The 60,015-nt window shown below is 39.2% G+C and overlaps 4 protein-coding genes across 5 annotated transcripts in view; 1 reads left to right on the forward strand and 3 right to left on the reverse strand.

Moving 5' to 3' along the window:
- The window catches only part of tas1r3 (taste receptor, type 1, member 3), a 4,026-nt gene extending 3,941 nt beyond the window's left edge, over positions 1–85 (reverse strand). The window contains exon 1 of the mRNA XM_078247479.1: positions 1–85. This exon is cut by the window's left edge and continues 135 nt beyond it. Coding sequence (XP_078103605.1) covers positions 1–68 — 68 coding nt within the window. The 5' untranslated portion in view covers positions 69–85.
- Positions 86–31,157: 31,072 nt separating this feature from the next.
- errfi1a (ERBB receptor feedback inhibitor 1a) lies at positions 31,158–37,551 on the forward strand. 2 transcript variants are annotated; one of them, XM_078248812.1, is made up of 4 exons: positions 31,158–31,360; positions 33,850–34,049; positions 34,236–34,324; positions 34,568–37,551. In XM_078248812.1, exons 2-4 carry the CDS (start codon positions 33,904–33,906, stop codon positions 35,647–35,649), a joined length of 1,317 nt encoding a protein of 438 aa, XP_078104938.1. In that variant the 5' UTR covers positions 31,158–31,360; positions 33,850–33,903; the 3' UTR covers positions 35,650–37,551. The 2 variants fall into 2 exon arrangements, with proteins under 2 accessions (XP_078104938.1, XP_078104939.1); XM_078248813.1 differs by lacking the exons at positions 31,158–31,360; positions 33,850–34,049 and adding an exon at positions 34,057–34,151.
- Positions 37,552–39,981: 2,430 nt separating this feature from the next.
- On the reverse strand, positions 39,982–43,427 carry LOC144516095 (mucin-3A; the record flags this gene model as incomplete). Its single annotated transcript, XM_078247301.1, has 9 exons — positions 39,982–41,391; positions 41,495–41,565; positions 41,699–41,863; positions 41,977–42,142; positions 42,295–42,497; positions 42,598–42,662; positions 42,888–43,013; positions 43,083–43,090; positions 43,232–43,427. Coding segments are annotated over 9 exons (1,059 nt in total), but the record flags the coding sequence as incomplete, so codon positions are not given.
- An 8,935-nt stretch (positions 43,428–52,362) lies between these two features.
- mrps16 (mitochondrial ribosomal protein S16) lies at positions 52,363–55,284 on the reverse strand. Its single transcript, XM_078248814.1, has 4 exons — positions 55,137–55,284; positions 54,204–54,234; positions 53,241–53,507; positions 52,363–52,703 (listed from the first exon to the last, which is right to left on the reverse strand). The coding sequence occupies exons 2-4, from the start codon at positions 54,214–54,216 to the stop codon at positions 52,579–52,581; spliced, it is 405 nt and encodes a 134-aa protein (XP_078104940.1). The 5' UTR covers positions 54,217–54,234; positions 55,137–55,284; the 3' UTR covers positions 52,363–52,578.
- Positions 55,285–60,015: the final 4,731 nt, after the last annotated feature.

Below are 60,015 nucleotides of genomic sequence, written 5' to 3' on the forward strand. Positions count from 1 at the left end.
GGTGGACTCGCAATGCAGCTCAGTCTGAACGCCCAGCACATAACCAGCAGAGTGAAAGGTGCAGCCATGATGCAGATAAGCCGGAGACTGACACTCAAGTAACGAGAACAGCGTGCCTATGTGTCACTACATCAGTTGTTGTATGCAAACTCACCTAAAACCCCCAAAGCAGAATTGGTTCAATTGGCCCCTCCCCAAGGTGCAACACAGAGTAACTGCAAATTATGTGAAATGATCCTTATAATATTCACCCACATTTACATTTGTGGTATAAATGGACATGAAATGAAAGATCAGCATCCCTTAACTTTTACATTAAAGATATTTAGTGTATTATTATTTTCGGGAAAAACAATAGCTGTAGTATTAATTACACTATTATTGTGATTTTGTCTAGATTGATTGAACCTGAGGTCTGAAGGAACTGTGAATGGTGGCATCTTATTTAATGGCATTATTGTTTGTCTAATTTGTAAGGCACTGCATGTAAGAGGTAAATACTCACTTTGTGTGTGTATGTACATCTGTGTGTGTCGTGCAAGTGGTGTTAATCTTTCCGGAGCATTTTCCTGACATTTGCTTGTGGTTTGCTCTTTGACTCTCTTTGGTGTAACTATCTTTCAGACACATTAAGTGCAGTAAATTCCTTGCCTACTCACCCTGATTTGTTATCACAGCAAAACCTCACATTTATCACTTTGCAAATGTTACTTTTTGTGGGTGGCTTATCATGTATTCTGAGGGGAATTATATACTACATTAAGCCTGTCACTGCAACCAGTGTGCCATTATGAAAACCAGGAATGAGCATCAACATCGATACTGCTAACGCTCATAATAAGATATATGTTCTTTTGTATTTAATGTTTTTATTTTGTTGCTGTCATGTTTTGCATTCACCGCAGTGTTGCTTTTACATGTACATTTGCATGCAACACTGGATGTTTGTCATCCATACAAGGATATTGACATGGACATTTCCTCCCAAGATATTTGCATAAACCTACAGTAGATATGTGCTCTTTTTACTGGTCCTTGGTCACATAACTTTGAAAACCACATAGCTTCTTTGTTTTAATGTGTTATTATCCTGTAAAGCACTTTAATCTACTGTTTGTATGAAATAATGCTATACATAATGGAAAGGGGACAATACCTAAGCTTGATTGAAGCCAGAGAGTCACAGCCTCCTGTGCGCCTGACATGCAATTGTTTCGGTTGTGGGAGGAATCTTGATCATCCAGATAAAACCAATATGAATTTAGGGGAACATGAAAACACTGGCTGGAAAGCAATTAAAGTGACAGCGCTAACAGCCGGACCACTTTTCTGCCTTGAAAATAACTTTCTTATTGAGTTGCCCTGTGGTGAAATAAGAACAAATGTCACTTGAGTTAAAAAAAGTAATAATAATAATAATAATAATATTTTGCATAAATGTTTCCTAATTATAATTAGGTTCTTCTGAGTTAATACAGAGTTTAATCATCACCATTAAAATCAACCCAGCTTGCTTCTGTTTTAGTAGTTACTAAATTATAAAATGTCTTGCCCAGAAATGTTTCCACTGCCATTATTACTTTTCTACATTTGAAGCAAATATTTAAATTTGCACACTGCATTTTCACCTGTCTTTTTAACATAATGCTTCTCAGAGCCTGTCAAATGACAAAAATGTTTTTTGTTAGAAAAGTCATAAGAAGTTCTTTTAAAATGAGTGGAAATTCTCCTTTTTGTAATGCAAATCATATTGTAAATAATCTATGAAATCTGCACGGTGAACTGGGCTGACCTGTCTCGAACAAAGGCTATATATATATATATATATATATATATATATTGTCTGCTATTACATCACTAAAGTAAGACTTCAATCATTAGGGAAGGAAAATTAAGTAATCACTAAAAATATATAATAATAATAATAATAATAATAATAATAATAATAATAACATGTCACAGGCTTGAGGACATAGGTTAGAAATTTCATAGTAACTACTTAATTGCAGCACAGATTAACTAACAGAACAAGACGTGGAAAGTAAAAATGGAAACAAAAGGGAGACTGCTTCATAGTATTATACTAACAGGAAGAGTTAGGTTTTATCAGTCAAGTTCTTAAGAATTTCCCTTTGCTGTCTACATACTCACTTACAAAGTCCCAAACAAAGTCAGTAGAGGGAGTGTTTTTTTTGTAATTGCCTCTTGGGGCAGAAGTATTCTTCTGTATCAGATGTGAATCTCATTTGATTAATAGGTTGAGAATTAGTTGCTAAACTGGGCAAAGAAAGCCACAAAGCAATTACCATGCACACCTTTCAATGTTACTTGAATTTACACTAGGCTACAGTTTTAGTTGTCATTTATTAAATATTTGGTAATTGGTTGTTATGATCTCTATCTTTTTCTTTACATTGGTTTTAACGAGTTATAGTTTATACCGAAAAATTCCACATAGACATATTTGTGTCGTAGTCAGTTTTTGTTCATTGGCATTTGGCATTAGATTTCATGTCGCATCACAATATGGAATGTCAAGTTCCCCCCTTATAGTTTTGCATTCAACAATACACATTTATCTTTAGTGTGCACTGCTGCAGGTTCTTGTAATTATACTTTTCCGTACTTGCATTACATGCTTATGTATATTTATCTTTTGAGGTGAACAAAACTGATTTGAAGACATATCAGTTACAGGAACGGTTTGCTCAGGGACATAAAGGAGGTATTCTGTTGCCTATCATGTTAGTCATCTTGACGTAAGAAGACCTGTGATGACACTCAATGTTTTTACTTTAGTACAGCCTGCCCTGTACAGTCCACCTACAGATCATTCTTGAACAACAAGCCGGCATTGAAGGTTTTGTCCTCTCTGTGAATAGTCACAATCACTTTATTTGCAGAAACATTTAAAAATGGTCACATGTCTCTGACTTGATCAGTGTTGCTGCTCTGTTCTTTTGTGCAGACAGTGGATTCAGATTGAAATCTTGTTCATGTTTGAGCAGATTTCTTTCTCAAGCATGAATTCACCTTTTGCCTTGTTGTGCGTCATAGCTACGGCAAACTTTCATTAATGATCTGTGCCAGCGTCACACACAAACACATCTTTCTGTTTTGGTTCCAGGTATCAGTGGTATGAACACGTTTAATAGAAAATAACTGGCACATAGCGAATAACTAACATTATTGCCACTTGATGGTCATAAAAGTAACCTGCATCTGGATTGTTCAGTAAATGCATGATAATAATATTGTGGTTTAGAGCTAGATGTAGTGGCTCCAGTATGAATGCTTGTTAAACCTCAGATTACAGGGTAATTAAAAAAATGCCATGCAAATACTTCTGGTTTTATATGTCTGGGTTTTGTGATATTTGTTGAAGATTAATTTCTGAATCAATCAGTCCCTCCAGAAAAACGCGATTATGCGATCGCATAATTCAATGCATAATCAGCCAAAGTCCGCATAGTTATGCGGGGGCCGCATTTTTTCAAATACACCGCACTTTCGCTGCATAAATTGCCGATTTCCTCGCAAAATATGCTGGGCTTGCATGATTTCATAATTCATTTTCTTTGCAAAAAAGTCACATATATCTTAGCAGAAAGTTTAAAAATGTTGTGTTTACTTCACACAAGAGCAGCCATTTTCCATTGGGAACGTTATGAAGTGACGTAATTACGCGACGTGAACATTATCGAAAAGCTGCAAACCCCACGATGAAGCCATGATGAAACTGCAGTTTTTAGCAAGTTCCTGCAATTTTTGCAAGTTCCCACAATTTCATCGCATAAAATTGCATAAATATCCCGCATATTCCATCGCATTTTTTAAGAAAACGTGCCGCATAATCAAGGATTTTTGCCCACAACAATCACAAAAAAACTCCGCATTTTTCTGGAAGGACTGATCAATCACAACACAACGGAGGCGAATGGAATTCTGTTTGTGGCGAATCAGCATTGAAAAATTACAACAGCAACCTATTTTTCAAATGCAATTTCCCAGTTACTCTTGAAAATCCACACATATTGCTGTCAGATGTTTTCACTCAAACCTTCTACTGAAAGTAATACCTATAAAAAACCATTAACAGTGTGTTTTGTGGAGAAAGTATAACCAAAATTGGAAAGTTTGCCACTTTTGCTCTTCCTAAGGTTTCTTTCTTTTTCCCCACTAAAGGTTTTTGTTTGGGGAGTTTTTACTCAGATTGTAAAGCCCTTTGAGGCTAATTTGTGATTTGTAATTTTGGCTATATAAATTAGGATTGCAACTAGTACTTTCATTATCGATTTATCTGCTGATAACTTTCTTCATTAATTGATTAAAAGAATAGTACTCCAGCTAGCGAATTACTTCTCTGTAATTTTCACACTTTGCAAAGTCATCAAGTGGGCCTGATTCAACCCTTTGGCGGGCCTGTTCTGGCCCACGGGCCGTATGTTGACACCCCTGGGCTAGAGGTCTGGTAAACTCACTTCTTTCTAACCACAACTACTAGATTTTTTACATTTTCAAACTTGTAGTCTTAAGCCCTGACCGATGCTGACTGAAGTGACATTACTTTAGGTGATTCATCAGCTCTCTCTGGAGCCACAAAAGCCATTTATACAGTTGTACTCACCAAAACCTGAAAACCTGTTAGTAGTTTGGTCTGTAAAACATGTTTTGTGCGACCAAACAAATATATTTAGATAATTTACTATAAATAGGTCAAGAAGGAGCAGCATTGTCTTACATTTTAGAAACAGGTATCCATCAAATGTGGTGCTTTTTTTTCTTGAATACATTAATCCAACATTCAAGCTCTAAATAAAATTGACTTGATACCACTAGAGGTAAGAAAATATATTTTCCATAATTTGGGTGAACTGACCCTCTAAAAAGTGGTTGCCACATACATTTAGCCATCTGACTCTGGCTGTCTCAATACAGCTCATAAGGCCACCGAGTGTAAAAATGTACATAGCTCAGCCACTAGATGTCAGATGTGTGTATTGTATTATCTTCACCTATTGGACTCACACAGTCTGCCTTGCATGTGGGACTGTTAAAATCTGGCACTTTACTTGTACGTACAGATGTGGAACATTTATGATTTATGATGAGCTGGAGGCTCGAGGTGAGAAAACTCGAGACATATTGTGTTGCTGGTGATGGAAGTGAAGGTGGAGCTTCATTTAGCTGTGTGAGCAGCAGGTACATTTTGTAGGAAAGAGCTGTTTGAACAACTGATAACAGAGGGAGTCAACCTGCATAAATACTAAAATGATTTTCTTGGTGCTACTATGTTTTGGTTTACTCAGAATTTGTAGAAACACTTTGTCCTGTAAGCCTGAAACCATATTACCATGTTTGTCAGTTGATTTCCATGGGTTAACCTTATGACCTGCAAATGAAGGAACATTGTTGCACAACACCGCTCAGATTGAGAAATCATAGAAGTTCTTTCCATCAAGGGAACACTGTACATGTGTTACGTGAAAAAATAGATACTCTCGCACGTAAGGGTGCTTTGTGCCTTTGTGCCAGTGATAATGTACTGTGGCTGGCAAACATAACATGCTACAAGTACCCCCTCTGTCAGTCCCAAATGGCTGTGACTGTTGCAAAACACTGTCTGAGCTACATTCCCTCCCCGAGAGAGACCCAGGAATACCACCCTCTTTCCCTTGCTTCCTTTTGCCCTCCTTTCCGCCCACTACTCCCCCCTTTGCCTGCACAGTGGCCGGATCAGCCCGCTCTCTAATCTCTATCGCTGGCCTGAGAAACACTGGGCCTGTTGTTGACATGCTGGCCTCATACCCCACAGGGGCTGACAAATTATTAGCCAGCCTCTCTGTGCAGAGTGAGGACAGCCAGCCAGCAAGCCTGTGTAGCCAGAAAGCAGAATACTAAACTGTGCTGCTGGACATCTGTCTTGATCAGCTCTGTGGCAATAATGCTGGAGGAAACAGGGAACGACGAGATCCTGTTGTACAACGGTGGGGGCGGCTGGTCAGGGTTAAACCGGCTGTGGTGATGCAACATTGCTCAGTTTACAACATAATGCAGAAATGCTTGAGTGTTATCCTGAACGTGAGTATTATGGAGGTGTTGTTACTGCACCATGAAAGGTTAAATAAAGGATTCATCCTCCCCCTTCCAGCAGTAAAACTTGTTCTTCTTCGTGTCTTTCACCTATGTATGTGTGTGTGTGTGTGTGTGTGTGTGTGTGCGTGTGTGTGTGTGTGTGTGTGTGTGTGTCCGTGTGTGTGTGTGTGTGTGTGCGTCCGTGTGTGTGTGTGTGTGTCCGTGTGTGTGGCTCACAAGTGTGTTGCAACTTGTATTTGTATAAACATGTGGAGGGATATATAAACAATGGGATACATTATGTGCATTGTTTTATTGCACTTACAGTCAGTTGACTGTTGCCTTTGTTTCACATCTACTGATGTTTAAATTTGTCACACCTCCCCTGTGGAGGTTAATCCCTGGGTACAACATTTTACTACACAACAGTAAGAAAACTTTGATAAAATTCAACCAAAAGTGCCTACAAATTAACCCGCTTTTTAGAACTGTGTTGGCACTGTCCAAGGGCTGGAACAATAATGTTTGCACTCTGGTTTGACTAACTAAACCGGTGATTTAAAAGGAAAAAGACTCTTTGGTGTTCGGTTCTGAAAAAATATTTGCAGTTCAAATCAGGGACAAGAGTGTTTGGCTTCATCTCTGCCAGTCTGCTCTGCTACTTACATAGCAGAGAATGACTGACTCACAGCAGCTCATGGGCTCGAAGCAGTAGGAATTTTATGAGCTTGTTAAATAATCGGAGTAAGGACAAGTGTTTTACCTTGTTCTAGTCGTTTGTGCTGTGTTATGAAATGAAAAGGGATTGGCTAACAGCTGACTTGCACAGTTGTCATGCAAAAAAGTCGAGTTCCTATTTTAAGTGTTGGAAATGTTGCATGATTTATTCAGACTGTGAGGGCAGAAAGTTGGAGGGGGAAGCGACAGCATGACTGAGGACCTTAAGTTTTTGACAGGAGTGTAACGATTGATTTGGTTATCTTTCAGTTTCTGCAAATGCAGTGTTTACAGATCCAGGCTGTCACAGCTGTGTAAAGTCTGGTGACATTATGGATCACTGAACTGGAGAGGAGTACAGTTCGTGTTGTACAACGAATGCCAGACATGCACAAAGTTGAATATATACACTTACTCCACACTGTATGCTGAATAGAAAAAGTTAGAAGTGCTCAGTTGTTGTCTTGCACATAGCATGAACAACAATGGACTTATTTGGTCATCTGATAAGGAACATCATTGTGATCATAGTATACAAACATATTCAGATATCATTTTTCAGTGTTTAGAAAATTAAATTAACAATTTAATAGTTTGATAATTGCATCAGCCAGGATGTGTGTAACTGATCCATGTTATTGAGGTTCTCTGTAGACTTCAAATGGACATGAGTCATGCAGCAGAAAGCTCTTAATATCTGACTTTATATCTGTTCTTTGTGACTTATCCAGCGAGTTATCTGTGATCTCTGAGTTACTCTGCTCTCCTGCCGCGGTTTTGTACCTGCTGGAAATGCTGATGTGAGACATTTTCTGAAAAGGAAATAAAATTGAATCTGCACAGCAATTATACATTGAAAAGATGGTGGTAATATGGTGTTATACTGAGACTAAACATTTTCAAACACATTGAAGTGGACATAATCTATATATATTCTGCTCTTGCTTTTACAGGTTAGTGTAGCAGATAGCTAACATCAGATCCTTGAAATAAAGACCCAGGAAACTGGAGTAAAATGTAAGCTTTTGGTTAGGATCTTTCCGATTTTGTAAATCTGTGAAAACATAAAAATATGGCATTACAAACTGTCCATATACATATACATAAATATGCAACTCAAGTCTAGCCATCCCATAAGAAAAATAAGTAGCCATAATCATGAGACTTGCAGGACTAGTTAGCATCTAAGCTAAATTTAACATGGATGTCAATGGAGAAATGCTAATAGCGATTTGCATCTATTAATACAACATTAATGTTATGCTGAAACGGAAAATACACAAAGACTATATCAAAGTAGATATTTACATGCTTCATACATAAATACTTACAGACTTAGACCCTTAACAAGACCACTCCCAACAATGACACAGTGTTTTCGGATGATGGACTCTCGTAAATTAAAGCCTCCTCCATTCAAGCCTAATTTAAAGTGAGGTAGCCTGTTTGTGAGCAGCTGCAAAAAACATCCTAAGAGTGGGGGGGCTGGTACTTTTTGGAAATTGTCGTCGCTACAGGGCGAAACCCTTGGAAGTTAGAGGAGCAGGGAGCAAGCGAGCACTATGGAATTTTACCAAGTCAACTTTATGTAAGAGGCTGAGCTGACATAGGATAGAGGATGACAGAGGATAAGAGTCATACAGTCAGAGAGAGGAGAGATAGACTGTAATCAGGCCACACTGCTCGAGTGGAGGAGGGAAATGCTGTTTATGAGAAGATAAATGAAAGGGGATGAAAGCATGAGATGTCTTGTGCCTGAAGCTATGTCCTGACTGCATGACTCTGCTTCTATTAAGACCTCTAATTCCGTTTTCCTTTTGTCATTGTTGAACCTTTTCACTTCCGTCCAACACGTGAGTCATGCTCCGAGGCTGTCAGTCATCGGATGATTTGATGTGGGTTCATTAAAAGGAGGCGAGTCTTTCCCTCTGACTCAATAATTGCTTCCTATTGAAGACAGACAGAGATCAGCATCTGCTGTGAAGAATAGAGGAGGAGGTGAGGGAGGGTAGGTTGCCGGTTTTTAGAAACATACCAGCTGCCGCAGTCCGACCCTCAGGGTGTCTATCCTCCTCAGCACAGGTTAGGAGCTGCCCCATGCAGCCACATGCACAGTCAGGGAACCTGACTCTGTCTCCAGTCATAGTCCTTTTCATGCTTCACACCACAAACATATATTTCACCATTGCTAAGTGAGTGGGGTTGGGCTTGTGCTTTCAGTTGCATTTTCTTTGTAAATGACTCATATCAATGACCAATTTTATTGGTAGAAAATAGTGCACTATAATGAATGAAATCACACAATGCACCCAAAGAAATAAAAGTAAAATGTCTACGTGATAATGTGATATCCCTGTGCCCAAGTAGCAGTGCTTCGGCTATAGCCTACTTCCACCCAATATAGTCCCAAGTTAATATCTGCCTAGGAAATCGTGCAGTCTTAATTTGTATTGCTATTTGTACTCATTGTGAATACACAGGCCACAAGAAGTAATTAGGTTCTGTTTTTGTTGTTGGGTCATTTTTACTCACGACATGCTAACCAGCAACAAAGGATTCCATTTACTACACTAAACTAAGCTAGCGGCAGTGTTGCCGGACTAAGACAATGCATGCACTGAGACAAAAATGCGTTTGCCCACCTATATAAATACAGAGGAGACGGTGAATAACCCTATTTCAACAAACAGTGGCGTATTCCTTTAAAAACCTGAAAGATTATTTGAATTTTGACTTTTGTTAGCTTCTTTATTTAGATGTAAGGGAAACAACAACAACAACAACAACATCTTTTTGTTGGCTGCTAGTTGGCCCGTTAGCAAGCAAAGCCGATAACCCTGAACATCATTTAACTAGGGCAGCTTTTGTATTACTGTTATCACTCCATCACTGGCCTAAATGTTTTTAGCGATCACTGGTGAGTTGCAGATGAAACCAGTACCTCTGCAGTTTCCAGCTGCTCATTAAGGCTGCTTGACAGTGTATCACTATTTCAATTATTTTTAGTGCCGCCAGCCCAAGGGCAGCCGCGTGGGTGAGAGGAAGGAGGGAAATACGAGAGACAGAGAGGGGGTTGAAAAAGATAATGGTTAAAAAAGTGAAAGATTTATTGTTTCAGGAGGGGGGAAAAGTTTCCAGGTGTTATGTTTACTGTATTAAAACGAAATGAGTCAACTGTCCTTTCAATTACCTTCTTTCACCATTGGAACAGTAATTAATCTGGAGTATATTTAAACTTGAAATAACTAACTAAAAATAATATTTTAATAATAATGATAATTAATAAATATTTTTTTTAGCTAATTTGTGGCAGTGGAAACAAGCTGTAAACAACACATATTATCACCTTTATTTAGCGAGTGTCACGGTCCTGCTCTGCTGCCAGTGGTATTCAGACTTTTTGTGTCAGTGTGACAGGGTTAGTTGCCTTCATTTCAGTGTCTATTTCTTGAGGGTTTGGGGTTCTCTGTTCATATTCCTTGTTTCATTCATTGTGTTAGTTTTTAGTTTTCTGTGCTTGCGCTGTTTCTGTAGCTCTGCATGTCTTCCCTTGTACACCTGTTTTGTGGCTAGCCTCTTCAGCCTGCCTTTGTGTTGCCAGTCCTCGTTGTTTTGTTACCCAATCAGTGTTTCCCTCGTTATTCCTGTTCCCTGCCCACTCCAGCTGTGCCTTGTCTTGTGATTAGCTACATGTGTATTTTTTTACCTTCTGTTCTTTGTTTGTTTGTTGTGTTTCCCTGTGTTGTGCCTCGTGATCAGTCCACAGTTTTCCTCTATGTTTCTCTGTTTGAAGCATAAAATAGTTGCCTGTTGCTCTCCTGTTGGCTTTTGGATCCAGACCTGCACCAGCGGCCACAGCGAGGTTTGCGGGCTGGAAAAAAAAGCTGAAAGATGCCATAAATCTCTGTAGAGCTGAGGGGAACTGCAGAGTCAAGTTATAAGTGATAATCTCAGGACTGTTAGCTAGCTGAGCTGTAGTAAAACAAGGAGGGACTTTAAAACATAAAAGACTAACTCTGAAAGACACCCACTCTAACAGCTGAACATTAGGATGTAATTTTGCACAGAATACCACCAAGCCACAAGCCACTGTATTGTGTGAACAGTTAACTTCATTTAATATTATATAATATTTTATATATATATAATATGCCGTTTTCTTTTGCAGGGTGCAAATGCTCCACAAAAACATGTTCCCTCCCAACACTATTTTGCAGATCCACCATTGATCTGTCCTGAGCTTAGCTGGTGATTGTGATTGGTTTTAAGAAATGCAAACAAGCCAGGGCGTTTTTTTTCTCCTATTCCAGAATATACGTGTGGTGTATCCAGACCTTACCATACAGCGCTGTGCAGATAGGTCTGGCAGTGCGAGACTATGTATGAGCTTGACACGTTGTTGAAGATGTGATTGTGGGAGGAAATTGGGGAGATCAGGTAAACTCCACAAAGAAACACCCCAGTCTAACCTGGTCAGGTTGCTTGCCATGGAGCCACCAAGATTTCAGGTCATCAGCACAAGCTGGAAACCTGTAGAAGATGGCTGTTGTTCATCATGCCTGGTGTATACCAAATTTGGCACAATATGTTTCTAACACCGGGGGCCTGTTGCACAAAAGTAGAATGAAGAAATCCCGGATAACTGAAAAAGCGCAGCTTGACTTAGTGTGATCCGCTCATTGCGGCTTAATCGGTTGCACGTTTGCCGAGCCAGGATGAGAAGGTGAAGCTATGTCAAGCCAGGTATAGATAGCTGCGATAAGTGCACGTTCACGGCTTTCTTAAATAGACCACGGTATCGATCACAGATTTACTGATGCAGAAATGGAGAAGACGCTGAGCAGCAGCTTTTAATGGAAAATTACGAGGAGGAGAAACATATAATATGCAAAAAGGGAATTATCAGACAGAAGAAAGCCTAACAGACAATAGTGGACCAACTGAATGCGTAAGGATTTAAAAAGATGTACTTACTAGTCACTCCACATTTTTACAAAGTTGTACACTGCGTTTTAATTGCTTTTAATATGCTTGTTTTATGTGTTGGTTGTATTGCTGTATCTGTTTTTATGTGCTAAATGTGCTGGTTTTACTGTAAAGTGTCAGGTTTTTTTTCTCACTCCCAGATGCGTCACAGCACCAAAATAAAAAGATTAAGAAGCTTTGTGGCATTCCAACACATTCCCACTCCCATCTCGTAAAATACGGACGTTTGGTCAGGTGCCATTGTCATTGTTGTTATTGACGCTAAAAGTCTCCTTTAGAGTCCGCTGCACGGTGTGGGAGGATCCCCCTGCCTCCCCCCGCCTCTCCACGTTGCACGGGGCAAATTTCACGGTGTCTCCGGTGCCAGTGCAACCATTTCTTACCATGTAAAGAACTGCAATAGTAGGATTTACATCAAACTTGTGACAGCAATAGTGACAAGTAATGCATGTTAATAAAAATAAAGCAGAACACATTCAGAAGACAACAAAATAACTGTTAAACACGTTTATTTCGGATCAGAGCGGCAGCTGATTTAACACATAAGACTCCAGGATTAATCTTAGCCTGGATGTTAGCCTGCTCTGGAGCAGGCTAGCTGCAAAGAATAAATCTCCATGGTTACTTGGCTGGGTTTAATTCAACCTGCTTTTGTGCAACCAAGTCAAAGCTAAATTCATCCAGGATAACTTGAATATCCCAGCTTAATCCCTTATCCTGGTCCCTTAACAGGCCCCTGGTGATAGAGATGTGAATGTGCTGTACTCACACCAGGTATATTTTATTTGGATAGATGACTCAGTTTGTGCTCTTGAGACACAGGATTTGCGTCACTCTGGTGACCTTACAGGAAAATCCACATTGCATTACTCCAGGCAAGTGACAATACCAGTCATCACCATAATCATACATTTTAATAGCCCTCATGATGACAGGCTAGCACTGTGATATAGGACAGGGCTCTGTATTGGACTGAAGATCCCTAACTCTGTTCAAACTCCCTTAACCTAACTTAGGCAGAATGTCCTTTTGTCTTTTTAGATCCCCAGTGTGTGTATCTTATCTGAACATCCAGATCTAACTGTCTCTTGTCTCTTTTATGGTGCTTAATAAAACCCTTATCAGTGCTTGTTATGCTTGACCCATAGTAAGTGCAAACTCTACCTGTGTCTGCTATCAGCGTCCCAATGAGAGATCAGTCATATCTAAGCCTGGTCTAAATCTGTCAACGTGTAAACACAGACACTCCAGCTGCAGATCTTCCGACTGTCTCCAGTGTGATGAATAAAAACCTGCGAGCTGCGGCTCCTCCTGACTGACAGCAGGCTTGCGTGTGAAGATGCAAGCTGCCTCACAACTTTAAACCTAAAAACAACTGGAGAAGGGGGTGGTGTTAGAGGCCTTCTTCAAATTGCATAACACCTGTATCTGACTTACTCAGAGTTAGTCACACAGCTTTACGGTGCAGCAGAACATCCTGCACTGTTCCACACTAAGGGAGAGAGAGAGAGAGAGAGAGAGAGAGAGAGAGAGAGAGAGAGAGAGAGAGAGAACAATAAGATGGACTTCAAATTGTCTGTTTGATTATTATTAGACCTTTAATTTATTTTAAAGATAGCATTTATTTAATCAGTCATTCTTTATTATTATTATTATTATTTGGTATTTATTGACCCACTATACAAAATACATTTTTTTCATGCTTTTTTCTGTATTCATTTATAACAGTGTCTTTTTAAAAAAAAATAACAATAAAAATTACTGTTGCAATTACATATTTAAAGCACTCTACTTACTATCCATTGGATCCTTGATAGTTACACATTTATATATTTGTACATATAATTCATGTTAATACTTACACAGTGCTATGGCAATTACTGTATGAAATTGTGGTCATGCAAATAATGTCCTCTTATGTCCAGCATATTGATGCCCATGACCCTGAAACGACATATGGGTGTAATGTTCAGGTGACCACATAGATTGATAGGGTGTCCGTACTCTTTTGGGAATGTAGTGTAGCTTAGCTTTACTTAAAAAAAAAACCCACCAGATTAACACAACTTTACTGTTCCTGTAAAGTATTACTGACTGGATTGATATGGCAGGGGATTAGTCTGTGAGCAAATGAATCAGGGCAACATCTAGATATCCATTAGCAGCTGCGTGGGATATACTGGACTGTCATGTCCACAGAGAGAGCATTTACATCCATTTACGCTGGGTGAGTCGGCCTCTCTTCCTGTGTACTGCTGTATGGCTGGTGTTGGTCAGTGTGTGAGGGAGAAAGATAACAAACAAGGAGAAGGGAGGAGCTACTCTTCATACCTAAACAATCTCAATTTACATTTGGTTGGCAGCTGCAAAAGGCAGTTAGTTATGTGCATTGGGCATATTTTGTATGTGCACAAGGGTAAATTTGATGGAATGAACCTGGTACACCTGAATAGTGTACAGGATGTGTGTGTGTGTGTGTGTGTGTGTTTGTGTGTGAGCAAGACAAAAATGGTGTAAAGAGGTGTGTGTGTGTGTGTGCGTGTATGAGCAAGACAAAAACGGTGTAAAGAGGTGTGTGTGTGTGTGTGTGTGTGTGTGTGTGTGTGTGTGTGCGGAAGAGTGCGTGTGCTGAGGGTAAAGTGGATGGTTGACTCCACTGGAATGCGACGCTGACTCAGTCTGTCTGTCAGCCACAACCATGTTCACTCTGTGGACTTATTCACACTCTGCGACCCTTTCAAGGGGGCGGCCTGTTGCCTCATGTTGGATTTCCGGCAGGACTCTTGGAATTTCAGGGAACAGAACTCTGGGAAGCTCTGGGACATGACCTTGTTTGGGTTTAGGCTTCACTGTACTATTGTAATTAAAAAGGTTTTATTTAACATACCAGGTTTCTTCAACTGGCCTGTAAAGTTATAGAATATATACGTACATGTGGGGGCTCTGAGACCTTTTGATTTTTAGTTATTTTACTGTGGGACATATTATATTATTAGATTCAACTTTATTGTCATTGTGCAGTGTACAAGTACAAAGAGAGCGAAATGCAGTTTGCATCCAACCAGAAGTGCAGAGTTCTAGTAAATAGGTTTAAACTAAGTTTGAAGCCTAAAGTTATGATAGATATCATGGGCATAAAGGGTAAAAAACAGTATTTTAGCATGACTTTCTATTAGTAATTTTAATTTAATTCACAGACTGATATTGATCACGGATCTATAACTGATCATAGATCAATGCAATGAGCTCAACTGGTCTGCAGTGAGTGTTACTACAAAACCAAGGCATTCATATTATAACCACTGGCTGCACTGGTGGACTCAAGTTCTCATGTTTGAAAATGATTACTGTAACACAGTCACAGCTTCACAGTGAGCCGTAACTTAAAAATCTGCCGGGTTTTATTTAATTAGAAAAACCCTCACAGAACTGTTTGTATTAAGTCTGTCTGTAGCAATCAGACAGCTCTCGTGTTAGTGATTGACTAGGGTTGTCACGTAATAAAAAAAAAAGGCTTTGTCTTGGCCTCCCATGCCCCACGTCCCACCCTCTCCAGACAGACAGCGATGTGCTGTGCTGTGTGTGTGTGTGTGTGTGTGTGTGTGTGTGTGTGTGTGTGTGTGTGTGTGTGTGTGTGTTGTCCTCTCTGGGCTCATCAGATTGCTCCTCCCTTTCCAGATGCTGGCCAGGAAAGAAAACAAGACCAGGACAGGGTGTCTATCATTTTAGGATTACCTGGTCCTCTTCCTCATTGGGCTATCAAAACAAACATGTCAGTCAGAGGAGACTCAATTCTGATACTGTGTATGTGTGTGTGTGTGTGTGTGTGTGTGTGTGTGTGTGTGTGTGTGTGTGTGTCCAGTAAGTGTTGCTGTTTGAAATTTGGTTGGATTTGCATGTCATTTGTCATGAATGGTTTCTAGATACATGGATACAAAGATTCAAAATTGTCTAAGTCCTACGCTTACTCAAGTAAGTATTGAGGGGCTTTAAATGAGTATTTTCATTGTCTGCTTCTTTATACTAATTCAATTACATTTGCTCCAATACATGTATGCAACAGCTGTTGTTACTACTAACTTTACAGATTAAGATTTTGACATGCACTGTTTTATAAGATGTATTGCTCCACCTTCCAGAGCTACAACATAAAATGCTTCTTACTGTACATGTTAATTCATCAGTATAATAATCCAGTGATGTAATAGATACAAAATATAAATCTGCCACGGGGCATTTCTGCAGCATTATGAGTACTTTTACTATTGATTTTGTTGATATTATGTTTGTTCTTTTACGAATGCTTGGCTGTTATTTGAATGGAGTATTTTTATAGTGTGATATTTATACTTTTATTTAAATAAAGGATCTGAATCTGAAGTTAATTTAAATAATTTGCATCAAATCATCTTTGTTAAATATGCAGTAGACCTGCACTATATATATATGAAAAAACATGTTTATTTCTTTAGTCTGCCTCTGGTGGATCTTTATGACTGGAGTTTAGCTGCCAAACTGTGTTGAATTTCTCACACTATAGTGCTGAACAGACTCTCTTCACTTCCGCCGGTGTGCTCAAGTGTCAAGTACACAGAGTCTCTAAATCAACCAGATAGACTTAAAATATGTCTGTCCTGAAGGATCGGTGTCTCCCCCACCCCAAGCAAACGGCAGTTTCTCATTGCACTCACAGCTAACCAGGACTGCTGAAAGTATGTGTGGAGACAGCCACATTAATCACACTCCTGTATACCATGTCCTTTTAAAGCTCTAAATTTCAAATTGTGTATGTGTGTGTGTGTGTGTGTGTGTGTGTGTGTGTGTGTGTGTATGTCTGTGCACCTCTGTCTGTCACCAGTGCAGAACTCTCTTGCAAAGCCTCTCCTCAAACAGAATGCAGTTTGTGGCATGAAAGACAAACAACTCATGCACACACACCACACAAACACACAACCGCACACACACACTTCCACACTACTTGAACCCTCGGGAAGAATGCCAAAATGCTGGAGGAATGTGACCCGGTGACCTTGGCTTGCAGACTTCCACATGGAGACCGGACACTTGGATGGTGTGCATCGGAAGAGGAGGCCAGAATAGCTCCGGTGTCCGGTAACGGGAGACAGACTCTGTTTGTAAACTGTAGCCATATGACACACTGAGAACCTGCAGTGCACATGTATACACACAGACCTACAGGTGAGGGAAACAAATGTTCTCATGTCCAGAGATTAATCGGTTGGCAATGATGGGCAACATGAAAAGGGGGTGCTTGCTTTGAGTTCGGTACGTACGTTCTGTCCTGTACAACACTGGGTTAACCTTGCAGCAACACATTTTTTCTTCTTTCATGAATCCTGACTATCCTGTTTGACGTTTCAAGTTTTTTTCTTTTTCTTGAAATACATGCTTAGTACAGAAAGAGGCCACATTTGACTTACTCAAAGTTTTAAAATATTCCAGTAAGAGAAATACATGTGGGTGGACATAGAATCAGCAATGCACATGCACAGATTACAAAATGCAAGTTTTGCAAATGTTTCTGCACACATTTACTTGCATGGCCTGACACACAACGATCTCTGTGCCAAATGGTTGCACAATATGCTGATCTGTTTTTTTTTTTCTTCCTTCAGTGAGTGTGAACAGTGGGGATCCAAGTCATGCATCGAAGATGGTTAAGATAGAAGTGTACGACAGATCCTAGCAATATACGTATGTGACACTTCATATAAACTACATACCGGTAGGTGTATTGTCAGAGAATCACAGTAACAGGCAGCCTTCCTTTCTCAGAAGCCTGTTGATATAAAAAGTAAGTGCCACATAATAGTTTTAGTGATATACTTTTACTAGTTACACAGTCTGCACATAACTTAATCTAATTCATTTAAATAAATAAAAAATCTTTTGCCCATTTACTTAGGGGAAGTGAAGAGACGCTATGTTTTCAAAACAGAAATAATCAACTATATATATAGAGACGTTCAATATAAATAATTTTGTACTCTTTTGCACAGACAGGCCAGGGGTAAACCCCACCCTCTGTGCTCTGAGACAGGACAGAGACACAAGTGACAGATCAGGTCCAACCAGTCACAGATGACAAACCTCCAGTGTTGCCCCACGATTATCTGACAAACATTTGAGCCCTCTGCAAGAGCCTTTCTTTAAAGAAGTTGGATTTCTTGGTAACACAACCAACTTATTTCTGCCATTATTTGGAAAGTAGTTTGCCTGGTACAGATAATTAATTGTTGAAGGCCTGGGAAACTAATAGGAGGCTCTGTAACTTCATATTTTGTCACTAAGAATTCATTCATGTTCATATTGTCAGCACAGTAACATAAAATGAGTTCAGTGTCTAACAGTACACATATGGGTTATCTGATTCCCCACTTAACACTTACTCATAAAGTACCTGACTCCTCTGACTCAAGACACAGTCATCTTTTGAAGCCTTAAGAGGCTGTCTCCAGACCTGTTGTGCCCTTTCAGTCTTGCTGAGCACACAGGTGCAGATCCTACCTGAGGTAGACGGTCTGGTGCCAATAGGTTGTAAAGCAATCAGATGGCGGAAATATATGCCTCTGCCTATCAAATAGCTAACAGAGCAGGGAAAGAACAGCGTGCTGATCCAGAAACAAACAGCACACAGCCCCCACCCCTCCCCATCTGGCCCAGGATGGTCTGTTTTGATCTCTCCCCATCACTGTCACTCCAGAAACACACTCCCAATGCCACATTCAGACACTCCAGCCTTCCTGCACACTGGGTAGAGTAACCAATCATACTCTCAGCACTGAGAGTGACCATCTAATTTTGAACTTAGTATCGGAAAGCTTTGTGGACAGCAGCACTGTAAGTGTATATCAGCAGCTGAGACTGAATCTGAACAAAGAAGACACTGTATAATTAATGCTATTGAGAGTAAACAAGACCAGTATGATGTATTTGTTGGGATTGATTTTCATTATAGGAGACTACAATATGTCTGATGAATTTCTATTCTTACAAGTTTAGTGGAAGCAAAGCGAATCAAGCTGTGACGGTGCTACCCCCACAGCATCTATTCAGGTCAACTTTTGAGCGATGCCACTATCACTAGGGCAACATATAAAACAAACAATGCGTGGGCTATGTATGTGTATGAAACACTAGACTTAAATCAGTCAGCCACACAAAATGCTAGTGGAACAGAAGGACGTCTGCGTCCAGCTCAAGCTGTACTTTCAACCACGTCCTGCCTTTATGAGACAGTGTGGGTGGTGGGAGTTTAAAAGCTGTAAGACGTTTTTAAAATCCATGTTTACCACAATGGGGAGCTCTGTAAACACATGGGTTTGCCACAACATTATTCCAACAAGCCGGCGTACTTTGATCCAGGGCTCACTGAGGTTTCTCCAATGAGGAACTGACTTGACTTCAGGGTGAGCTGGCTCCTAACTGTTTAACTTTTCCCAGGCTTTTGGTAACATTGTGGTACGGAACAATGACAGCTCATGATAACTTTTAGAAGCTAATTCAGTAATCTGTCTAGGATGGCCAGTCTTTGAAATGTTTCGCACAGGTGTTTAAAATCAAAATATGTAATACCTCCAACCCTCCAGTGCTGTCTACTGGTTCTTGTCCAGTTCTTGTCGTTTTCTTACATCTGGCCTAGCTGGCTAATACTGGAACAGGTACCTGCTCTTAACTCACTATAGTGGTGACAAACACAATTTGGCCCCTGGGCTGTTGTTGAGTAATCCAGTCATACACACCACACACTCCAGGAAAGTTTTTACATTGTGTGTCACTGTGTGGCTTCCATAGGCAGAGAAGATTTCAACATATCCAATCAGGAAACACCCTTAAGCACTAAGAGAGCTGGTAAGAACAGATTTATACACACCACATGTGTGCCGTGCCCTGGTAAGAGTGCATGCTAACTATTCTAGATGTCTTAATCACAGGCTCTTATCTTTGTGTCCATAGGAGGGAAGGTTTTATCAGCTTGGCTATACAAGCGTAATGTGACCATGGACACAGTGAGATGAAAACAGGAAAGCGAGGCAAGGTGCTTAAACATTCAAAAAACATCAGGTGTTACATATCATAACCCCGGAAGAGAGTTTGTCTCATTTTCTTTGATCACCACACAGAAATTATTGACCGTGTTATACAACATAAATATAACTGATTAGAGATTGCAGAAAAGGAACGATAACAAGCACACAATGTGCAAAACAGCGTACAGTGTGTAGACTACTGTTCAAACACAGTACAAAACATAGTTGTATGTCCTTTTTTTACATAAAGGATTCACTTTTAAATTTGGAAAATTGCTTACACACAAAATCTTTTCATGTCACATGATTTTTTAAACCTCTCACTCAAAGTGCAAAACTACACAGCAAATCTCCAAAACCATAAGCTATTTCTCAGCCTTTCACTCAGTTTTCAATTGCATAAAACACTTTTTTCAAAACACTACACACAATTCTCTACCTAAGACACAAAAATCTAACAGGAAGTGACTTATTTTCCTTTTCTAAACACAACCAATCAAAATGCTACACTTATTTACCAGGGCACACACACACTCTTCACATGTGCAAACACATTATGTCATAACTGAACACTAACCAATCACTGCTTTAGTATAGGCCTATACATAGGTCAAAGGTCAGATTACCTGTTTTGAACAATGGAAGCCAACAATAGACAGAGAGCAAGAAGAGGAGGAGGGAGAGACAGGGGATGACAACGAGGAGGAGGAGGAGGAGGAGGAGGAGGGAAGAAGAGGAAGGAGAGCCATCTCTGATGAGATCAGAGCCACACTTATTCATCATGTGATCAACCATGGATTGACCATGAGAGAAGCCCATCTTGAGTAGCTTTACAATGGAATCCATACTTCATGCAACTATCTAATGACTATTTCAGCATTACAATTCAATCAGACTTTGTGCATACAATTCCCCGCCACGACACACAAGCACGCACAAATACACACAACACACACACACACACACACACACACACACACACACACACACACACACACACACACACACACATATTCTTTATTCTAAAAATGATACCTTTGGTTTACATATGTTTGTAGTTTTGTTTTTTTCTTGTTTCATGCTACTGTATACAACACTGTGCTACTCTTACAAACGTAATGTTTTGCCCAATAAATATTTCCTGTTTTACTGTAACCTTGCATTGTTTTTTACAGTGCACTTTTCAACCCCTCTCAGTAGATTACTTTCTCTCTAGAACATTGTAAATGTAGATATAAGCCTAAGAAAGACAAAAGAGCTTTAGATTTAGAACAACAGTGTGTACATGGTATATCCAAAAATGTACTATTATGAAAAAAGTGTTTGCCGTTTGATGCAAATGTTTCATTTTGAGATGTGTTTATGGTATTTTGAATGCAGTGTTTCATTTTGAAGGAGATGTGAGGCATTTTGCATTTTGTGTGTGCAGTTTTTGGAATTGTGTGTAGAGATTTGAAAAAAGGAGGCATAGTTTTGAAAACGTGTGTAAGCAGTTGGAAAAAACTGTAAGTGATCAGAAAAACAGATTCACATGGCCGGGTTGGCCCGGTTGGTGGAGCAAGCGCACATGTGTAGGGGTTTGCTCCTCGACACAGCGGCCGCGGGTTCGGCTCCGGCCTGTGGCCCTTTGCTGCATGTCGTTCAGCCCCTCTCTCCCCTTTCATGTCTTCATCTGTCCTGTGGAGGAAGAGGCCTAAAATAACCCCAAAAAAAAATCTTTAAAAGAAAAACAGATTCACAAAGTGTTGCAGAGCTCAGTTATTCACTGCCAAAGCATGCTACACAACCTCACTGTAGTAGGAGTGACACTCATGACAATGTGCATCACTACAAGCTCTGACATTGTTCGCTCTCTGCAGGGTCTTATGTCATGATTTAGATAATTGTGTGTCTACTCTAACCAGTCGCCCATCACCGTGGCTCCTGTCGTGAAAGCCGCTGTGAGTGATTTGGACGATCCACTCTGCTCTGGCTCAGGGGGCAGGCAGCACATACTGGAGAGGAGACCCAGTGTAATGTCCCTGTCCCACAGCCGTGTGCCAAGCAAACCACATGAGTCAAGCCTTTGTGGTAAGTGTGGGTGGCTTCTCTCCTGTGACTACTCCCTGACCCTTCTTTCTCAAACTCCCTCACACTCTAACCTCTCTAACTTCCTCTTTCCCATGTGAATCATCAAGCTGAATTTTGATGGTGATGAATGTTTGCTCCCTCAAAATACCTCTTCACTTCCTGATCATGATTTGACTGAAGGTGTAAATATCACCAATACTACACTAGCTTTGGAACAACAAGACACAGCTCTGTTTGCCGAGCTATAGCCATATCACATGAGAGATCTGCATTACGTCACATGGACACGTGCCTATGCAAACACAAAAGGCCAGAAGACAGCAGGGAGTGGTGTTTGTGCTCTTGTACAAGTAAGGTGTTCGGTGTAGGCCAGCACATCCATCAGACTTAAGTCTTTCCCATTAGAAAATCCATTCTTCCCCTGTGTGTCTGTTGTTGTTCTGAGTAACAGGCAACAGGGGACTAGGAAAACACATCTATAGGGTCTGCTTCTTCTCACACAGACTGCCAACAACATGCTGACATACTCCCATGAAGTGCTGCCTGTGCTCTGAGCTCTGCTGTTCATCCTGTGCTAACGTTATTTGTCCCACTCTTGCAATGTCACAAGTGCATGTGAACATACTGTACGTGCATGTGAACGCTCATGAACACAAACTCAACACATTTCGGTTTCCAAGATGCTTTATCTACTTCCTATTAGCTCAGTTTCCCAGAGCAGGGGAAAAGCCAGAGGAAGCAGAACTGTTGTTGTCTCTCTCGGCTGGGTGCTTCCTGTCCTGATAGAAGGCCAAGTAGAGATATCTGTGAAAGGAGCTGTTGGAACAGGGGAGGGAAGAGTTGGGTGTTTTGGACCCCTTTCAATGACTTACAATCTTATCTGGCTTGAGTTTGGTATGCACCCACTAGTTAGAGCTGGGCATATTTTGAGAGAATATGTTAGAGTCTCCCTTCTTCGCCTCTCTGTTACAAATAGTAAACAATTTGCAGAGCTGCAGATAGCCCTTCATCTTTAATGGAATTTGGACTTTAATGTAAAACATTTTTACACCATGACTTTTATCATGCTTTCTTACCATACAGAGAACAGACGCGTTTCAACCTTTGATTGTTTGTTCTTAATCTGAAAAGACATAGACTGAAAGATTTCACCAGGATTTGTTTGGTGTTTGCAGCATTCCAGACAATATTTCAAAGGAGCTACTTTCAGCACTATAATGAGCACCAACTTAATTAGTGGGTCCTGGTGGGAACACTTTGCAAGCTCACTTCAAAAGAAGATTGCAGCTATGCAGGATAAGCTCAAAGCACTCACTGTGCAGCAGGAGTCTATGTTATGGGCAAGCAGGTGTGATTATTTTTTCCATATATCATTGCTTTTTGATAAAGCACTTCAATGTGAAAGACTCTGCCATCTTGTTCTCCTGTCGAATTGCTTACTTTCAGTTTGAACTCTAATCTGAGTAAACATTCAAAGACAAGCCACCTCCCAGTCTGTCTGGTCTGTCTATTACTCTGTGTGTACTCTCTCGTTTATGACTAGATGGTTGCCTGAGAGGCTTCATATGTGTGTTTGTGGTGGGACTAGAATGTAAACATTAGGCTCCTCATCCTGTCTGCAGATAAGAGCAACATAAATGGATATGATTAAATAATAAAGTGAGTAGCAGATGCTTCAAGACTATCATCATCTGCAGTCAGGATATCCAAGCTTATCCTTGTCAATGACACTTGATTGGTAATTGGATGGCCGGCTATTGTTGCCTACAAATGCAGGACACATACTGATGTGTCAGACGTCACAGACACACATGCTCATGGAAAATTGCCAACGTTTTAATCAGAAGTTTTGTGCTCAAGTGTATTCTGTGCAGAGTTATTCCAGGCTATTACGCCAGCATTTTAATTAGGCAAAGCTAATTATCAAGTCAGAGAGACACATGCTTAAGGGCAATTGCCTGATGTCTGATATGTTTGATCTCCCTAAAAACTCACAGTGGAAACTTTACATGAGCTGAGGATGTTTTCACAATACTTTCTCTAAGTTCTGAGAAATTAGTCTTGCTAAACATGCTGTACAGTAAACTAAACTGGGTTCCATTAGTTTTCTTTTGTAAAACTTGGTGCTATCTTCAATTCTTTTGTAAATGTCTTCTAAAGACAGACACATTCAGGGGCCTGTTTCAGGTCACGACAGATAACATGCAAGGCTCTTTAACGCAAGCAGAGTGTCACAATGTGTCTTAACCACTTTGACATGAGCCCCTATTTAAAGCCAGTCCTTCAAACGTAGTCTGAGGTCAGAGGCACACATATGTGAGTGTGATATCTCTTAGAGAAGTGTAAAATGACACTCTTTTAAAAAAATGCTTGTCAGTAAAGGGGATTCAGGAGAAGGCTCCAAAATGATGATGATGATGGAGTAATTATGTCAGGAGCTTTACAGTAAATATAGTTTTAGAGTTTTAGATTTAGAGGTAGAGGGTAGAGGGTGTTAAGTATAGACTACTGCTCTCAAAGTGTTGCTTGTGTGGGAAAAATCCGAAAATGATAATGTTTGACTTAAGCAAGCGCATGTGCCTGTCTGTCGCTTACCGATGTGTAAACTCAAGTATGTGCAGATGTCTATATGCACACATTTTTTCATGAGTTAATGTAAATTTATATGCATGTCTGTGTATACAGCAAAGTATGTTTTTTTACTTGACAAGCACATTGTGCCCCGTGAGCTTGGTGTACACCTCCCACACCCCTTCAGGCTCCAGAGGCCCTTGCAGTGTTTGGGCTGGGGCGGCTCCCCGGCTGATTTACTTCCTGCCAGGGACCACAGCAGTGCGTGGAGGAGAGTCTGCAGGGTTTACCAGAAAGCAGAAAGAAGGCAAGGATAAACTGAGATTAATGTTAAAACTCATTAATTCTACATTTCACCGCCTCTTCAAACAGAAGCTGTCCGTCTTAGTGACCCTACTGTTAGTTCACTGAATGCACAGTAGACCTACAGGACAAAGCAGGAACTATGTTTAAGAAGCTGAATCCGAATAACACTATTGCACCCAAGTAATCAGACCTAGAGCGTCACTTGTTACATGATTTAAAAATAGGGTGTACAGCAGTGATAACCCATTATTTTTTCTACGGAGCTGAGAATAATCTGCTAGCTCCAAGATAATTATAGTCTTTAACTTGACTTTGAATGTTCTTTCCACCCAGAGCTAAATTTACAAAGCAGTGAAAATTTTTTCAATTTTGTCTTGGCATGAACCATGATGTCATATTCTTTATAATTTTTCAGTTGTTTTAGTCATAGAGTACAATAAACATGATACCATATGAAGATGTAAATATTGAGATGGATAACAATATAAAATAATTACCAACAAACTAAAGTGTTCATACTCACAAACAAATCTTTCCGTGGCTCTTCCTGCCCTGTATGGAAGCATCTGCATTTGTTATGTTTCTCCACTCATTTATTACTTTTCACATCACTGAGTTTCACAACACCATGGGTTAGTGTGGCTTTGCTTTAACTCTTGAGAAAAGGTACAAATGATGTTGTGGTGCAGTAGATGGCAGTTTAATTATTCATCTGGCTTAGCTTTCAGCATGTAGCCCCAAGGCCATTATAGTCCTCGTACCCTGACGATTGAGTTTAGCTCAGGACTGCATTCCCACCCACGCACGGTTCTCCCCCTGGAGCGTCACATTTTGCCCCAAACATTATGCGTCTGCACAGCCAACCTGCTCGTAGAGGATGGAAAATGGGAGCTGGAACTCATCTGCATTTCTTCTGAACCAGTAGGCTCGCTCGTTAAGAGGCTTGTGTGAGCGGTGATCCAGAGCATTTCTGTTGTGAGGAATTAATGTGGCTGCCCAGCACCAGATCAGGTAGTCTGGCTGACTTCATCAGGGGCCCTAAATTCATTTGTTAATGGAACAAAAGGCACTCTGACAAAGCACATACTCTGCCTTGTATGACTCAGTCCCTGTCATCAGACCCTGCCACATGCACTCTCTCTCTCTCACACACACACACACACACACACACACACACACACACACACACACACACACACACACACACACACACACACACACACACACAAATGGGGGAAACAGGACTTGTTCAGCTCACTGACTAGCTCATATGGACTGCATCCTTCATTACACATGTGTTTTTCTGTCCTCTTAGTGTACCAAGAGAGCAATGCGGAGGCTACTGATTTATACCCTTCTCCATTAGAAGTGCCCCTCTTTGATGGCAAGCCTGCTGATCTTCCTGGTGGACAACATCTGAAATCTTTATCAGCAGAGCCGGGGGCCTTGGGTCCTGCTGTGTGCTGTGTTTCTAATATCCCCCACGAGTGAGGCTGAACCAGGAAATCAGGGGAAGAGCCAATTCCCTTAGCAATCAGTTGTTACTTAAGATTAATAGATTGCTACATTACCTAAGCACAACCTAAACCTTCGCCTCTACAGACTAAGATCAGGAACACCGGAAACCTGGGATACTCATCGGCCAAATGCCAGAAACTCCTGTTTTGGACGTTTGAAATACAATACAGGCATTACATTGCGGGAAACAGGTAATGTATTTCTTTATGTGACCCTAGGATTCAATAATCCACAACAAAAAAATGAAAATGTAGTCAAAAGACAGGTGATGTTCTCTACACTGAATATTAGTTGTGAGGCCGGAAACAAAGCATATTAGGAGTGGGTTTCCATCTGTGTCAGTCAATCCTGTAGAGCTCCAGTGAGCAGAGTTGGCTCTGAACTAGCAGCTGGAGAAAGTCAAACCAGCATGACGTTCTCCATCACACCACAGCTGTCGTTTTCACAGCTTCTCCCCAAACACCAGACACAAATGAGAGTGTTTGTGTGGGTGCCTGTGTAGGGGATTATGTGTGACTGTAAATGTATGCTCCCACTCTTTTTTACTACTTCCCAAAATCCAAAAAAGACGAATTATTACAGCATGTTAGACTTACTAATAATCAGCCATCATAATTACTAACATGACTTTGATTCAGTCTCAGTCATAGGATGAGCATGCCAATAACTCCCCCAGTCTATGTCTAAAGTGATCCTCGGGTTATGGAGACTAAACACACCCTGTCATCATCAAGGAGGCGGTGTGGCTCGCTCCACCCATTACTAACAGCAAGCTGTGGCGGCACTTGAACCACTCAACAATGATGGGAAGTGATGCAATGATGACTCGTTATTGCTGCTTTTGATTATATTGCGCTCCAAAATAGAAAATACCTGTGTGAGGCAATTTACTCTAAAATCCCTGCATTTTCCAGATGTCTTTGTACCAATACAGGAAGTGATTAATAAGTGAAGCAGCTGGAGGATTCTCAGGAGTTTGGTATGGTTAACAAGTAGTGCTTTAATATGGTCGTATTTACATTCTAGAGAGACACGACGGCCCGTTGCCTGGGGATTTGTGTTTTGTTTCCACGGCAGGAGCCAAGTGTGTGGGTCTGCCAGACAAAACCACGATCCAGCAGTAATACACAGCGATGTGTCAGCCTGAGCCTTGGCTGTTGCTCACAGCTGCACCGGCTGGACACACAACTCATCTGCAGCGTGAACCATGAAGGCAGGACACAGTCATGTTGTATTGTATTGTTGTTGTATTGTTTCTGTGTGCTACTATTGCATTTCTCTGAGGCTACTTAGGGATTAATTGAGACTGTTCCTGTTTAAAATAGTTCATTATTTATTACCTTTCAAGAGTCAAACAAAGTTTTATAATTAACAAATACATAAAACAAGTCAGGTAAAATCAGTTCAACTCAATTATAAAAATCCACATTTTCTTATTTCCTTAGCTGGGCACATTGTTTTAACTTTATTTCAATCAGGAGAGACAAGTTAATGAAGTTAAGATGAATGTTTATTATAACAGATGATGTGATAATTAAGTCTTGGCACAGTTTATCGGCCAGGAAGCCAACATTTGATTGAAATCTGGGAAAGCTGGTCTGCTGCAGTTAGCCTTCAGCCAAACACAAACACTAGCTTGTTTGCTGTGTTTATGTTCTCACACCACCTCCGCCGTCTCCTCGTTCAGATGGCAGCGTTAGCCTGCTACAAGGACCAGAGGCCGAAGCCGCAGCATGGCCGGTTGCTGCCATCCCAACGAGGAGACTTGTATGAGAGGAACATACATTTGGTAGATGACCCGGTAGCAGCATAAATGTACTAAAGGCAGAGCGAGAATCATATTTAAACAGAGGCAGCAGCAGGATGATAGGCTAACAATGTAGGTGTGTGGCTGAGCTTTTGGATAAATGAGATCAGCTGATGTAACCAGCTGATGAGGCAAGGCAAGGCAGCTTTATTTATATAGCACATTTCAGCAACAGGGTAATTCAAAGTGCTTTACATAAAACATTAAAGAGCAGTTAAAAATGAATACAAAAATGTAAAACAGATAAAATACGAGAATAAAATTCACAGTACAGTATAAGAAATTAAAGAAAGGCAACATCAAAAAGAAAGGTCTTCAGCCTTGATTTGAAAGAACTGAGAGTTGCGGTGGACCTGCAGTTTTCTGGGAGGTTGTTCCAGATATGTGGAGCATAGAAACTGAATGCTGCTTCCCCCTGTTTAGTTCTGACTCTGGGGACAGAAAGCAGACCTGTCCCAGATAACCTGAGAGGTCTGGGTGGTTCATAGTGTAGTAGTAGATCAGAAATGTATTTTGGCCCTAAACCTAAGTGATTTATAAACCAGCAAAATTATTTTGAAATCAATTCTTTGAGGCACAGGAAGCCAGTGTAAAAACTTCAGAACTGGAGTGATGTGATCCACTTTCTCGGTCTTAGTGAGGACTCGAGCAGCAGTGTTCTGCATCAGCTGCAGCTGTCTGATTGATTTTTTAGAGAGACCTTTGAAGACACTGTTATAGTAGTCAAGTCTACTGAAGATAAAAGCATGGACAAGTGAGAACAGCTGATAACATAATTGACAGTGATGGACAGCAAGGAATAATGAGTGAGCATGCGTAAGAGGATTAAATGCAGATGCATGAGAAATAAAACTACAGGCCTAAGCATGCAAAAGTAACCTATATTCTTCCTGACTAAACTTATGCTATAGCTTCATTCATGGTGTTGAGATATAATTTCTACCGCAACCCAAATGTAATGGAAGTGAATGTGATTCTTTTTCAAAATGTTTGACATTTGACCAAACAAATAGTTTGGGAACTATACTTGATCACTATGACTAGGGTATACATTTAATAGGCTATATGCAGATTTTATTTTTCTACTTAATCCTAGTTTTTCTACTTAACTAGTGGTTTAGTAGAGAAATATCTCTTTTTGTAATGTGAGTGAACTGACTCTTTAAGCGGCTTTTTAAAGGTGTCAATAGCGGCCACAGTTCTCATGCCTAAAGAGAGAAAGCTGCAGACTTTGCTGGTCACAAAATGCTTACAATAACCTTTAAATTTTAGCAGAAATAATCACAAACTGAACACCACATTTACTGAAATCTTCTACAGACTCATAGGCTTGACGTCACCTTACTTCAACACTGAACCTTCTGCTGCTGTGTTTATATCAGTGTGAACTTTGAACGCAGGCTAAATATGCACATAATTGAATTACCTCAGCAATCAATGCTGTGACCTCCATAGTGAATAAATCATTTACACTGATGATACAGGTAATTTTTTTTATTTCCAACTCAACTCCACCCTTTTTGTTGGTAAGTGATTCATAGTCTGAGACGGGACTGAAGTGGGAGGAGAGACAGTTTGGACATGAAGCGTATTTGAGATGGAAAGAGTTTTACGGACAGATTCAGAAATATAAAGTGGAAATAAACATAATCACATGCTTTATTGAACTGTATCTGATTACATTTAATTTATTTTACTTTGAAAATGTACCTTTATTGTTATAGGTGAGTATTCCCTATACCATCCATCACATCACACTTCAATTATTTATAATCCAAACTGTGATGCTCATTTTATTCACATTACACAAACTGTAATTCTCACCTAGCAAAACCCCTTCCTCCACTGGTCACAACCAACCCAGGGAATTCCAAAAATGTGGCTGAAATTATAAAGGGGATTAGCGAAAGCCTGGTCCATGTAGAGACCAAATATGTAATGAAAAGCCTTCTGGGTTTGGGGGGGGCTTGTGCACAAGCTGTAAAGGATTTACGAACTCAGACACAATAACACTCTGTTCTCTCTCTGCACACACCTCTGCTTTCTGCCACTATTGATTCAACACACAAGTTGTTTGTAGCCATTGTATCACTGTGTTTGGTTAGTGTGCATGTTACTGTTGGGTTTGTATAGCCCAGATAGGTAACACCACTTAAGATCTAAGTAGGCTAAGTGACTAGAAATAGAGGGTGTTAGGTATGGCACATCTAAGATTTTTACCTTAAATTAAGTCTATTTGACCTGATCAACCTTGTAGGCTGAGTTAAATTACACTGTGTAAAGTGAACATTATGTCAGAAAAACAGAGAACTAGCTAAAAGCAAATGCCCAGGGTGATCTGATAAGCGAGCAGCTAAACAATCTGGGCTTCATTCAGTTAGCAGCTGTGCAGATAAGAGTGTTTCTGGCTCTGTTTCTTTGCCTGTTGTCTGCATTATCTATACTGGAGCCATCCCTATTACTGCCTCTGTCTCCCTGCAGATCTATGCAGTTCACTTTTGACTGCAGCACATATTGTTGTTGTTTATGAAACCACACAGGAGACACATATACGCCTATAATATAGGTCATAAAATGCAACATTTTTAAAAGCTAAACATATGGGATGATGGTCCACCTTGCAATTATTACTTTATTGCTGCTAAGGAACTGTATGCAATTATGAATAAACATCACTCCACTGCATCAACCAATCCCTGTTCCGCTTAAATGTATTCACAGAGCAGCTGCATGTCTAATTGTTGAGGTGTTTACTGTTTAATGCATGTCCCCTATCCCACTGTAACAGTTTATCAGCTAACTGTATCCTTGTGTACACACCTGATCCGTCCTAGTGATAAAAGCAGACTTTGATCACATCAAGTTAACTAAATGCTCAAATTAGACCTGTGTATATGTTCAAGGGTGATTTTGCCATCCCATATGCACTCAGCCTGTCCTGATGTACATAGACTAAACGCTGCAGAGAGACATGTAAAAATGAAAACTGCGCCTTTAAGGGCAAGTGTGCGAGGCGGAGCCAGTGCGACTTTCGTGTGGTGGAGCTTATATGAAGACATAAGCCTTATTGCTCACTACAATACTTGACTTATCTAAAGTGGCACAGTTTAGCCGGAGCTCCGCCAATTCGCTGGCGTCCTGTCCCTGATACAGTCAGAAGACTATAGACTCAAATCAAACCAAAGAAACCGAGGAGCTATATTTCACCAAAGAGGAGTCTAGGAGTAAGTCAGCGGAGGAGAACTGTGAAGTTATTTAGGTGAGTTCAGAAATTGATTTGAAATGTCTGGTGTTGGCTGCTGTAAGAGCCCATGTCTTGTCTATTGTTTTGTATGTTGGTGCCAGCACGACAGACTCCACTGATTGATGCAACCTGAGCTCCTATTGTGATTATATGTATTTAAAAAAAGAAGTATAATCTAAGCCGTTTAGAGGTGTAAATTGTCTTTAAGCCGACATAACGAAGATTTAAAAAGTCCACATAACACATAAAAGTAACACATTTGTCAACTTTTATTAAGTCTATCTATCCATCTTTTATGATAGGCCGAAATGTTAAATGTTCTATCCCTTACATAACTTTGGCTCGATTGCAAACCTATAACCTGATTTAATTCTTTTATTTAGTCTACAATAGGCTATCTATGTGTATATTTTCCGCTTAAACTAAATGGACATGACAATCAATTCTGTGTCATCAGTACCCGGCCTTGCCAGATAGCTGACTTGTGTGTTGTGGTGTGAGTCACCTGCTTGCTAGAGGGCTTTTAACCATTATTATCTCAATCCGGTAAAGTGAGGGGGTGTGCGCGCTGTTTGCTTGCCGCACAGGTAGAGCGGGTATGGTTGCTCAGAAATGGCTGCAGGGATGTCATGAGCGGGGTGTGAACTCCTTCTTTCAAGGTCTGTGTGTGACTACTACAATCCTGAATCAAAGGCAAACTATCTCCTGATGTTTTACATCACAGTTTACCAATCATCCTCCTCCTTACCAGTAAGCATGGGCCGTGTGTTATCTTCACACTCGCATTGAGCCTGTCCACCTAGGCTATTGTATAGGCCTACACAGAAAGACCAGACTTCACCATATAAAGACTCACATTCTCTGAAATGATCTGATTTAAGTGATTTAAAGAATTCCATCTTAAGAGGGTTAATGCTCTGCATGACTAAACATAATTTGTTTAATTCTGTTGCCTGTAAATGCTCCTCTGGTTAACTGCCAGGATGAACTGTCTTTGCACCTGTTGCAAGAGGAAGCACAAGCTCCCCGGGGTTCATTATCGAGGATCATGTTGCTTCCCATCCCCACCAAACCGAATCGACTGCCCTGGGCATGTGGAGTGCATGCCTTGTTGGGCAGTTTGGCTAATGCTGCTGACCCAGGCTTCCTGTTGTTTTAGAGCTTTGTTTCTCCCCAGCTGTCAGGGTAGCACATAAATTTGGCTCATAGGAGACCAGGAGCGAGGGGGCCATGTTCTTCTCAGTCATCACTCCAACATTATAAGGAGGACAGCTTGTCTCTGGGTGTGCAAGCACCTCTTTTGTGGTTTCCAGAAGAGATGACCACCAGGCCAATGGATGCACCTGTTTTACTGCATTCTGAAAAATAGGACTTATGATAGGGCGCCGGAGCAACAATGCACGGCTGATGTCAGTGAACTCACACATGGTGTACAACAAATACACCTATAGTAGGCACTGTATACTTTATAATAACACTCTCTAAAGTGCCAGAGTTTGTGGCATACTGAACTGGTTAATCCAGTGTGAGTCAAGACATTCAGATCAGATTTTGCGTCCAGTGTATTGCTGACCCCAGAAATATCAATATGCTTCTGGATTTCCTCGCCTCTGAATATTGTACACATTGTTTACTCAGCCCTGACACATACTTGACATGACACAGACATTCAGGTCATTTGACTGGAGGAGTTCTTGCAACATCAGGTATATCTATGGTAACTGGAGGAGCCCCTTCCTCTGTCGTTCAGGACAAGCGAGATTGCAGCACTGGAGTACAGCACAGTCTGTCTATATATATATATATATATATATATATATATATAGAGTTGAAATGTAAAGATAATTCAGTGAGCTGTGAACAATTGTATTTAATTATCAATCTCAACATATGTGTACTGTCAAATAAATCAAAACTGAAGCAACAATTGCTCTCACTGTTTCCACTTTATACAACTCAACTTCTAACTTTTATCTGTCCTCTACTTCAGGCTAGTTTTTGAATAAAGTAGACTTGAAGAATGAACAACAAAACAATCTGTAAATTATAGCAACATGTAACATGACTAACATTTGTTAGTTATTTTGGTCTATCTACTGCTTTTCTGCTTTCTTTGTAAAATACTCTGAACAGAACATTATGAATGATAAAGTGCTCTGTCCTCATCGTGTGTGGGGACATAAGTGACCGGAAATCTTGTCAAACTTTTTGTCAAGCTTTTGTCACCTCTGTCATAGAAGATTGTTGTCTTGTCTTATGAGAGGGAAAAGAATAATAAGCAAAAGGCCTTAACTAAATATTTGGTTTGGTGGGCAGCAGAAAGGGGGAGATGTGTTATTTGCACTATATTTTAATATCAGGTCTTTTTTGCTTCAGTAGAGGATGTGAGCTCTGCTTTCAGAAAGCATTTTTTCAATGTGCTACCTGTTCTGTTTCTCTTCATCTGCTTTTGCTTTCAACCTTCTTTCACTGTCATTCATTGCTGTGTCTTGGCTGTGTTACAGGTACACCAGAAGCAGGGGCAGCCAGCCGGGCGATCTGAGGGTTTCCTGACTTTGATGCGACCCGAGTGCGCCTGGAGCATGTCCACAGTGGGCCTGACTGCCCAGGAGATCTCTTTTCCCATAGAAAACCCCTTCCTGAGGGGCAGCTACTGTCACAGCATGGCCAAACCCTCCTGGAGCTATCGCCATGAGCTGGACAAGTGAGTGTTCAGGTGCCACAACTAGCAGTCCATTAGGGGAAGATTTTTTAGAAAGGGACATTATTTCAAATCTGCATGACATGCTGCACTTTTATGGTTCAGGTCAGTCTGAGATTTATTGCAAATTACGGTGAAATGTTATGTAGCTCTTAAGCTGGTACTAATCTAATGTTTCTTTTATAACAGCTTCTACTTCAGTATGGACACTGCACACACAGATCACAGCTCTCGTGCCCAGCCTAAGGGGCCACCTCCACCGTCTCTAAGTCATGAAAGTAAGTGCATGATCTGTCATTTGCACAGTGCAGGTCTTCTGAAATACCCAAATGCTGCATTGGATGTGTTGTTCCTTTGAATCATCTGCTTCATACTGGATATAGTAAGTGGTTTTCCAGAAATATAGAGAAAGATAGGAGTCCATTGGAGTAGTAAATTGTAATTGTCGTTAAACAACCTTAACAGTTTTATACTGTGCCATTAATGTGATGGGTCTGTTTAATTTTTTTTCTCTCTGACAGGACATAAACACAGTTTCAGCTCACAGAGATTACCTCCTAAGAAATCCCGGCCCTCCCATCTCTCCCTGTCCTGTAGTGCTGAACCATCCACCCCAAGTCCTGCTGATGACGACCAGGTGGTCCCCTCATTCCAGAGGCTCTCAGTGTACGAGTGCAGCAGTCCCCCACAGACCCCAGGCAGATGCTCTAAGCCTCTGCCCCCCATCCCTCCACAAACCGACATCTCCCCTGAGCACGCTGTGGACAGTGAGGTAGAATTTTTTACGAGTTCGGACGACAGCCGCTGCCTGGTGTCTGATCAGTGTCCAAAATCGTCTCCTTTTCGATATGGAGTCCCCAGTCGAAGGAGCTTCAGGGACTGCGGCCAGATTAACTATGCTTACTATGACGGGCCATTAGGACCGCAAAGCCAGAGGAAGCCCCAACAGCAGCATCAAGCTAATCCTCCGCAGGAAGTGCGGGAACAGTGTGAGCAGCAGCGACAGGAACCACCTGAGCCAGTGGTCTGTCAGAGACAGCAGGACAAAGCTCAGAGGAGGCTACGACGATCACACTCTGGCCCAGCTGGATCCTTTAACAAGCCCTCGTTGCTGCGCCTCACGTGCCACAAACGCCACACCCAAAGTATGGATAAGTCTGAGGTGCCACCCCCAATCCCTCCTCGAACAATCAAGACAGGAGACTATCGCCGCTGGTCAGCAGAGGTCTCGTCAGGGGCTTACAGCGATGAGGACAAACCACCCAAGGTACCCCCAAGGGAACCTTTGTCCAGAAGCAGCTCCCGTACCCCCAGCCCCAAGAGCCTCCCAACATACATTAATGGGGTGATGCCCCCCACCCAAAGCTTTGCACCAGATCCTAAGTACGTAAGTTGTCGGGGTTTACAGAGACAGAACAGTGAGGGCTCCCCCTGCATCCTCCCTGTTATGGAGAACGGCAAAAAGGCCAGCACCACACATTACTATCTCTTGCCTCAGCGATTTCTTCGTGTCATTAACAGCCCTGGAGCTCGCAATACAGATGTATCAGACTCAGACTGGGACTGTCACACCAGTGGGAAAGCACATGTGGATTTAGTTTAAAAGGTTTTAGTGGAAGTAGCAGAGGACTCTACTGTAAATGAGCAAAAACCACTTGAAAAATGTTGAAACTGGACACTATCAACCCTCAAACCGCTGCTTTTACCTTCTTTTTTTTTAACCCCTATGTATTCTGAACACACAGGGTGTGTGCGCACTGTAATGAGTTACTGGTAATGTTGGAATAGCTATCACAACCGAGATACTTTATGTAAAAACTGTATCTCTGACCATAGATTGTGGGCAAAATTTAACATTGTAGAGTTTATTTTTGATGTGCTTTTTATTACATGACATTCAATATTGTGCTGTTTTTGTTGATGTGGTACAGTCAGAAGGTACAAGCGGGCCTTGAACCTTGTGTGTTCAGTGTTTTCGGTGTCTGGAAGGTTGAGGATGTTTTGTGAGATGCATTGACGCTGCTTTTGTATCTCACAAGAGACAGGTCAGTAATGTAACCATGTATAACTTAATGTATGAAGTCTAAATACAAGGACAGTTAATTTTTTAACAAAATGAAGGATGCTAGCACACAAATCTCTTTTCTGTTTGCTATTCTATATCAACACGATATGGTTTCCCTGCCTTGATGAAGTTTCAGTTTTACTTAGGCCACTATATCTGTGTAAATGTTGTTTTCCACATGGTATATTTTGTACTAAGATGTGGGTATATTACTGGTAGCTACGCATGTGTGTGTGTGTGTGTGTGTGTGTGTGTGTGTGTGTGTGTGTGTGTGTGTGTGTGTGTGTGTGTGTGTGTGTGTGTGTGTGTGTGTGTGTGTGTGTGTGTGTGTGTGTGTTGGTGAGACTTTATAAAAGACTTTCTACAATTGGTAGAAAACTGTCAACTATACTTGTTACTGTGCTCTGCTTATTTGCAGCACCTGCGTTTGAGTACAGCCCTCTAAAAAGTAATTGCTTTCTTTTAGTGTCCAGGTCTGTTTTGTTGCACAAAAATTGACCTGTTGAACATTAAGGGGAATGAATGTATGCTATCCTTACTGAAATTTTATCAAACAGTTGGAGGAGCTTATTTTTGTCAAGCTGTGATTCATTGCTTGGAACTAATTTGCCTCAAGTACTACTGTACCTCCCTTTTGAAATAAATCATATATTTCACATACTCCCCATTATTAAAGGCAACATCTAAAATTATAATCTACAAAAGGTGAAGTAACAGCTCTATGTGTGACCTGACACACAATTTAAATTCAATTACACTTCAGTTAAGTGTAAGACAAAGTCAATTCTACCCGGATTTCCTTAAATAGAGATTTTAGATCATGCAGATCTTAGATCACGAAGATGTTGGGCTAACCTGTTAATACACACGCATTACACAGACAGTGCAGGGTTTACCTACCTGACACAGACTTTCCTGTTCTGCTCATGCATTCCTGCCTTACATGATTGCAGTAGGTGTGGTCAGAGAGACTTTGGCTGCTGGCAGCCTAGAAAATGTATGCATTTTTGTTGTTGTAGATGATTCAAGAAGCATCAGGATGATATAGTAAATGTAGCACATGTATTGAAGTAACCCTTTGTATCGAACACTGTGTTCAGTTTGGGAAACATAACTGTTAAGGTCAAATATGAAATATACTTTTTCTCTCCCTCCTGCTCACAAAACCTTGCCAACACAATGTTGCTTTTGACTTAAATGTCTGAAAAATGTTTACATCATACACTGATACTATTTAATCTTAAGGTATTCATGTCTTATTAGAAATAATAAAACTGAATGAAGACTAGTTTATTAAGTAATAACTTCTCTGCTGTGGTGAAGACATGCACTGGGAGAATACAGTATGCTGTGTACAGTATTTAACAATTCCATTTGTTATGAATAGTTAAGTATATAGTCTTTAAAAAAGAAAGCAAAATAAAATGAATTATTTATGAACCTGCTATAACCTGTTTCTTGAATCTATCAAGCCTGAAATCTCAACTCAGCTGTTTGACCTGTTTTATCACCCACACACCCTCATGCTGTGCCTTTTTGTGACTGGCCTAGAGAAAGAAGAGTGACTTACAATAGTCGACTGGCAATACATTGTGTACAGTGTATTGCCTTCCTCTTCCTGGTTAAAACACATTCTCCTCCTGCATGACTCGTTAGATGCTCTGTGGTAGCCAGCTTTGTGCCAACAGGTTTTTTAAGCACTTAACAATGTTGCAAGTGTTTTACTCTTGACTTGAGTCCATGTGGTTAGGCATGGAGCCGAAACCACAGTGAGCCACACGAGAATTAGAGGTCAAATCATTACTGATTCAGCTGCAGTTACAATAGCCACCATATAACCTCTCAGCAAGGCAGTAACCATTTCTGTAGGTTTGTTTTTTTTGTTTGTAAGATTTACAATTATTGTCTTAATGGAACAAAAGGCAGCAGTTGGAGCTATTGAGGTCATCTGCAAACCTTTTCACCTGGTTTACTTGTAGGTGAGCTGCTAGGCGACAGCATTGGTGGTGACTATAGCAACTGTGGCTGCACATTTTAAATGTCTGTTGGGGGCAGGAAAGGTCAAGTACCAGATGAATTAACAAAGCGTGTGGTTTGTGAGTAGTGTTTAAGCGACACATTATAGCATGGCTGTGGCACGAAAAGGCATTGTTGTGTTCTAAGCCAGAACTCAGACATGTCACTTGCTTAGACTCCAACTTTTGATTTTACATTAAGCTTTTTTTTTTTTATTAAACTTGGCCAAAAAAACACAAGGGATCATTACAATTCTCTATTAAATTCAGTCACTTTGTGTTCTAAACGGTTTCTGTGGCTGGTTCTTCTTAAACCTTTTGTTTCCTGACTGAGCTTTATTTTGACAACACAACTTAAGTATTGTACTTAAATATGCCATTGGATTTTTTACCATACCTTGGATTTAATTCAGGCATCGAGTATGTGGGACTTAACTTTCAGTTGTAGCAGCTCAACTACATCAAATATATGTTTTGGCCTCAGTTAATTAGATAGAAGTCCTTGGCTGGCAGAGCTGATGGATTAACTAGTGAAAGAAACTTGTTTTAATGATAAGAATTATTACAGTAATTATGATTAATGCCTCATTAATTGCGAAACAGCCTCTGCTGATTAGTCTGCAGTTGTTTCTGTGACTGGCTCTGACATGTCTGCAGTGCTGCAGAGATTGACATTGATCAACAAGAAAATTACATTAAATTCTGCTATAAACAAAGAAGTATGCTGAATAGTAATATAGCATATTTTACAATTTATGCATGATTATTACACTGATGGATTTAACTCTAAGGTCCAGAAATTGAAATTGAGTATCAAGCAGCTATACTGTTGTAGCCTACTTTTATACACACAACAAAAAAGTCAGACACTAAATAGTTTAATGCAACCTTTGTCTTCAATAGTAATGTACTATAAAATAAGGCTATATGGGGGCAAATTTAATTGGTTTGACCTTTAACAGTCAGAAAAACTTCCTCTTCACATTTTAGGTTAGGTGCTTAACAACATACGTATCCAGGTTAATGCAATTCACACAACATCCCATTCCTAATCTATCTATAAAACATCTGCATTTGTATTCTACATTCAACAATATGCTATTTTTTAGAAACTCCTTGTGAGTGAAAAGGGGTAGTTAACAGTACAATGATCTCAGGCTATTGTGGCAGTGTCACAGAATACCTGACAAATAATGAGAATCTGAGCCGAGAAAAACCTTTGGCCAGTTAAAATGTATGTATGTAGACAAAATGTGGAGAATATTCATCTTATCATAAATGGTGTAGTAAAAATGTTCTTAACAGTGAATTCAAAATTGCTATTCTTGGAATATTACTAGCTATGCTCGCTCGTATATCAGTTATATATAAATATACTTTTGGTTATAGCAAGAAAATGCATATCTGCAATCTGTCATATGTTCAAGAGGCAAGAGAAGTAGAGTTTGTAAATTCTATGTTGGCTTCTTCTGCGTATTTTGATTCCCATCTGATTTACCAAAAAAACATGCAGCAAGATAACCGGAAAAATCTGCTAATTAATTCCATTGCATGCACCGCCTTTTCTTTTGCTGTGACTTTTCTTATCATTTGCTATGAGGGGTGGACAGAGTTGTAAATATTTAACTTAGACTGAAGTGCTGCTGGTTAAATTTTACTCAGGTCAGATTACTTGTAAAGAAAGTATAGTACATCAAGGGAAGGTAAACAAATTGGTCACAAGTGTTTCTTCTGAGTCAGCCACTTGTACACAAACAGCCATCAATGAATCAGATGGAAAGACATCAATGAACTGTTTATTACTGTTGAGGACCAGCAGCAGGGATGTGCACTAGCATTTCAAGGTACAGTGGCACAGTTCAAAAAAGAGATCTCAATGCCAGTATCCCAAAGATCAACAGGAACAATAATATTGGACTCTTACAGTACTGATAAAGCTGTTATTACCTGATGCGACAGTATACATTTCCAATTCTACAACAGGAAAGAGGTTGTCACTGCTGAGGTTGATTAAACAATGAGACATTTTTCACATCACTCTCATTCGCTTTAAAGATCATAAACAATTGTATTAAACTGTCTATCTCTCTATTCACATATGGCAATGGTAAAGCATAATTTAAATGAGTGTGTGTATGACATCTAGTGTCAGGATATTGTACTGACATTGAGGGATATTGACAAGCCACCATTACCCTATTTGGCTTAGCAGGGATAGTGAACATGAATTTCACTAATGGACACAAATACAGGAACTCTAGATGCTAATTTAAAAAACAACACCTTTTTGGCACGGTTGAGGTAGCATTTTGCATGGCTACTGTATTTGTTTCCATATCATTGGACAGATGTTTCTAATCATGCATTACCTATGTATTTGAATGCTATAGATTATTGGATGTATCACAGAGATGTTGTGTTATCAAAACATATTACTAACTGCTATGGCAAGTACATATTGCAGATATTAGTCAAAGTCTGAGAACTGGTAGGTTGGCACAGCCCATTGCATTTTCTTGAATACCAAAAACACTCACATCTCAACATCAACGTGCTCCAAACCCAATGCCAACATTGATAAAAAATACACTCATCTAAGCCACCTTGAAAATATTTAAATCACATTTTATTCTTACTATCAGTTTACTCCTGGTTGCTATTGCATCTACGTGAATTCAAAACATGTTCTAAATTTTGTATGTATGATGAGGACATCAGTTCTGAAACAAACCCTGGGCAAGAGTTTCAGGAAGGTTTTTTTTTTTTTTACATTTCTGACCTTGTGTTTCTCATTACTGCAGAGCAGCATTGCTCATGTAGTGAGGTGTGATTAACTGGAGTCTGAATAGACATTGGATTTTTATATAAGGGCACAATAGGCTACAGTAAATTACAATAAATATAAATAAAGTCATACATATAACAAATTACTAGTATATGACATCATGTGCAATATAATGTTGGTAGCTCATACTGATCTGTAATTTGCTTTATTGCTAGCATGGAAAACAATTGTATTTAAAAAAAAATTTGCTGTCTGTAGCCTTTATCTAGGGTTGGTGTTCAAAACCTCTGGACACAAGAATGATTACATATTAATAACATTTTAACTAAAATATTACATGTATCTGTCCTTGAACTTCAGAAGACTTCCAGAGGTACTGTATGTAATACCAGACTAGACTGCAATTGGGTGTCAACATTTTTTAGATGTGGCCTAAAACCTTTGATGTGTAAGTGCCTGCAAATCCCAAGTTGTGATCTCCTGGGGAAAAGAACATGAAATATTGAAATTGCAAATGTTAGAGTCCTTGCGGATCAATTGTTTGGCAGATCAGTGCTTACTAAAAAAACAGACCAGAACACACCTGTATCAGAGAAGTCAAAGAAATCTTCCTCAAAGGCAGACAGTCTTCTTTTGTAGGAGTTGCTTCTTCTCCTAAAAGAGACAGTTCCTTTAGTTTCCCATGGCAATGTTTGTAACTTTATGATTGCAGGCAACAAGAAACAACATTTGTTGACTATTTGCATATTACTATATAGGAAGATGCATGTTGGGCATCACAACCCACCAAACGCGCATATGTCTCTTTTTGACAATGACAGCAATGACAATGATAATCAAGAGCAGGAGTGCTGCTGCCAATGAGCCAAAGAGTGCACCATAGAAACCTGGACCTCGACGGAAGAGGTCACACTGTGGGCCATAAAACTGCTGGAGGCTAGACTCGAAGCACCTGGATTAAAAGGCCATGAGAGGGAAAAGTTACTAAAAAAAAAAAACATTAGGAGCAAAATATAATATTTAAGGTCCTTGCAATTAAGATAAAAAACTGATGTTTTTGCTTACCTACATGTTGGCCCTTTGTGAATGTTATTGTGACATTCTCCATGTTGATGACAGTAATCAGGGTTTGTTTTGCAAGGTCCAATACACTGCCATTGACCGTTAATAATCTCAGCAGTGTAATTAGCAAAATGAGAGCAGTTTACAAAAGGCTTTAGATCTGTGATATCTGATTGATAAAAAAGTGATGTATTTAGCATTTTGTAAAAGTACCATAATACAAATATAGAATTGTTGACATATATTGAAAGAAGAAACACTGACAGTGTAAAGCAACAATAAGTTAAGTACGCACATTTATAACTGACAGAGTACACTTACTTGTAATCTCAGGTGGCTGGAAGGTGAATCCATTTAACTGCACAGCTGAATTATTAAAGGCCTGAGATATATTTTTGAGGTTACTTGTGTCATTCAAGATATTAACCAACACTCCATCAAGCTGAGTGTTGACAAATTGGATTTGAGTTTCATTGTTTGGATAGATGTACTCAGCCACGCTCTCTGCAACAACACTTCCTGGTCTACAGTTGAAAAATAGAAAGATATTACCAAAAACCTGTGTGTACTTGATTAAAGAGTAATTTAAATAATTGTATCAGTAAAGTTGAAATGAAAACCTACGATAACTTGATGACTTGTACTTTTTTAAAGGTTTCTGGATCTGCTTCTTTGCATAGCCCTTCAAGCTACAACACAGGACAGATGTTATTATAGCATGGTTATGACAATAAATAAAAAGACATTAACATAAAAAACAGTATAGAGCAAAACACAAATGATAAAAAGGAGCTTTATATAGTATCACTTATTGCCTGGTAAATAATAAGTATAACAATAAGTAAGTTATACGACATGAATAAATACTAAATACTACTATCATTAAGTCATGCAACAATGAAAAAAATATTTACCTCCCGTTCTAATTTCTCAATGAATTCTAATGATTGAGGTGAGCTTAGATCATTATAAGCCGGCTCAAAAGTGATTTGAATTTTCAAAGTAAAATTTGCTTTTTCGAGTTGGAATTGCTCCGGAATCTGCAAAACATGATGAAACCATTAAATTGACATTGCAAAAATATTATAGACACTGCAATAACATTTTACATTCAACACTGAGGTAAGAAATATCAGTGCCAAAATCAGACACAATTTTAACATACTGCTAAAATGCAATAACCTATCTCTGCTTTCAATATTTTTCTTCAGTTTTTAGAATATTTTGAAGACCTGTATTTGGGTATGAAAAATCTCACCAATATGAACAGAGGTGTCGTTCTGTCCAAAAGTGCAGAAATCTCCAAAGACAAAATCTTGACATTGGCAGTGACATCTTCCAAGTGTCACGTTGAATTTACAGGTACCCCCGATACACTGACAGTCCTTACACTGAGGAGTTGTAGATAATGTTGAAAACAGTGACAGTAGTAGATGTTTGAGTGAAATGAGTAGTTAGTGGAGGGACTGTAGAGGGTGAACTTGGTAAAACCTCTGTATTTGTGGGGAAATTGATTGTTGTTGTCAGTTCATCAGTCTTGGTAGTTGTTTTTCCATTTGTGGCAAGGGTAGAGGCTGTTAATTCTGTTGTTGCCATGGGTGTTATCCTAGTCACAGATGAAGATCGTTGCTCTATCGATGAGAACATTGTTGTAGATGTTCCTTGGCTACTTAAAGGGAGCAGAGTTGTGCTGGTTCCTGTTGGTGTTGTTTCACTGTTTTGGTCAGAAGATGTTTGAGTGAAATGAGTAATTAGTGGAGGGACTGTAGAGGGCGAACTTGGTGAGACCTCTGTAATTGTGCGGGAATTTATTGTTGTTGTCGGATGATCAGTCTTGGTAGATGTTTTTCCATTTGTAGCAAGGGTAGAGGCTGTGAATTCTGTTGTTTCCATGTGTGTTATCCTCGTCACAGATGAAGATCGTTGCTCTGTCGATGAGGACATTGTTGTAGATGTGCCTTGGCCACTTAAAGGAGGCATAGTTGTTCTGGTTCCTGTTGGTGTTGTTTCACTGTTTTGGTCAGAAGATGTTTGAGTGAAATGAGTAGTTAGTGGAGGGACTGTAGAGGAGTGAACTTGGTGAGACCTCTGTATTTGTGCGGGAATTTATTGTTGTTGTCGGATGATCAGTCTTGGTAGTTGTTTTTCCAGTTGTTGCAAGGGTTGAGGTTGTTAATTCTGTTGTTGCCATGGGTGTTATCATCGTTACAGATGAAGATCGTTGCTCTATCGATGAGGACATTGTTGTAGATGTTCCTTGGCTAGTTAAAGGGAGTTGACTTGTGCTGGTTCCTGTTGGTGTTGTTTCACTGTTTTGGTCAGAAGATGTTTGAGTGAAATGAGTAGTTAGTGGAGGGACTGTAGAGGAGGAACTTGGTGAGACCTCTGTATTTGTGCGGGAATTGATTGTTGTTGTCGGTTGATCACTCTTGGTAGTTGTTTTTCCAGTTGTTGCAAGGGTAGAGGCTGTTAATTCTGTTGTTGCCATGGGTGTTATCATTGTCACAGATGAAGATTGTTGCTCTATCGATGAGGACATTATTGTAGATGTTCCTTGGCTACTTAAAGGGAGCATAGTTGTGCTGGTTCCTGTTGGTGTTGTTTCACTGTTTTGGTCAGAAGATGTTCGAGTGAAATGAGTAGTTAATGGAGGGACTGTAGAGGGCGAACTTGGTGAGACCTCTGTATTTGTGCGGGAATTGATTGTTGTTGTCGGTTGATCAGTCTTGGTAGTTGTTTTTCCATTTGTGGCAAGGGTAGAGGCTGTTAATTCTGTTGTTGCCATGGGTGTTATCCTCGTCACAGATGAAGATTGTTGCTCTATCGATGAGGACATTGTTGTAGATGTTCCTTGGCTACTTAAAGGGAGCAGAGTTGTGCTGGTTCCTGTTGGTGTTGTTTCACTGTTTTGGTCAGAAGATGTTTGAGTGAAATGAGTAGTTAGTGGAGGGACTGTAGAGGGCGAACTTGGTGAGACCTCTGTATTTGTGTGGGAATTGATTGTTGTTGTCGGTTGATCAGTCTTGGTAGTTGTTTTTCCATTTGTGGCAAGGGTAGAGGCTGTGAATTCTGTTGTTTCCATGGGTGTTATCCTCGTCACAGATGAAGATTGTTGCTCTGTCGATGAGGACTTTGTTGTAGATGTTCCTTGGGTACTTAAAGGGAGCAGAGTTGTGCTGGTTCCTGTTGGTGTTGTTTCACTGTTTTGGTCAGAAGATGTTTGAGTGAAATGAGTAGTTAGTAGAGGGACTGTAGAAGAGGAACTTGGTGAGACCTCTGTATTTGTGCGGGAATTGATTGTTGTTGTCGGTTGATCAGTCTTGGTAGTTGTTTTTCCAGTTGTTGCAAGGGTTGAGGTTGTTAATTTTGTTGTTGACATGGGTGTTATCCTCGTCACAGATGAAGATCGTTGCTCTATCGATGAGGACATTGTTGTAGATGTTCCTTGGGTACTTAAAGGAAACAGAGTTGTGCTGGTTCCCGTTGGTGTTGTTTCACTGTTTTGGTCAGAAGATGTTTGAGTAAAATTAGTAGTTAATGGAGGGACTGTAGAGGGCGAACTTGGTGAGACCTCTGTATTTGTGCGGGAATTGATTGTTGTTGTCGGTTGATCAGTCTTGCTAGTTGTTTTTCCATTTGTGGCAAGGGTAGAGGCTGTTAATTCTGTTTTTGCCGTGGGTGTTATCATTGTCACAGATGAAGATTGTTGCTCTATCGATGAAGACATTGTTGTAGATGTTCCTTGGCTACTTAAAGGGGCATAGTTGTGCTTGTTCCTGTTGGTGTTGGCTCACTGTTTTGGTCAGAAGATGTTTGAGTGAAATGAGTAGTTGGTGGAGGGACTGTAGAGGGTGAACTTGGTGAGACCTCTGTATTTGTGCGGGAATTGATTATTGTTGTCGATTGATCAGTCTTGGTAGTTGTTTTTCCATTTGTGGCAAGGGTAGAGGCTGTTAATTCTGTTGTTGCCATGGGTGTTATCCTCGTCACAGATGAAGATTGTTGCTCTATCGATGAGGAGGTTGTTGTAGATGTTCCTTGGCTACTTAAAGGGAGCAGAGTTGAGATGGTTCCTGCTGGTGTTGTTTCACTGTTTTGGTCAGAAGATGTTTGAGTGAAATGAGTAGTTAGTGGAGGGAATGTAGAGTGTGAATTTGGTAAAACCTCAGTATTTGTGGGGAAATTGATTGTTGTGAATTGATCAGTCTTGGTAGTTGTTTTTTTATTTTTGGTGAGTGTTGAAGTTGAGGCTGTTGATTCCATTTTTTCTGCAGGTGTCACAGTCGTAACAGATGTAGATTGTTGCTCTGATGATGAAGACATTATTTTTGTAGCTGTTTCCTGGCTAGGCAATGAAGTTAGTCTGGTGCCTTTTTGTGTTTCACTTTTGTGTTCAGGTGTTTTAGTGAAATTGGTTGTCAAAGTTGTGCTATTTGTATGATACTCAGCAGATGTGCGGTTAATTATGATTTGCTGCAATTCTTGTGATTGAGTCCCATATTGTTGGTCTGCTACCTGTGGTTTCCTCCATGTTTTGATAGGTTGATCTTGGTTTGCATTTTGATCTCCTGTTAAACAAGACAATATTTGTGCATTATAAATGCATTCATCAATGCACATCACAGCAACTTGCATCACCATTTAAGTTACATCAAACTTTAACATGAATTTAACCCTTTCTTTTGTCTTTTCATTGTTTTAACATTTCATTGGAACTATCCCCACATTCTTAGTAAATTCTGTTTTTTGTCAGCATTGTTTATCTTTAGTCATACATAGGCTGGTCTTTACACTTTAATACATATATACAGTAATAATAACTAAGCTCACAAAAATGAAAATCCATTCAACCAACGTTAAATAGGCTATATTTTACTTATTGCAGCCAAATATCTAATGGTAAAGTTTGTATTCTTACACAGATCAGTTTCTTCAATTATTAACTAACATGCTAGTCAATATACAGTCATCAGTTATTTCTCGTTTATGTGATCTGTATAGTTTTCATGGACTAAGATTGTACACATGAAAAAACGTGGTCTAATCCTGAGATGATGTGTGGTTTTTAAAAATTAACTGAAAACTGTAAGAACGTCTAGGTATAAAGATTTTTGACAGTAATATAAGCGATGACTTGGCTCTTAGAAGGGGTTGTGAAAAAGCTTCCTAAAATGCATCCAATAAATAATTATTTCAGGTGACCTATAAAGAAAATAACCAAAAAACATGAAAATAACTCATATTGAGCACAAAAACCCTTTAACTATTATGTGAGGATTAGTGTGCTTATTAACAGCAAGGAGTAGAATCATTGTATTTGTACTTTCTGCATTTGAAGCTGTGGTGGAGAGAAGGTCACTGAACAAATTGTTATCTACAGTATCATTGATAACCCTGACCACCCAGTCCAGGCCACACTGGTACAACAGGGGACTACCTTCTCTAAGAGGCTCTGACAGCTTCGGTGTCGCACTGACCGCTACAAGAAATCATTCTTACCACAGGCAATAAAACTTTTTAACACTTCATCACTGAGTGTTAGATAAGACTCATATACATTACAATACTGCACTAATTAGAACTTGCACAAACATAGGTTTTACTTACATCTTTATCTTTGAGGATGTTGATTGACTTGGAGGCAGCCACATCTGGCTGCAGATGTTTTGCCTTATGTGTTTAGGATTGTGGTTGACTTTGAAAAATTTGCTGTGTCAGTTTTTTTATGTTTTTGGTGTTTTTCCGTATTTTGTGTTTGTATGTACTGTATGTGTGGTTGTACTGCTGCCTGTCTTGGCCAGGACACTCTTGAAAAAGAGATTTTTAATCTCAATGAGTCTCTTCCTGGTTAAATAAAGGTAAAATAAAAAAAATAAAAATTATAAATACTATTTAAGTAGTTGTACATTTTCATTCCCAACTTGTATATGTTTGTACATTCTTTCCTTAGTATTTATCTTTATTTTTTCAATATTTGTTATTGTATTCTATCCTATTTATTATTTTCATGTATATTCTGTATGTGTGCTCTGTGTCTGATATTTTGCTGCTGTAGCACTGAAATTTCCCAATTTGAGATCAATAAAAGTCTATCTATTAATTGCAGTTATTCTTGAAGGATTGTCAGGACTAAATGTATCATGTGAATTTGAATGGCAATGTATATACTGTCAAATGATATCAGTGTGAAGAGAGTTGCATTCAAAATAATGCGTACGTTGATAGGAGTATAGGCTCACCTGGTTTTGGAATAAAGAATTACAGAAATCACAGACTTACCTCTTTTTTGTGTAAAGAACACAGATAATGCCAGCACGATGACCACAAAAGTAAGGATTATAAGAATGGTGGAAAGCCTCCTCCAATTACAGGATCCCAAATAAATCCACTTTCTCATTTCCCCCTCCATTCAGGTAATCATCCAAAAGAAGATGAAATATTTCAACTGCAGCTGAAATGTCTTTCACTCCATAAACATGTACAATGAGGCAGAATAACTAAGATGTTCTGTAAGTTTCAGTCTTTTAGTATACTTCCAATAATCTCTCCTGATAAACGTCTGCGAATTGGCAGTTAAGTGTGATCCTGTTGGCAGTTGTATGCCATATAAACATGTGTCTATCAGTATCAAATCTACTCTATGTGTCATTAATTATCAACTTGTAAAAAGAGGTTGTTAATGATGTAGTGCCCTCCCTAGGCAAACTTTTTTATGTATTGTGGCAAAGGTGCTACAGGGATTTTCGAATTTCCCTTAAAGTACACCCACACCCTGTACATGCTTTTTACAAAGGTCCAGATCACTGTGACGTTGAAGCAGACTAAGGACTAAGGCATGAGTGGGTGGGATGGGGTTTGGTGCGAATCTAGCAAGAAAAGACTTATTACTTAATATTAACCACTATTAATTGTCAATGACACCAGTGATGTTTAATATACACTTGTCAGACAATTACTGAAATCTTGCATACACTTACTAAAAGCAAGACTGCATTTTATTTGAATATGTTAGTTATATAGCAATAGTCATTTTTCTTCCAAAATAATGAAATAATAATAAAATGCTTTCTTTGGCAAAAAAATAAAAAATTACGCCCCAAGGTACTTTTCCAACAAGCCATTTGTTTTGTGCTTACTGAGTTATGCACAGCATTACTAAGAAATTAATGCCTCAGGATCCCCCAGTCAGAGATGATTAATGTGGCTCGGGAAGGGGAAGTTTGGTGTCCCCTGCTTGAGCTGCTGCCCCCGCAACCCAGGATAAGTGGTTGAAGATCGATGGACGGATTATTGATATATACAGTATATTATGGAGTTATATTCCTATCTTTATTCAAGAGCGCATTCTTTCAATTTGAGAGCATTTCTCACTGATATTACGTTCAGATTTTGTAATAATTTCCCTCAAAACCTTGCTCTCACACTCAAATAGTCACTGCTCGCGCTTGGATTTGCTCTGCTTGTGCTCAAACTTTCTGCTTGGACTCAGATATGTTGTTCTATGGACAGATTTTCTGCTCTCAGCTTTGGCCCTTTTCCTCGCACTCAGGCTGATTCTGCGCACTTACAAATCTTCTCCTCTCGGATCTCTCCTGCGCGCTCAGATTTTTTAGTGTTACAGTCCTATCAAAATTCCCCAACCAATAGAATGCCAGGTGTAGTGTTGACCAATGAAATGATCCCTGCCGGTTGAGGGTGCGTTTGTTTTATGTTAGAACGTCTGTTGCGGACAACTGTAACCGAGTTTATGTTGTCCATTGCTTTATTATTAGTATATGTCAACAATGTGCACAGAATGGTTGACGCTCTTTCACCTGCACCCATCAAATTCAACTTCAGTCATATGTCGTTCAATCTAGCTAAATTATAAAGAAAATCTAATTGTTTATGGACATCAAGCTAGGCTATATGCTAGCGCCATATGCTACGTGCTTAATTTATGTTACTCACCCTCATAGTTCTGGACCTAACTTGATATGTCCCACTTCAAAGCTTTCTCCCATTTCCTGATGGGTGCAGGTGAAAGAGCGGCGACCATTCTGTGCACATTGTTGACATATACTAATAATAAGGAGATGGACAAAAGGGGTAAATAAACTCAGTCCGCAACAGACGTTCTAACGTAAAACAAATGCACCAGGGATACATTCATTGAGCAGAAAATCTGTTCACAGAACAACATATCTGAGTCCAAGCAGAAAGATGGAGCACAAGCAGAGCAAATCCAAGTGCGAGCAGTGACTATTTGAGTGTGAGAGCAAGGTTTTGAGGGAAATTATTACAAAATCTGAAAGTAATATCAGTGAGAAACGCTCTCAAATTGAAAGAATGCACTCTTGAATAAAGATAGGAATATAACTCCATAGTACTGTCTTACAGGACTGAGGTAGCCTAGGTTTATACCGAAAAGTGTAACTGGATTTTATCTATCAGCGGTGTGGTATTCTGTTCATATGTTATAGATCTTATGTAAAATCAACAACCAATAATTTGTTCAATCCTGTAAATCTAACTACAAAAATAGTTATGAGTATAGGTGTTATTAGTATCTATTATTCATTTTAGTATTATATGCATGCATTGTTTTTTTTCCTTATACACGATTATTGAAATAGTTGTATTGCAAAAAATCTGGCAAATGGTATTTTATTGGCTATGTTGTTGACATTTATTTTAATCCAATATTTACTTACTGTTGCAATCAGCTGGACATGATGCAGAGGGGCACGTGACTCAATCTTTCGGAATGTTACATTGAGCAACATATTGATAATATAATCAGTTGTATTGAATAGCCATGCTATAAATAGACTGTCAAACATGATCCCAACAAGTGTAATAAACTATCTCAGTAGCAACAGGAATAACTGAGCTGTGACAAGGTTAAACAAATACATATTCTCTTGATCTTGAAGCCACAAGAGGTTTGGGCTCTCCACACCTCTGTTTGCTTATTAGAAAATCTTTTCTGAAATGCCACGTAACAAAACAAAAACAGAATATTTCCTGCTCACTATGTCATTCAATCTTTTCATAAGAGATTAAATTAGTAAGGCCCTTTATACATACATGTATATATATATATATATTTTTAAATACTGAATCAGATCATATGGCCATAACTTAGCAATACCCTGCTGATTTGTAATTGCAGTTGTATTTGGGAATGCTCAGTACATCAACATGTTAAAGAATTAAACTGACTTTTTATTCCAGTCCTTAAGGAAATTAGGCAATATCAACAGCATAACCATTTCAAGTGCTGTTTGTTTTTATGCTGGACTTTCAAATGTCACCTGGGTGTTGTCAAGTGGGCTCATATTAGTCTTTTTAGCATTACATGATTGACGCAAGCCACACTTGTGGTTTGAAATATGGACCTGTTCAAGATAGAACAAAAAGCATGCAATGAGCATGTGACAGGCACACCAGACAGCAGATTATATACTGAGGAAAAATAATCATCTATTACGATTTCACTTTAATTAGTGTTTGTAGTACTTCATTAAATGATCTGTCCCAAGCTCATATAAAAGCTTTTAGTGAACAGAAAGCTGGAACAATAAAGTATGGAAATGAATACATATTTTGTGCATTTGCTTTCTCTGGAGGTTTATTAAAAGACAACATGCACGTAAAGTTATCTGCAACCTTTTTTGTACAATATGACCCATTAAGTTATTATTATGTGTGGTGTGATTATGTTTTAGAGATCAACACTATCTTTTTTTTTTTTTTTTTTGGGTCAAATCTAATCTTAAACTGATAATTTAGTGTGTGTGATTTATTGTGCATATTGGTGGTCATCAATATAGGTTAAGGCCTACAGCATGGCTGGTGGTACCTTAATTTCTTCTGTAAATATTAACTGAGAAAAGAAAAACATCACTAGGCTGTTTCCTTTGAAACAGTAAAAACATGATTTACTGCATCATGATTCCAAAAATATTGAACATTACATGACGTCTGTGAGTGAACAGTAAGTTTCCAGTTTCCAAAGGTGTCCATAACACGTAGTTCAGTATAAAAGGTGGAGAATTTGCTATTGAGCCAAAAAGGAAGTGCTGTAAAGCGTGCCAATAATCTTATCAGCAATCCCACCCACTTCTGATTTCTCTTTTCTTGTGTTTGACATTACTGACGTTCACTATTGACTCTTGTGTGCACATGTAAGAACATGCAGGCCAAAAAAGAAAGAAGACAGACAAAAGAAGGAGAAACGATTGCACAGTTTACGAGTAAGGTTCTAAGTAAACAAACCTAAGTTAATTAACTGTAAAGGTCTTGAAAATGTTAGACATCGAATGGTGGAAAGAAATCTGCAATTTACCCTCAAATGCAGTAATATATAAATACTTTAAGTCAAATAAAACAGTAAATACAAACATCTGCCTGTTATGGCACACTTTATTGAGAATCAGTTTTTATATAAATTGTTCATAGCTGCTACTAAAGCAATATAACTACCGTATGCCATATCTGACATTGCTACAAGCAGTCCACCCAACAAGTTAGGAAAGAAATCGATCAGTTCTCTCTCCAAATAACTGCGATATCCTTTTGTATGGGACAGTCACAGACAGTCCCCAGCTTTAGTTCTCACACTTAAGCCACATTCTGTCCCTCCTGCAGACCATCTTCTGCTCCTGTTGCTGTCAGCTCCGTTTGGGCTCTTCGACGCTCTGCCTCAGTTATCATCATTGGGTGCAGAGGGAAAAATCCTGCCATCCCTGCAGAAAGAGAGAGGGGAGAAACAAAGACAATATCTTTCACTACAAGCTTTTTCCACAAACTATTGCAGAGACATTGCCTACAGTACCCAACATCTTTTGAAGCCAATACATCATCCATTTAAGACAATTTGAATTCTTTGTAGCCATTTACTAGATAACCAAGTTATACCTTAGATGCTTGATATGAAAACAAAAGGCCCACAAATCTGTATCTGTATAATCCTTTATACCAGAGGGCATGGATGAGGTGCTTGAGGGCACAGTGAACTCATAATAGTAGTAGACAGTAATAGACAGTAGTCATCATTTACGGTAGCAGATTATATAGAAAACAAGATTTGAAAGAATAGTTAACAAAGAGAAGTATATCTCCAGATAAATATATTGCCTCAAAAGGTCTAGGCGCTCATAAAAGTTATAGATGGACCTCCTTGAATAAACAAATCACTATGAGCAGCAACATTATCTGGATAAGCATACAATGAAGTTGTGCAATGTTGATCTACCTTAAAAGAACATGTAGTGAATACACACCTAGAAGTTTGGCCACTGGCTTTGTAGGATGTGCGCCACAGCCGATCCAGTACTTGACTCGGTCGAAATTGAAGCTGACAAGTTTCTCGTTGTATATGTTAGGGAGGGGGTCATAGGAACCCAGCTGCTCTATATATTTACCATCTCTTGCCCTTTTGTTGTAAGCTGCCACAATGCGATAAAAGGGTCTGTTAGCTTGTTTGTGGCCTGCAAGAGCCAATCGGATGACAACGTAACCCCCATGGTATTTCTTTAGCAGGAGTGATGCTGCAGAAGGAAATTAAAAGAGAAAATAAAATGAGTTTCTTGTGCAACAGCACCTTAAATTGCCATTTCAAAAATTATTGTTTTGTTAGACCACATTCGTTTTAGCAGGAAGTATATGTGAATGTATATGTATATTAAATATTCATATTGTGTCAAAAACAATTAGGTGATTAATCCGAAAACAGAAACAGAAAACCAATTTAAACTTAAACAATCAACCATTAAACTTGCTTTATCAAGCAAAAATGGCAACTATTCTTTAATTCTTTCTTCTGATATGAAAAGATTAGCTCCTTTTAAGAGTTTTACATTATTTGTAATTGCATATCTTTGTGTTTTGAACTGTTGGTAGGACATAACAAGATATGTAAAGATGTGACCCTGAGGTCTCTGAACTTGTGATAGGTATTTTTCACTATCTTTGACATTTCATAGATTAGGCGATTCATCGACTGATCAATCAGTAATAAAGAAAAACTGTTAGTTGTCATATTGATAAACTTAATTTTACTCTACAATATGCCCACAGTAAATCCCATATGGGAAGCTAATTCTGTTTACCGTTGAGAAAGCAGTAACGGTTCTGTGAGGAAGTATAAATAAATAAATGTGATTACACCTATGCTTGATGTTATACTTATGTATCTTGCTAAAACTCTGCTGCTACAAGACAAAAGGATATACAAGTATACTCACATAAATGAACCATGATGTTGGCTGGACTATCCTGCAACACAAAAAAGTCACATTTAAACCAAAGTGTATATGCAACTTTCTTTCTAAACAATGCCAGCAGTAAATCAGTTACATTAGATTCATTCATTCATTCTTTCATTCAATCTTTATTTATACTCGAGAGATACCTGAGGGGCAGCCCTCATTTGCAATGACATTGAGCATTGAGTTAGTTACAAAGACAAAGAAAACAACGCAGAAAAGGAAGCATTACCATCATAATGGACATAGAGAGACAATACAACTTTCCGAAATGGAAAAATATATATAATAATAATAATTGAAAAACAGATCAGGACAGCCAGGATGCAGAAGAAATACAACTATGTAAAGCAATTACAAGTATAAGTTTGGAGGTCCAAATCAGATTTCAAAAATGTCCAAAAGGCACAAGTGAGTTGATTTTAAGAAAGTGTTTTTTAGTAGGCCTACATAGATTGATTTAGTACATATCACATATCAATAAATTGCAAAAGTAACAATCTGTGGGGACTTGGCTTGTGACCCGGTATGCTGCCGGTTCAAGTTCCCGTACGGACCAAGTACGAAGTGTGGACTGGTAGCTGGTGAGGTGCCAGTTCCCTTGTGCAAGGCACCGAACCTCCACTGCTCGGGGCGCTTGTCCATGGGCAGCTCCATAGCTCTGACATATCTCCATTTAATGTATATGTATAGGTCCTGTTTGCATGTCTGTGCATTCCGGACCTGTGTATGATGTGTTTTATTAACAGAGTGAAACAAATTACGTTCCTCTCGGGAATTAATAAAGCATGTCTTCTTGTTCCTATAACTGCTATGTTAGCTATTGCTAACACCCAACCTTAACGGTAAAGAGCATCTCCTCTTTGAGGACTACGTACGGTTTAGAAATGAGCAAAAACATGAACAAAATACCTGCGGATGTTGGACGAAGTAAAGTAAAATCTTGTGTCGCCTTCTTTTTAATCGCTGGACAGATGATATAATTAACGTTGATAACTATATGTTTTCAGCAGCAGAAGTAATGTGACATTTGTCAGTGCGCGGCCATGTTTAAACAGGAAGTGACGTAGTGGGTTCAGCGTCAGTGCCTTCCGCGACGCTAGATGGCGCTGTTGTCCTGCTCTCCACTGTACCGCAGGAAACTTAAGGCCTACAACACATTTTACTGTTAAAAGGTTGTATTGTGAAAATTATGCTTCCGTCTTAAATATTTTCTGACACATTGAAACTATTTTGAAGATTTATTGTAGGCTAAGCCTTGAAAATGTCAAAATGAGAAAAGAATAAAATAAATATGGCATCGCACATAGCTTTTAGGCTTTTAGGTTTTATAATGTAGCCTATAATCCTTTTTGGTCAGAGGTAGATACGTGCTCAGATTCTTAAGTAAAAATAGTAAAAACACATTGTAAAATATTATAATATATTACGAGTAAAAGTTCTGCATTAAGATGTTAGGAAAAATTACATGAACTATTATTGGCTAAATGTAAAAGTAAAAGTAAGCCTACCTATTATACAGAATTACCTCTTTTGAATGTTATAGGCTAATATTATGTACAATTTCTACTATGATATATTATTATTATTATTATTATTATTATTAATATTATTATTATTATTATTATTGTTGTTGTTGTTGTTGTTGTTATTGTTGTATTGAGCAGCATTTTACTCTTGGTTGAGGTGGAACTAATTACTTCTTTATATACTGTTGAATAGTTTAATTTATGTCATATTTTATAAACAGATCGTATGTTTTGTATGTCATATCTTAAACTAGTAACTATAGCTGTCAGATAAATGTAGTGGACTCTAAAGTGCAGTATTTATACAATATTACCCTTAATGTAGTGGAATAGAGGTATATAAAGTGGCATACAATAGGAATGCTCAAGTAATTAAAAAAATCACCTCACTTAAGTAAAGTGTTTCAATTTATAGTTTCCAATTTTACCTCTGCTTTTGGTGATAAGTAAAAACACTGATTTCAGTGCCTTATAAGTTTATTTTAATATTGTACTCATTATGAATCTCATTGGATAAATGCATTAGCAATGAATGCAGCCTGTAAACCTACCTAAATGCAATGCTTTAATTATATGAATAATACAGTTATAGTTTAGGTAAAGGTAATTGAAATGGTACAAAGATAATATGACAAAGTCAAACACATGTTACATTTATAATTATGAGTTTGTAAAGATTATGATCTGATGCTCAAGATTATGCTCAGTGCTGTCAGACAGGTACTCTTTCAGAATCTTTTTTCTGTAATTTCTATTCTATGTGTGTTGTGTGTCCTACATTAGCAACGCTTGGAGGTTTAAATCAGCTTCCACTGTTGACCCCAGCAGAAATGAAACACTGATTTCCTGAGAGTGTTCACGAATTCAGGGGTCATTTCTTTGCCTGATGTCGTCTGAGTGCACAGAGATTTCTGCCCACTGGGAGCCCCCCCCCCCCAGTCTTGGAACATGGTGATTTCACACTCCTGTTGTGTAAAGCTTGTTTTTGTGTGTGTGTGTGTGTGTGTGTGTGTGTGTGTGTGTGTGTGTGTGTGTGTGTGTGTGTGTGTGTGTGTGTGTGTGTGTGTGTGTGTGTGTGTGTGTGTGTCCTCATATATAAAGCCAGTTATGACTTCTACACTTATAAAAGAGATAAAAGAGGCATTACCTAAGAATATTTATAAAATAATTCATTTAATTGATTCAACTCTACTTGGATCAAATTTATTTGAAATGCTTTCAGTAAAGAATACATATAAGGTTGCCACTTTATACATTACAATTTATTCTGTATTGTAGTCTAAATAGTGTATCTAAATGTAGAATTATTAATACATATCTGTAGCAGTGATGTTATTGCAAATTATTTTACAATTTTTCAAGGGGAACATGACAAATACTAAGACAAAATGCTTTAATTACAAACATGAGAGTTACTTCATAGTACAGAGCATTTAAAACTAATCTAATTGACTGTGTGCCACACTATTCAAACACACACAAACATACACGCACACACACACAGCTGAAGAGAATAACAAAATTACAAGGATGTTAGTTTAAAAAGATTTAAACATTTTGTCAGTTTGGCTTGTCACAGAAATATTTTCAGCAACCAGATGAACAACATAACACAAAACACTTGGTTCAACCAGGGCTGAAATTTCAAGAGGAAAGCATCCTTATTAAGTTGACCATGTTTTTTCTGCGGAAAAATCTGAAAATGAATAGAGGCTTTACACAGTTAGGCAGCAAACAAAATTCATCTTACATGGTGAATCGGCAATGCGTGATTATCTGAATGGTGACATTAATTCTAGTTGTGGCTCACTCTCTCGTGAGGACCCCATGCTCTTTGGGATACCAAGACGAGTTGTTCCTCCTGTAATCATCTGTGACAGCTCAGTTAGAGACGCTCAGATGACCAGATATTTTACTAGGAAAAAGCAATAGGAGTCTGTTTTAAACGAAGAAGGCTGTCCCAGACATTGTAGTCAAAGAGGGCTGAGGTTAATTTGATTATGTGGAAGAAGAAGAAGAAAAAGAAGAAGAAGAAGAAGAAGAAGAAGAAGAAGAAGAAGAAGAAGAAGAATACACAACATCTTAAAACACTGAGCTTAATCTTATATTGTGCACTTATAAAAACAACTCTTACTACCTCTGTAAGCCCAACTAAAGCAATATTTTAAATCCTTGTGAGACCATTGGTGTATTATATGGCCCCAAACTTCTTTATGTATTTAAAATAATGTATACAGATAGAAGTTCACACTGTCTGACATGATTAGTATCTGTGACACACAGGATTTAAAGCAATACTTTGACATTTTTTCACTTGGTGGAGAGTTAGATGAAAAGGTTTCTCCCACTCTTACACTGTCCGTTTAATATGAAGCTACAGCCAGCAGTTAGCTTGGCACAAAGACTGAAAACAGGGGTAAACAGCTAGTCTGGCTCTGTCAAGGTAACAGAATCCGCCTACCAGCACCTCTAAAGCTCACTAATGAACGTTATACCTCATTTGTATGATCTGTACATAAATGGAGGTTGAAAAAAAATGACAATTAAAGGTAGATGTTAATCTATTTCTTGGCTGGAAACACTAACTTGCTGGAGCCATCCCTGATTGTCTGGCAACTGCTCATTTATAGTCTTTGTGCTAAGCTAAGCTAACCAGCTGCTGCTGGCTGTATCATTCTATTTAACAGACAAATACTGGATATGTGAGTGGTATCCATCTTCTCTAACATCTAATTCTCACCAAGAAATCAAAGAAGTGTATTTCACAAAATGTCAAAGTATTTTTTCAATCTTCCGTTGGATCTAGAACTTTGTTTATTAGGAAATTAAAAAGGGGTATAATGCATCCTTAAAGGGCTCTTATTTGCTAATTTTAAGGTTCATACTTGTATTTTGGGTTTCTACTAGTATATGTTTACATGGTTTAATGTTCATAAAACAATTTTTTTTTTGTAATGTCTGTCAGAATACCTGTATTTCACCTCTGTCTGAAATGCTCCGTTTTAGCATCTGTCTCCATAAGCCCCCATCCCGAAAAAAGCCCATTCTGCTCTGATTGGTCAGCATATTCTGCAGATGCGCTTTCTGCATCTCTTCAACATAATTGCAGCCAGGCAATGACGGCACTTTTTGTACAGTTGTGACATCACAACCATGCAAAGTCCTGACAGCTCGTATAAAGGCTGTTTCTGAATATGGGCTGTATGCATTTCTCTGTGGATTGAGCGTTTTGATACTTTCATAGTATTTACATAGCACCTTGACCTGCTTTATAATCAAAAACAACATGGAAATCTTACTTTTTTACAAAATGGGACCTTTGAAGATTGACATGTTGACTATATTGGTCGTAACCGTTACACAAATGTAATCATCTTTGTCTATCTTTTTTAAACATTGTTCTTTTTTACATGCCTGTGGGTTGGGGTTTATGTGTCTGGAAAGATGTATGTTTATTGTTTGTTGTGTTTTGTTAAACTTTTAAATTAAGTTAAACACATTGTATGCTCGCTTCGAGGCCATCAGCAGCCAATACGCAAAGGTAAGTGCCGGTATTCACAATGATATTCAACCTGTCACTGGCTCAGTCTGTCATCCCCATGTGCTTCATGAGGTCCACCATCATTCCTGTGCCAAAGAAAACAAGGCCAGGCTGCCAGTGGCACTCACCTTTTAAGTGATTTGAACCACTGATCAAGGATTACATCTGATCCTCCTCACTACCCAGCACAGTGGACCCATTATTACAGATTGCCTAACGTCCCAACCAATCTACAGAAGCCATAGCACATATCCTCCACACCACCCTATCTTACCTGGAAAAGAAGGGAAGCTATGTGAGATTGCTGTTCATTGATTCACAGTTAAGTGTTTAACATCATTCAAGCTCGTCACAAAGCACAAGGACCTGGGATTAAACACCTCACTGTCTATGTGGATCCTTGACTTCCTGACAGTCAAACCACAGGTGGTGAGGGTGGGCTGACACACCTCTTCCACCCTCATCCTTAACCCTCCCAGGTCTAAGCCATTATTTCCAATATTTGGTTTGCCCGGTCTCCTTGTGTAATAATGCTTGTGCTATCTCAACCCTGTGATGCACAATCAAGTAATATACATCATTTCTTTCAGGAGAACCTGGGCTATCAGGATATGCTGCAGGGTTGTCACATGAATGTATAAATTGTTATATGACTATAAAGACAAAAGAAAAGACTAAACGGAAATGGAATCTCACAGAAATGTATTGAAATCACACAGAG

Source organism: Sander vitreus, chromosome 4 (assembly GCF_031162955.1).
Source record: "Sander vitreus isolate 19-12246 chromosome 4, sanVit1, whole genome shotgun sequence".
NCBI classification, from domain to species: Eukaryota; Metazoa; Chordata; class Actinopteri; order Perciformes; family Percidae; genus Sander; species Sander vitreus.

What these genes read in the sequence shown, in the direction of transcription:
- errfi1a (XM_078248812.1), top strand. Translation starts at nt 33,904, where the DNA reads ATGCGACCCGAGTGCGCCTGGAGCATGTCCACAGTGGGCCTGACTGCC. An exon ending in TATCGCCATGAGCTGGACAA is followed by an intron (nt 34,050 to 34,235) that starts GTGAGTGTTCAG and finishes CTTTTATAACAG; the next exon opens with CTTCTACTTCAGTATGGACA. An exon ending in ACCGTCTCTAAGTCATGAAA is followed by an intron (nt 34,325 to 34,567) that starts GTAAGTGCATGA and finishes TCTCTCTGACAG; the next exon opens with GACATAAACACAGTTTCAGC.
- mrps16 (XM_078248814.1), bottom strand. An exon ending in GCCAGTGGCCAAACTTCTAG is followed by an intron (nt 52,704 to 53,240) that starts GTGTGTATTCAC and finishes CTCTTTCTGCAG; the next exon opens with GGATGGCAGGATTTTTCCCT.